The sequence below is a fragment of the Protopterus annectens genome, chromosome 14.part0 (assembly GCF_019279795.1).
Source record: "Protopterus annectens isolate FY-2018-M chromosome 14.part0, PAN1.0, whole genome shotgun sequence".
Lineage (NCBI taxonomy): Eukaryota > Metazoa > Chordata > Ceratodontiformes > Protopteridae > Protopterus > Protopterus annectens.
Window position 1 is genome coordinate 252392361 of NC_056748.1, and position 72089 is coordinate 252464449.

Here is a 72089-nt window from a genome sequence, read left to right on the forward strand (position 1 = left end):
CAGTGCAGCAAAGGCACTTGGCTTGGATAAGGGAAAGGATACAGAAGACAGTGAGGCATGGCAGTGTAAGGATAGGATGGTATTCATAATCAGCCTATGCCCCACAGCAAGGATGTGAAAGTGAGGAAACCGGTACATTCAGAATGCAGTTGCAGTGCCTACTAAATAAAGCAGGGTAACATGAGTCGATGTTAATTTTCTGTGTACCTAAATGTATAAACACAAAACAAAAATTAAACTTGTAACCAAGAAAAACAGGCAGCAAGATGTAGAATTCCAACCAGTTTATTGTTAGCGCTTTCGTTCAGAAAATACATGAACTTCTTCAGACAAAGAAACCCCAAGAGTCCTCAGTTAAAATAAAACTATCAGTTAAGATGAGATAATTAATTATAAAACCAATTAACATAATTTAAAAAAATTAAAAACCCAGTGTTATACAAGGTAAAATGTATATGTGAATAAATATAAATGCTTTTTTTAAAAATCAGCAACAATTTTAAAACCACAACACATCAGTCTTACTTAATTTTCTTATGTGTATAAGTTAATCTAAATACTGTTAAATGCTAGATAAGAACTTAAACAGCTCAAACAAGTAGAAATATAAAATTCGTATGAATGTATAAAGATAAATATGTATAAATAAATATTTATAAATTCATTCAACTAATAGAAAAGTTGTTATACAACCAAATTTCATCTTTCAAGAGTTTTCTATTTCAAAATACATTTTATCGAGCAGTATTCATTAAGCCCTGGTGGAACATGTGCATATGTTTTCATTTGTCAAACAAGTTCCTGTTCTTCAAGTTTTAATTCCCAGGGCCCGCCTCTAATGTTCCTAACTATTTGTTGTAATATTGTAAACTGGAATTTATGTGTGGGGCATTCTAAAGTGTGTCTAGACAAAGCATTTGTGGTATTACCCCTACTAATTTGGTGTTGGTGTTCATAAATTATCTGCTTAAACATTCTTTCAGTCTTATCAATATAGTAGCTTTGGCAACATTGGCATGAAGCAGCATATACTACTCCTGCTGTTTCACAGTTACATTTTCCATTAATGATGTAAATTTTATTACGTATGCAAACTTTATTAGTTACCATAATGTGCCTGCACTGCTGACATCTCCCACACTTTTTCATCTCCCAGTTGTTGGGGCATTTTTGACTGTTCCTTTCCAATAAATCTTTAAAAGTTAGGCCTCTGCTACAGGTAATATGTGGTCTATCTCCCAATTTCATATTAATAGCACTGTCCTCTGATATTATAGCCCAATTTTTATTCATAATATTCTTAATATCATGTGCATCAATAGAGAAAGTAGTAAGAAAGCTTATTCTACCATCATAATTCCTAATACTATTCTCCCTATGCTCATCAGGGGGAGTATCACCTATTGTTTCCCCAAAACCCCTGCATAGAATAGGTTTAAAATGGCCAGTACTCCTTTTAGTAGCAACTTCATCAAACAATTGTTGAAAAAGCTGTTCTGTGTTTCCCCTTTCACGAAACATGACTTTCAATGTGTTACATTCAAACAGAAAGTCAGTCTCTGATGAGACCATTCTGGCTCCTCTAACCAGTTGGCCCTTAATAACCACCCTTTTCTGGTGGAATGGGTGGCTACTACTAAAGTTTAGAAAAGTGTTTGAGTAAGTAGGTTTCCTGAAAATACTAGCCTTAAATCTATTGTTGGGTCTATCTTTAGATAGTGACACATCCAGAAAACTAATGGAGTCTGTGTTAAAAACCAACAAAATCCACCAGATGAAAGCAGCAAAATGATGTATAAAATGAAAAATAAAAAGGCAAACAAATAGCGTATTCCAGATTTATTCTCCGCTTTCGTCACAGACTTCTTCAGAATGATAAAACATTACACAAATCACATGACTTAAATACTAAAAATAAGCTAATTTTTCAATTAAACAATTAAAAAACATAATTAACCATAAAAAATCAATTCACAAACTTAACTACATAAAATGTAAAAGTAAAAAGTCACTGTTTTTGTTTATATGTAATTCACGATGCTTAAAATAACATTTTACATTAATAACATCGTTCAAACCAGGTGGGGAATCAGATTTTAATCTGATCTGCCAATCAGTTTCACGTTGTTGTAAGTGATTCTTATAATCACCGTCCCTCATATCTTTATTACAAACCTCTAAAACCGAGAACAGAAATTTCTTAAAATTAAGACAAACTAAGGAATGCTTAAATAAAGCATTAGTGTCATCCCTTTTCTTAATGCTGTAAAGGTGTTCTCTAATGCGTGTTTTTAGGTGCCTAGTCGTCATGCCGACATAAAATGCTGGACATGTAGAACATAGGGCGATGTAAATGACCCCTTGAGAGCGACAATCTACATAACCTGGCACTGTAATAGTCCTATCCAAAGAACATACAGAAATATAGGGACCTACAGAGATGAAACGACACATGTTACAATTGTAACAACAATGCATACCTTTCCTATCACTAAGCCCCTTTGAATGACCCTTATTGTGATTTTCTAAAATTCTTTTTAAATTATGATTATTTCTATGGGTGAAAAATGGTCTATCCCCCAAAATTTCAACCATATCGGAATTCCCCTTAATGACCCTCCAATTTTTCTCCATCATATTCTTGATACGTTGAGAGTCAGAATTCAATTCCAAACAACATATTAAAGAATGATTGGTATCGTTAGTATTTCTCTTTTTTATAGTGTCAATAGCAGTAATAGAACTGATGTTTAAAAGAGGTGGATACAATAGTTTACATTTCTGATAAACTTCCTTAGCCGTATCTGTCAATAGAGCTTTGCAATATCCACGATCTACGAATAGGGTTCTCGGTTTTAGAGGTTTGTAATAAAGATATGAGGGACGGTGATTATAAGAATCACTTACAACAACGTGAAACTGATTGGCAGATCAGATTAAAATCTGATTCCCCACCTGGTTTGAACAATGTTATTAATGTAAAATGTTATTTAAAGCATCGTGAATTACATATAAACAAAAACAGTGACTTTTTACTTTTACATTTTATGTAGTTAAGTTTGTGAATTGATTTTTTATGGTTAATTATGTTTTTTAATTGTTTAATTGAAAAATGAGCTTATTTTTAGTATTTAAGTCATGTGATTTGTGTAATGTTTTATCATTCTGAAGAAGTCTGTGACGAAAGCGGAGAATAAATCTGGAATACGCTATTTGTTCGCCTTTTTATTTTTCATTTTATACATCATTTTGCTGCTTTCATCTGGTGGATTTTGTTGGTTTTTGGTCTTTTTGAGCACTTTCGTTGCTGTTTGGAGTCTGTGTTAAACTCAAAAGTGAACTCTAGGAAGTCTGTAAATTTGGAGATTTCATTCATAAAAGTTGTTACTAAATCTAGACTTCCTTTCCACATAAAAAACTTGTTGCTCTGATATCTAGTGTACCATTTTACATTGTCCTTAAAAATGGGGTTCTGAAATAGGAAATGTCTTTCCCAAAACGCCATGACTGAATTTGCAAAACTGCCTCCGCATGGGGAGCCCATGGCTACCCCAGTTTTTTGCAAAATATATTCTTTGTCAAAAAGCATAAAGTTGTTATTCAAAACTAGATCTAACAAGGACACAATTACATTTATCTCTTGCTGGTCCATCCCTTTCAAACATAGGAATTTACTAACCCATTCAATGCCAACCATTTGGGGTATGATGGTATACAGATCCTTTACATCTACCGTCAAAAAATTACACTCTGTCAAATTCAAGAGAATTAATATTCTCTAAAAAGCCCCATGAATCCTTACAAATTTGGGGTTCACTGCAAATAAATGGCTTAAGTTTACTGTCCACATATTTAGCACATGCATAAGTAATGGATCTCCTGCCATCCACAATTGGCCTAAAAGGTAGATCCATAATACTTTTGGGGATTTTGGGAGATCCAAGTAAAACTAGTGTTACTGGTGCTGGCATGCATAGGTAATTATATGTGTCTATGTCAATACTGTTTTCCAAAAACTGGTAATTTAAACTTTCTTTGATTTTTCTATGTGCACTATTCACTTTGTTTAAGCTAACTTTAGAATAACAATCAGTAGATAAAACATTTGACATTTTCTTAGTATAGTCCACTTCATCCATGCACACAAGGCTGCCACCTTTATCTGGCTTCATTACCCTAACATGGCAAATTTTCAACAAGTTAAGTAGGATGAGACAGTTTTGCAAATTCAGCCATGGCATTTTGGGGAAGACATTTCCTATTTCAGAACCCCATTTTTAAGGAAAATGTAAAATGGTACACTAAATATCAGGACAACATGTTTGTTTATGTGGAAAGGAAGTCTAGATTTAGTAACAACGTTTATTAATAAAATCTCCAAATTCACAGACTTCCTAGATTTCACTTTTGAGTTTAACACAGACTCCATTAATTTTATGGATGCTGGATGTGTCACTAGCTAAAGATAGATCCAAAAATAGATTTAAGGCTAGTATTTTCAGGAAACCTACTTACTCAAACATTTTTCTACACTTTAGTAGTAACCACCCATTCCAACAGAAAAGGGCGGTTATTAAGGGCCAACTGGTTAGGGCAGCCAGAATGGTCTCATCAGAATGACTTTCTGTTTGAATGTAACACACTGAAAGTCATGTTTCATGAAAGGGACTACCCAGAACAGCTTTTTCAACAATTGTTTGATGAAGTTGCTACTAAAAGGAGTACTGGCCATTTTTAACCTATTCTATGCAGGGGTTATGGGGAAGCAATAGGTGATACTCCCCCTGATGAGCATATGGAGAATAGTATTAGGAATTATGATGGTAGAATAAGCTTTCTTACTACTTTCTCTATTGATGCACATGCTATTAAGAATATTATGAATAAAAATTGGACTGTAATATCAGAGGACAGTGCTATTAACATGAAATTGGGAGATAGACCACATATTACCTATAGAAGAGGCCTACATTTTAAAGATTTATTGGAAAGGAACAGTCAAAAATGCCCCAACTGGGAGATGAAAAAGTGTGGGAGATGTCAGCAGTGTCAGAACATTATGGTAACTAATACAGTTTGCATACATAATAAAATTTGCATCATTAATGGAAAATTTACTGTGAAACAGCAGGAGTAGTATATGCTGCTTTATGCCAATGTTGCCAAAGCTACTATATTGGTAAAACTGAAAGAATGTTTAAGCAGAGAATTTATGAACACCAATACCAAATTAGTAGGGGTAATACCACAAATGCTTTGGCTAGACACACTTTAGAACACCCCACACATAAATTCCAGTTTACAATATTACAACAAATAGTTAGGAACATTAGAGGTGGGCCCTGGGAATTAAAACTTGAAGAACAGGAACTTGTTTGGCAAATTAAAACATATGCACATGTTCCACCAGGGCTTAATGAATACTGCTCGATAAAATGTATTTTGAAATTGAAAGCTCTTCAAAGATGAAATTTGGTTGTATAACAACTTTTCTATTAGTTGAATGAATTTATAAATATTTATTTATACATATTTATCTTTATACATTCGTACAAATTTTATATTTCCACTTGTTTGAGCTGTTTAATTTATCTAGCATTTAACAGCATTTAGATTAACTTATACACATAAGAAAATTAAGTAATAAGACTGATGTGTTCTGGTTTTAAAACTGTTGCTGATTTTTAAAAAAAGCATTTATATTTATTCACATATACATTTTACCTTGTATAACACTGGCTCTTTAAATTTCTTAAGTTATGTTAATTGGTTTTATAATTAATTAGCTCATCTTAATTGATAGTTTTATTTTAACTGAGGACTCTTGGGGTTTCTTTGTCTGAAGTTGTTCATGTATTTTCTGAACAAAAGCGCTAACAATAAACTGATTGGAATTCTACAGCTTGCTGCCTATTTTTGTTTTTGTGTACCTAAATGTATAAATTGGAACAGACAGAATGGGATACGAGTACTGCTTGGGTCTACATGGGTGTGGGAACAGAAATAAAAGAGGGACCATCCTAGACTTATGCTTGGCAAATGGCTTGATGGTGACCAACACATGGTTCAGCATGAAAGTCACAAGATCACATACAAGAGTGGCCAACATGCAACTCATGTAGACTTCCTCCAAGTAAGGAAAGGGTATTAGGGTAGAATCAGCAATTACAAAGTCATTCCCAGTGAAAAAGGGAGCCCACAGCACAAACCACTGATTGCCACAATCAGCTGCAAGTAGTGGTCAGTGAAGTTTCCAAGGTCAACAAAGACCATGCTGAACACCTGGACATTGACTGGAGAGAAAGCCCAAGAGTTCAAGAAATTACTCAGGGCTCTAGCACCTCAAGAAGAAGAGGAAGTAGGTAGAGTTGAAGGTACCTCAAAATAGCATGTGTGAAGACTACAGAAGAGATATGCAGTTGAGCCATGAATGGAAATAAGGTACATAAGGAAAGCTGGTGGTGGAATGTAGAAGTCCAGGAAGTCATACAAATAAAGAAAGAGTACAGGAAAAGTGGGATATAGAAAATATGAACCAGGCTAGGAAGCAATACCAGTTAGCTAACAAAGGGAGGTTTTGCAATAGGAAAGTGATTCAGTATATGGCACAAAGAAACTATATCAGGTCACAAGGTAAATACAGAAAGATAAGGGATTCCAGCAACAACCTACTTACCTGTTAGCAAGATATCAAAAGCAAATGGAAGGAGCACTTCCAGCAGCTTCTTAATTAAGAAAACCCACAGATGTACTCTCCTAGATACATCCTACAATGAAAGAAGAGGAGGAGCCCAGCACCAAAGCAGTAAGAATAACAGTAAGGAAAATGAAGTCAGGGAAAGCAGCAGGCTCAGATGAGGCTACAGCAGATATAGTAAAGATGTTGGGTGAGATGCAGAGAAATGGATCCTGAGGGCATGCATAGCAGTAGGAGAGAAAAGTGTTTCCCAGATGACTGGAGGAAAAGCATACTGGTGCCAGTGCACGCGAACAAAGAGGAAACCCACAACTGTGGGCAGTACAGAGGGATCAAACTCCTGCCACACTGCAAGAAACTTCTGGAGAGGATGACTGATAAATGAATACACAGAGTAGTAAAAGGTAAGATGGGAGATGAGCAGTTCAAATTCAGAACAGGATGCAGTACAACTGTCCCAATGTTTGCAGTGAGACAGATGCTAGAGAAGACTCTAGAGATGAGGAAAGAGAGCAACTGGGCAACTTGGAGAAAGTATATGACAAGGTCCAAAGAAAGTAGATTCATGAATGCTGCAGTGGTTTTAAGTCCTACAGACATTGGTAGAATTAGTGCAAGTTATATACAATGATTCAAGTACAAACAGTGTTTAGTCTCACACTGAGGTTAGTGGGTGTGTATCAAGATTCAGCTCTGAGCCATTGCTGTTCATACTGGTGATGGACTATATTAGCAAGCAGGTCTGAGGGACAGATTAGCAAAGCTGCTGTATGCAGACAATGTGGTATTACAGGAAGACTCTGAACAAGAACTTCAGCAAAGGATAGAGAAATGGAATGCAAGAGTGAAGGCCCATGGGATTAAACAGAATACAGATAAGACATTTGTAATGGCGGCAAATGGGGGATATCAGAAGAAGATGAGAATTGAAATAGAGGGGAAATAGTGAAAGAGGTTAACAGCTGCAAGCATCTGGAAGGGATGGTTGGTAAGAGAAGTATGAATGAGATAGAATCCGAGGAGATGCAGCCATCTGCCACAGGGTGTCATGTCAGGGGTAGTGTATGACAGAAGAATGCCAACAAAGCTGAAAAGTAAGCAGCACAAAACAGTGGTGTGGCCAATACTGCAGTGTGGTACAAAAACCTTGGCAGTAAAGGCAGCGCAGTTGAGGGAGCTAGAGGTGATGCATATGAAGTGTCTGAGATAAGTGGTAGGATGCACACTGTGGCACACATGAAGAAATGAGGACAAAAGAGCAGAAGCCAGAATATCTCTGATTGCAGAAAATGTGAAAGATAACAGATTATGATAGTTTGGGCACATGTGCAAGAAGCAGTAGACAAGCTGGTGAAGAAGATTTGAAACAGACAAGAAGAAATCAACAGGAAACAAAGGCATCCAGCAAAGAGGTGGATGGATTGTGTGACAGAATACCTGCAACAGTCAGGCATGAGTCTTGAAGAAGGTAAGACAGTGGCATTGAATGGAAAGGGATGGCCACAGCTGACGTGACATACCGACCCCATGTAGAAAATGGGAGAAAGAGTGCTGATGATAAGGATGACAACATTGCAGTTACTCTAACAGTAGCACATTATAGTGCTGTCAGCCTTCTTTGTAAAATGACATTTTGTGAATATGGTAGATGATGGCTGTTATTTGATGCAGTTCTACAATATAAAGTAGCTGTTTGCCTTATAAACACAAGGTACAGGGTTCGATAATTGGCTAGGCTTAAAATGGCTCGCAAGGGCAGTTTGCCTAGTACTAATCTATGACTCTATGTGTAGAGAGATATATGGTGTGTGCTGGATGTCATAAAGTAATCAGAACAGTTTGTTATTCTGATCTGAGTTTTAAGTATTGTTTGTGTGAGACAGAATGTGACAGTAATTTCTGTAAATTAAATGTGGTATAGTTATAGAAAAGCAATACCAAATGAATATGAACACTGAAAGATATATGTGTGGGTCAGGTGCACAAAAATCTATTTTAATACACTTTGTAAAACCAGGTCCTTCCACAAATATCAATGTATGGTGTCATAGAAAACAAACAATATCAATTTCAGCAAGGATACATTGTACTTTATAGCTCTCCTTACTGTCACAAATGAAGTACTAAGCAACATAAATAAAGGCCAAGGTCGCTGCTGCTGTTTTTTATAGATTTGAACGGAGCATCTGGCACACTTAACTCATTCACATGTAACAGCTGTGGTGTCACACATCCTCTAGTCTATTTGCATCCTTTAAACGTGTTTTTTGAAAATCATGTTAAAAAAGGCCAAACAAATTGTTTGCATTAATTTTCTGTGATATTTACAAACATGAAAGATGATGCCTATATGTCAGTTTAACAACGCAAATACCACTGGGTTATCTCTCAAACTGTATGACTCACATCACATATGCCACTAATAATTTTCTTTAGCATCGTGGAACATTTTACCTGAAGTTTTGAATTAGTTAAGACACATTTGTTAATGTTTTTCATTTTGAGCAGTCATCTATTTTAGCTAAATGTGAATGGACAGGCAAACATTATGAGTATTAGGAATGCAATTGACTTCCAAGGTTTCCTTCAAACTAACTTTTAACAATGAAAAGTGTTTTATGTAAACCAGCAAAACAGAAATCATACTGTTTGCCTAAATTAAGCTATTAACTGAAATTGAATCACTCTATCTTAGGTAATCTCTCTCTCTTTCTCACTGACCCAGAAAGATCAGAGGTCTCTATGTTTAGGAGCACAGAATCAGGTTTACCTTTCGGTAAATGTTTACCTTCCATAGTTATTTGTTATACAAAATTTTCCAAATCAAAACGTAAAGTCAAACCAGAAATATAAAAGGCAACTGAAAAACACCAACACAGTAGGAAAAACAGTTTATTTAGCGCTTTCATCCGCCAAATGGCTGGACTTCCTCAGAATACAAACCAGACACTGAACAAACATATAAATACCCAGCCAATTAAGGTCAATAACACCAAATAATGAATTCATTGAATAATTGATGCTTAATGCATAAAGACAAAATTAAAGTGAAATGCCTAATGCTTATAAAACAAATGCAAAAAATGAAAACATACACAATAAATGACCTATACATGTTAAATATTTATTTTATATTTCTATACAAAATCTTATGAATCAGTTAAAGACTGCCAATAATGTTACAAGGATAATCACCCAAGAAGCCCATTATATAACAGAACAATGTTTATTGTCAGACTTGAATATGCTTTTTGCATTATTTTCCTTAACTAGGTTTGCACGCTTATTTCTCATTGCAGTGAGTACCGATACACTTTATTTCTAATTACAGAACATTTTCAGATTTCTCCTGTCCTCATAGATACATTGTTATTTAAAGAAAACTGACCAACCTCTTCCTCTACATCACCAGTATTTGAAGTATAAACATGTATCATTCTCCTACTGATTAAAATGTATTATTTATTTTTATTTGGATTAATGGAAAAGTCATTCAATATCACTTTGATAGAATTTTATATTTCAAATACTGGTGTTGAAGAGGAAGAGGAAATGACACCAAAACAGGAGATGTTATATTCATCACAGGTGACTGGAATGCTAAAGTTGGTAGTCAAAGTGCAACTGGAGTAACAGACAGGTTTGTTCATAGATTCTAAAATGAAACAGGATATAGACTGGTAGAACTCTGAAGCCTCAAGCTTGCCTTTGGTGGATTTTATTAAACTCCAGGGTTTCTTGTTTATTTCACTGACAAGGAGTCTATCATTCTGGGACTTGTCCTTCTTATCTTTGGTCAACATTCTCTTCCTTTTATTGTAAAGCTTGCTGATATTATAATTCCACCATGGGGGGGGTCTTTAGTTTGCCCTGTACTTGTTTCTACAGGGTACAGCTGCATTCTATGCAGACATTTACATGCTCGCATAATGTGATGGTCTACATTTCTGCATATTCCATGGAGTTAATTGGGTTTGGTGGGGATTTGACCCTTGATACTGTATTGCTCAAGAGTAAGTAGTTTGTCTCAATTCATTCACTCCAACAGAGTCCTGGAAGTTTGTACTCTTAAATCCCAATGGTTGCATCCTGAGCTTTTTGACAAACTCAAGTTATAGTCTCGCATTTCAATCAAATGTTCATAACGTTGCAGCCATAAGTGATAGTAAAGAAACGTAAATGGCAAACTATTCAGTATAAACATATCTTTACAGATGTAATGTTCATCACATTCTAGGTCTTAAACTGGATTTTGTAAGTCATATTAAACAGTTAATACTAATTTTGTAATATTTTATAAACAGCTTACGTGATCTCAGTAACCAGTAACCACACAAGCTGCATACATACTGTCAACAGCATGCAGTTCATCCTTCTGTAAGCTTTCATATGAGGCTAGCCAGTAAAGTCTATTCGACCTGGTTGGTGAAATATTCAGAAAGACATGAAAAATATGACAAAAAATAAATAGTATCTGAACAACAGTTACTATCTCTTAAGCAGCACAAGACACTGGTCAAAATCATTGTCGTCGGGTTGGACATCATGTAAGCTTTAAGACAAAAGCTTTCAAAGGCTTACATGTAGCATGCTTTTGAAATTATTAATGCAACTATGACCAAGCTATATTAAACACATAGTGGTGTCAGTAGGGTGTAACTGCAGAAGGTGCCACAAGGCTGTAATGAAATTTATAAGGGTACTTTGGGTGGAATTAGTCTCTGGTTTCAGTTTTATTTCAAAGGAGATGGCTTTACTGTCAGACCTTACAAGTGATGAGTATATGCAAGGAATGGTGCAAGATGTCCCCATATTAGTAAGGACAAAATGTTGCATCTCTTATTGGGTACTCCGATTAATTGTTCCATGGCATTTGTCTTGACAATGTGCAGGAATTTCTGTATTTGTCCACTAGTGGTGGTGTAGGTTTCCAATTTATAGTTGGATAGTTTAGATCACCTAGGAAAATGATATTGGGTTTAATACTGAATGATGCTAGTTCCTGTAGATAGGCATTGTGGCTTTCTTTTGTCACAGAGGGAGTACTTTAGCTGGCTAATATATGGTACTGGACCTTTCTGATGGTCATTTGTACATGAAGAAGTTCATGTGCATTATGTTGCTTTACTAGCCTTGAATAGCGTCTCTTCTGGATGAATATTTAGACACCTTCTCCTTTCGTCCATTCCTGCACAGTAGCTAGTCTAAACATGTGGAATGCGTTTCAGCCCTGCACAATCATAGTGTTTTCAGTCATTTTTAAACCATATCTTAGTCACTACACAGATGTCTATGCCCTCCAGGATGAGGAGAGCTTGCACAGAGTGGAGATTCTTGTTTCAGCTCCTACCACTGATCAGCAATACCTTCATATTTAGTTGTTATTGCCTAAAAAGGTGCTGTGGGAGTGTGTACAATGTCCTTGCCATTAAGCAAAACCCTAAAAGAGATGCAGTCTCTCCCTGGAGAAGCACCATGGTCTGTCGATCATATCTTCTTAGGCTGACAAATGACACCCAAAATCAAGTATTTTTTGCTCATATTGCAGTATCACCCTTGGTGATGATAAAATGTTGCTCAGTGCTAGTCTCATTCCTTCCTGGGACACATAGTCTGAGAGCTCCTTTATGTCTCTCTTCATTAGTCCAGGGAGGTACATCTCAATTCATTGACACCCACATGTACTATGATAGAGTCATACTGGTACCTGTTGTTCAAGAACTTGAGTACATATGTAATCTGTCAGATCATGGCACACGAAAGCAACTAACCATCACTCTTTCCTTGCTCACACTAGTAAGAGATACATCTCTATGTCTTACAATGGACTCATCTACAAGAAGAATGGTTGGTTGGGTAGATGTCTGCCTATGACTTTGGGACTCCTTGTGCTATGTGAGAAGGTATGTTTAACTAGCTGAGTGTGTTTTGTGCGACTCCATGTGCTATGAGAGGGGGTAGGTTTAACTAGCTGAGTGTGTTTTGTGCCTGTCTTACATTTTGGAAGTCTTTAAGGTACAGACAATTTTATCTTCAGAACCTCAGCATATGACAGATCATATGTATTGCAATGGCGTTGGAAAGGTGTGGTGTGTGGTACTGATTTTTGTGTCTGAGTTCACTGTGTGTCAGATTTGCCCTCAAGGATATTATATACAGTATGTACGTCTCTCACACATTGTGTTATATCGTTTTGGTAATACATGATTGCCAGACAGCATAAGAAAATTCTTACATTGTCTCAAGATACCAATCTCAATCAGGCTGGGTACAGAAATCCTGGGGAAGTGCTGGTCCATGGTTTTGTCAGGAATGACTTGAGGGGGGCATGGGTGATTATAACTGCTTGGAGTTTGGATTTCTTAGTATAATGTTTGGGTGGACTTATTACTAAGGCATGGGAAACCCCTAGTTATCTGATCAGGAATGTACTGCAGCTCAAGGTGTATTTATTTACACTTGCTGTGAGTTATTTCAGCTTCAGATCTGGATTTCTATGTTTGTATAGATTTTGTAAAAAGCTCTTGTGCAGACAATCTACTATAGTGTGAGTCGATTGACAGTAGTGAAATAAATGCAGCACAGCTTTTTTTTTTTTACTTTCTTCCTTTGATGAATACCTCATTTTTCACTGTTCAGAGTGATCCACACTTATCACAGTCTTGCATAAAAATACCCTGGGTAGGTGGATCTCTGTGCAGGTTATAGCAGATGAGCTAGAGCAGGATCAAGTCAAATAAAACTAATGGTTGACTGTGTGACCTCTGAACCTGTAGCGAATCATAGTTCATTTAGTCCTATGACTCTTGAGTTACAAATCATTGAACCCAAGTATGTTACAATTTCAGAAATTTTAGCCTTTGCAGTGGGGCATGGGAAAAAAACTGTAAATAGTGAACAGCCAGTAAGGAGCAGTACTTAATGTATCAGTGCTGGCAGGGATGGCTATAACAATATCTGTGGAGCCTGGGAGGAGTGTAACAATGTAGCAGACACACGAACAGGGGAAATATAGTACCAAATATATCCCCTGTGGCAAATGTAACAAACAGAAAGTACTAGAATATCAGCTTTTAGCAGGCAAATCCTAAGTAAATAGCAAATATGTAGTTCTACCATTGCACCAGGATTATAGCTGAAAAGTGCCTGAGGACCAACTCATCGTCCTGGTTAATAAAGAAAACCAATAAAAATAAGACAGCATAATGATATGTTGATTTATCTGTATGTTTCACAGTCAGTATGGAACAAATTAACTGCAAAATCTGTATGTTTATTTGGTTCATAGTAGAACAGGATGGCATTATTGGGTACACATTACTGCTGAATCAGCCATTCAAGTATACACTGTAAATGTGACTTTGTTGCTTATTGCACATGCAGTCTTTAACATATCTTATCCTTATAATATGTATTACACCAGACTGAAGACAATATTTCATGAAGTAATCAATTTTGAGAGCATGCCCAGGTTTTGCTAAATGTTGCTTATTAACATGTGAATTTTGTTTGTTTTATTTTATTTATTGATGGGATTAGTCTCACTAGGCTAGTAACCCCTTTTCAGTTGGGACATGAGCTGGTATCTATACTACTAGGAAAACTTTGGCCAGGTCATTGAGGAAGTTCCCCTTCTTTTTAGAGATACTAGATGGTGCCAATGGGCTCCTACAACAGCAAAAAAGAGGCTTAAGGGAAACTGTAGCAGCATGGAGGAGGAAAGAAAAGTTATGGAAGGTTTGGAGGTAAAAAAATGAGAATTTGGACAAAAATGTCTGAGTAAGAATGCAGATAAATGTTAGTGTGTGGTGGATGATACATATGTGCAGTGGTTAGCTGTCTCAATGGAGAAAGAAGCAAGTCTGTTGGAGTGGTACAGTTAACAGAACTGGTGTCAGGATGATCCAGGTGATGCATCTGCTGTTTTGTGGGGTGAGATGGCAGATTACCATTCCCGGCACTTCTAAAAAAGTTAAGTGGAGAAGAAGCAGATGATATGGCAGCAAAGAATGCAGCAGCAGCAGCAGTTAAAACTTATGCAGCAATGACAAAGTAAAAAGGAAATCAGCAACAAAGTGAGAAGGATCCTGGTTTAGTGGCAGCAGAGAATGCAGTAATTAAAACATATGCAGCAGTGACAGAAAGTAAAAAGGAAATCAGCAACAAAGTGAGAAGGATCTTGGTTTAGTGGCAGCAGAGAATGCAGTAATTAAAACATATGCAGCAATGACAGAAAGTAAAAAGGAAATCAGCAACAAAGTGAGAAGGATCCTGGTTTAGTGGCAGCAGAGAATGCAGTAATTAAAACTTATGCAGCAATGACAGAAAGTAAAAAGGAAATCAGCAACAAAGTGAGAAGGATCCTGGTTTAGTGGCAGCAGAGAATGCAGTAATTAAAACATATGCAGCACTGACAGCAGGAAAAAAAAGAAAACGGCAACAAACTAAGTAAAACCGTTTTTAAAAAGAAGACCATGTGAGAATAAAAACAGCATTGCATTATTTCAGATATTATAGATGGGACAGTTCTGGGTTTTAAAGCTCAAAAAATTTGTCTTTAATACATATAGGAACAGAGACTTTTTGTGACTTAACATTTGAAACTTATGGACTGTGTAACAAAAAGAAGGACATTTATCCATGAAATAATTTTTCTGCTAGCAACTCAATGTTAAAAAATGCAGTTTAGAATTGATGAACTAGACGATGATGTTAAAAATGTATGCAGGGTTTGTGTAAAATTGTTGATATCATTATGAAAGTTAGAGATGAGAGAAACTTATGGAATGGAAGGTGGAGGTTGGAAGCTGACGTGAAATTGAAAAAACATATGGTTAAACACTTGCCAGGTGTGTATTTTTCTGGCTAGACATAGAGGGACATTAAGATAAGCTGGCCATTCTAAATCATATTCATTTTGTTGGGACTTTTCTCATTTAATTAATGATTGTGATAAGATGCAATGTAACCAGCGAGGGAACAAAGGACATACAGCAAGATGGTGTATGGATGAATGCAGGTTGTGTAAATAAAAAAGGGGACACTTTTGAATGGATTATCAAGGGCAAACAGCAGATAACGAAAAATAAGGGGGAAGTGAAGAAAGCATACAACAGGAAGGACAAGTGCCTGGGAAGAGGGTGAAATAGAAGAAGAAGAAAAAATATGGAGGGGAAAGGGAGGAGAGAGGTTGCATGCAGGAAGAGGATTCAGTAGAAGGGACTGACACTAATAAGTTGTTTTGAAAGATCTGATTCTGAGGGTCAGAGATTATTGTACTTAAACCCAGGGAAAAAAAATCAACAGGGAATAGAACGAAAATGAAAATTTAAAAATATTTCTCCTAAACTTAAGAAGAAGGAAAAGCAATTTTAGAGAACGTTCAGTAAATGTGAACAGTAATATTAATACTGTAAGAAGGATAGTGATACTGGAATGGTGTGCTAAATGTGATGTGGATGTTACTCTGTTAGAGGATGTAAGATTCTTGACAAGTGAAGAAACACTACAAGCAGAAAAATTGTCAGGTGGAAATGTAGGATGGAACATAAGAAGTGAAAGTTGATCTGGACTAGTTGTGTTGTGTACAAAAACAGTGACAATACTAGATGTAACATTTGATCTGATTAGATTCATAGGTTGATACTAGGCTATCTGCCCTAGGGCATTTACAAGCCTAGCCAGAGTGTGTTTGGCTTTCGCTACCCTTCTTAGATTAGTTAACTGTGCCTCTGTATAGTAGGTCACAGAAGATAGCCCATTTAAGGTTAGTTTACCATGCCTCTGTCTAGCAGTGACACAGAAGAGATCCCAGGGGTAAATTTACGATCTCCCATCCAAAAGTCAAGATTCTTCTTGAAGAGGGTCATTGAGGGGCTCTGTCTGACATGGATTGGGATTTTGTTCCAGAGTGAGGGGAGCCTCTGGGATATGAATCTGTCCCTCCAGCATGTTCTATTTATTTCTGTGCTGAGGTTTAAGTCACTGGAGCGTGTAGTTCTGATGGATTTGGATTTCTTGAGGTGGAGCATGTCCATTAATTCTGGGTTGGACATGTCTTTATACGTCAGGCACAGATTGCCTCTGAGTAGGAGGTAAGCAACTGAGTAGAGCTGGAGTTTCTTTAGCCTAACTGCGTAGGGCATCTGTTTGAGTCCCTTGATCCTCTTGGTGAGGTACTTTTGGGGTCTTTCTAGTTGTAGCAGGTGCCAGGTAAGGTACATCCCAAATGGGGCATTGTATTCAATTATGGGCCTGATGAGTAGAGGGGCACAATGACCTCTCTTGATCTAGATGTGAACCCCTTCGTGATAAGGTGGGCTATATAGAATGTCTTTCTAACCACTTTGGCAATGTGATTGTCAAAGGAGAGGTTGCAATCTACTTGGGTCCCCAAATCCCTAATTACTTCTTCCGTACTTAATGGATTACCACCTGTGTGGTAATTTGTGGGCACTTTGTTTTTCCCAAAGGGGATGACTATGCACTTTTTGGCATTTAGCTTTAGGTCATGGCTCTGGCACCAGTTATCCGTCTCTGTGAGACCTTTTTGGAGGATGCTTGTGTCAGCCGGTGAGTCGATTATGGCCCCCAGTTTGCAGTCATCTGCAAACTTTGTCAGCCATAGTCCTCCTGTGTTAACCTGTACCCCAGAGAAATATATACCGAACAAGAGAGGTCCCAGGACTGAGCCTTGTGGGACGCCACTTGTAACTGGTCTAGAGTCTGACATGGCACCTGCAATTCTGACCATGTGGGTTCTATCCCTAAGCCAGTTTGCAACCCATCTTGTGACATAGGGGTTGATATTTAAGCTGGTGAGCTTATTTATGATGCCCGAGTGGGGTATTGTGTCGAAGGCTTTTGCAAGGTCAAGGTAGGCTGTGTGGACTACCTTCCCTTCGTCTATGGCCTTGGTGACTGTTTCAAAGAAATTGACCAGGTTCAAGAGGCAAGATCTGCCCTTAACAAAGCCGAATTGGGTAGGATCCAGTGTTTGGAGGTTCCCAATGTCTTTGTTTATGAGTTCCATAATGATACGCTCCATAGCTTTGCAGACCAGGCAAGTTAGGCTTATAGGGCGATAGTTTCCGGGGTCCATTGTGGCACCACCTTTATGGAGTGGGACCACTGTTGCTGTATGCCATTCTTTGGGTACATATCCTGTTGTAAGGCTGAGACTGAACAGTGATTTTAAGTGAGGGTTCAGTTCTTCTTGGAGCTCATGTAAAATGCAGCCCGGGACACCGATTGTTGTCAATCTCCATTTATCCTTGACTGATGGGTTATGTTCTGAATATCGGAACCAACTTGGCCATTATTACAGCTCACTGTGACTAAAAACTCTCAAACTTAAGTTGTACCCACAATGCCTGACTCCTAGTTACCTCAGATCTTGTTTGCCACTTTCAGAGACAAATGCATTCATCAGAGCTCTTGAACTATGTCAGTTATTTATTATTTGTTATAATACTTTTCTTTCTTGCTTTACATTTCCATTTTCCTATTTATCTCCTTTGACATCTGCCATCTCCTTTTTTATTCATTAGAGTGCTGTATTTTGTCTACCCATTGGTAGTTCTTCCTGTACAGTTTTTGTACTCCTTCCTACCATCATTGGTAGTCCCCCCTTCTATTTTCTCCTATCTTTCTCTTTCATTCTAAAAAAAAAAAATCATCCTATGTATTTTATCACCATCTTGTCTGAGTATGTGTGTGGTGTGTCCAACAATTTCTCTGGTAATAGTCTGCTTTCTGATTTCTTCAAAGTTATGGTGGACAAGTCTAAGGGCCTTTCTGGATTTAAAAAGTACCAGAAATGTGGCCAGAAAATTCTCATCTCTGACAGGCATTCTTTGTTTGTTATCTGTTTGGGCCCAGTACATTTGCAAGAAGACTGATTCATTTGTCATGTATTTAGTCACCTGGCTCTAGATGAACATAAAAATAAATAGATTTTATGAGGTGTTGACAGGGAGAAAAGTAGAACAGCTTTATACTCTCCCTCTTCATCCTCCTCTTCCATTTTGAAAGAGAAGTCAAAAAAGAGAAGCAGTTTGGTGCCACCTTCTTCCTTGGCACCTTACATTAAAGGGCATAGATCATCAGTTCATTTAAGTTCCTCTGAACCAACTTATTCTAAATGTATTCCCTTGGTACCAGCAGTACCTAAGGAGCTGGTAGCCTTACAGAAGCATGGATCTTCAGCACAGAAACCTTCAGTCTGAAACATATGGAAAAGGACCTATTAGAGAAGAGCTCTCCCTCGGCACTGATCAAACCATTTCAAGACCAGTCACTACCTAGGACAGTTTACTCTCCTTCTATTAATCCTTATGTTGATCAACTGCCTTTTCTATTTTTAGAGAGGCCTAAATCACCCTCAGTCCTTTCCACCCATTCCACCAAAAGCCTCAGAGAGTTGAATGTGGACAGCCTGGTGACTAAAATACTCTGGGCGAGGGGTCTGTCAGGTACACCTTTGGTTCCAGCCCCTACAGTCATTGGAACCCAAACTTCCTTTACCCCCCCTGCTGTCCCTCCTCTAACTCCATCTGAGACCATACAGTTTTCAGCTCTGAACCTCCCAGTGCTGACTGCATCAGTTCCAGAGATGCTCTTACCTCCTGAATCAGTGATCACTCTGAGCTCTTTGGCTGTTTCAGATCAGAAGACCTCTTGGGGCCAGGTCTGTGTGGTCAACTCCAGAGAGTGGGCCTCAACTCCTTTTTTCTCAGTGCAGTCTCTGCTCCTAGGAGCTATGGCATACATTAGTTCAGCTCTGACTTCTGCCGCAGGGGCTGTCCTTTCAGAGTGGGAGTAACTGCAGTTCTGAGCTTGTCCTTCATGACTCTGCGGTCCCTTCCCTCTTCGAGAGAGTGAAGGAGTTCTGGCTTTTGAGGCTATGAAGACAGCCCTGTCTATTGCAGACAGCCAGTCAGCTATTCCTTCTTCAGAGGTCATAACCACCTGAACCCCATGCTCAGATATTCTTCCAGCATCTCCACAGGGACAGCGATTGCAGGAATCACAGATACCTGATACATCCTTTTCTGATACCTCCACAGCCCATCCCACCAGGGAGATCCCTCAGAAAAGAAAGTGCAAGATGAAGCACTTAGATTCCCAGAGGAATCCATCACTGAAGATAGTGACTTCAATGAAAGAGAAGGGTTGCCAAAGTTACTCCCTGATGACATCTCATTTGGAGACATCCTGGAATTACTAAAACTGAGTAGTGATGAAATCCCAAAACCCTACTCCAGAGGAATCAGTATATCTGCAAGCCTTGGATACTCACCCATCTACCTCATGGGTGATTTCGCCCACTGATCAGCTCATTCAGTTGATCACTTAATGGGCATGTAAAGCTCTGGACACTACTGAGCCCATCCTCAGGACATTGACAATTCTTTCTCCCCTGAAGACAAACAGTTTCGGATGAAGGCTTTGGTTATGGATGCTACGGTCATTGTGGCCACCATGAAAAAGGAACTAGCTGAGGAAAGTTCCTCTATCCATCCACCGAACAGAGAGTCTCGGGTGATGGATAGGTTTGGAATGCTGGTTTATGCTTCATCTACCTTTGCCTTATGGTCCTTGACTTACTTGGCACATTTTACCAGTCTCCAAAGGGACCTGGTTAAAGAGTTATCTGATACCCTTGCAAGAGCTGTTTCTGAGGAGTTCCAAGAAAAAGTTGCTTCCCAGTTAAATACCCTGGAGTCTGTGTTCAACCCGTCCATGAGGTTCATTACACATTCAACTGAAGGGACCACCAGAGTGGCAGGTTCAGGTGTTGTCATTAGGAGACACCCCTGGATATGACTATGTGATTTTGTGGAGCCATTTAAGTCTTCATTCATCAATGCTCCCTTTGACAGATTGTCTCTTTTTGACCCAAAAGTTCAAGAAACATTATCCAGGTGTGGAAAAACAAAACCAGCCAAACTGCATTTCACCAACTGCAACTGGGATGACAGAGCAGCAGATTTCTTAAAATAGACACAACTTTAACAAGAAATATTAGCGCTTTTGTCTTACAATTAAGACTTCTTCCGATATAAGCAACAGAACAAGTACTCAGCTTAAAAAGATCAGTAAAGTCACTGTGACTTATGCTAGTTTCCTTGGCAAGGTATCATATGTGGATTCTTCAATTGCTACTGGCATCTCAATGGTCAATACTTTGCCAGCCTTTATCGGATCAGATTTTGATCACCAATCCCTGCAGAAAGGATCTAACCTGGTGGATACACTGAGAAGAGAGTCTTCTGGGCTGTCCCTTTGTTCCACCACAGCCCACAGACACCTCCCAGATGGGGTGGGGGAGCATTATCTGGGCAAGACAGTCCAAGGCACTTGGTCCCCTATGGAGGCCAATTTGCATATCAATGTTCTATAGATGAGATCAGTGCTTTTAGCACTGCAAGCATTTCAGGCTACTCTCCCTTTTTGAATGATTGCAATTCAAACAAATAATATGTCAGTGGTATGGTATATCAACAAGCAAGGAGGAACCAAATCTTACCCCCTTTGTCAAGAAGCACTCAGAGTGTGGCAATAGGTGATTTCTTCCAACTCATTTCTGATAGCAACTCATATTATGGGTAGCTCCAGTGTGATAGCAGACAAACTGAGCAGGTCTATTCTTCTGCCTCACGAGTGGTCTCTCAATCCCAATGTGAAGAAAAGGATTTTTTGTCAATGAGGCCAGCCTTGCTGTGACCTCTTTGCTTCCCCTCTGAACAACAAATGCAGCACCTACTTTGCCCTGATACCCCCCACCCCGGTCCAGTCACTAAGGGATGCTCTTCTAAACACTTGGCCCCAAGACTTCTATATGCATTTCCTCTGATTCCTTTAATTCCAAAGATCTTACAGAAATTAATTCAGTTGAACAGCAAAGTAATCCTCCTTGCTCCTTATTGGCCTTGACAGATATGTTTCCCCTTTCTTTGGCCTTACCTGATATGAAAACCATTGACTCTGGACCAGCTCCAGACCTTCTGTCCCATTCAGGTAGGTTGACTTGCCAGACTATTCTGGATCTCAACCTGACAGCTCTGTTCCACCAATTCCATTAATTGCCAGGCAGATGAACCTTTCTTCCCCAGTACGTCATATTCTGTTAGCTTGTCATAAACCATTTACCTGTAAACTCTATACTAACCAATGGAAAAAATTCACCTTCTGGGCTTGAGAAAGGGACATTGATCCCTTTTCAGCTCCTGTTAACAAAATTCTAGACTTTTAAGTTTTTCTTTTCAGTACAGGAGCTTCTCCCTCAACTATTAAAGTCCAGTTAGCAGCTATTTCCAATTTCCATAACAGTTTTGAGGAATATTCCTTGGTTTCTCACAGACTTTGCAAGGCCTTTCTAAAAGGAACTCTGTTATTAAAACCTTCTTATAAGGATCCTACCCCACCTTGGGATCTCAATTTAGTCCTATAGGTGATTGTACCTTTCCAACTATCTACTTACTGTGTCTTAAAATTTTTATCATGGGAAAACATTATTTCTAGTGGTGATAACTTCTGCCAGAAGAAATACAAGCCTTATCTTGTAAACCTCCTCATCTCATTTCTATAAAGATAGAGTCTCCTTAAGGACAAACCCCTTACTTTCCACCTAAGGTGGTGTCAGATGCATCAATCTGCCAGTCTTCTTTCCCAACTTTTCAAATAATGGTGAATACTGTTTACATTTATTGGATGTTCACTGACAGTTGCACTTTTAGTTACACAGAACAAAAGACATAAGGAAATCTGATCAACTTTTTGACTCCTTTTCAAGTACAAGACTTGGTAGACCAGTGAACAAGGTTAGCTTAGCCAGATGGCTCAAAGACTGCATTTCATCTATCTAACACAGAAACAAAATTGATTTGCCTGCTCCTATAAAAGCTCATTCTACTACAGCTGTGAAGAAACAAAAATTGGCAGTAGAGGCACTAAAGGTCCATGTAAGCAAAACCTTGCAAAAGAACAGCAAAAAAGACTTCACAGACCACTAGGCTGTAGTAAAAACATAGAACTTTTAATACAAAATGTAAGCACTTTCAGGATACACCCTTCATCAGACATATACAAAAAACATTTTTTTAAGTATTTAAAAATCAATAAGCCAATGAGCATCAAAATGTAATCATAGGTCTATGCCTCCCTAAGAACAGGTTTTCAAGGTACCACTCCATTAAGTCCTGGACTTCTGTCAGCACCTAGCCTTACAATCCAATGCACCTCACAATATTCAGTCTGACTGACAATATCGCCCCCTCTGGCATTCACCTTAACCAGTTGTAAAACTATGAAAGTAAAGTGGTGTCCTGGATGTTCTTTAATATGTTGAAAGAGAGCATTATGTGTATTGTTCAAGCATATGGCTGATACATGTTTCAGGATCCTGTCCTTAAGTTTACAGTTGGTCTTCCTGACATAAAATGATGTGCAGCACAGGCACCTAGCCAGGTACACAACATTCTTTGACTTACAATTTGCCAACAGTTTAAGTTTAAATACCCTATTTTCAATAGGAAGTACAAATTCTTGAACTGTAGATGTTAAAGGGCTTGCTTTACAGTGCTGACAGGGTTACGTACCCATTTTTCCTGCTTGCTGTTCAAGTACCTTCTTATCATAGTTCATATCAAGAAGTAAAATGGGTACGTATCCCTGTCAGCACTGTAAAGCAAGCCCCTTTCAACATATAAAGGAACATCCAGGACACCACTTTACTTTCATGGTTTTACAACTGGTTAAGGTGAATGCCAGAGGGGGCGATATTGTCAATCAGACTGAATACTGTGAGGTACAATGAATTGTAAGGCTAGGTGCTGACAGAAGTCCAAGAGTTAATGGAGTGGTACCCTTTAAAACCTGTTCTTAGGAGGCATAGACCTATGATTAAATCTTGATGCCCATTGGTTTATTGATTTTTAAATACTTTTAAAAAAGTTTTTTTTTTTTTTTGTATATGTCTGATGAAGGGTGTATCCTGAAAGAGCTTACATTTTGTATTAAAAGTTTAACATTTTTACTACAGCCTGGTGGTCTGTGAAGTCTATTTCACTGTTCTTCTACTAGAGCTGTGGCTACTTCTGCAGTTTTTCAGTCTTCAGCTTCAATGGATGACATATGTGCATTAGCAAATTGGCTAGGCCCACACCTTCACTACCCATTATAAATTGCATTTGGTCTCCAGGGGAAGATCCTCATTTGGTTCAATGGTTCTCAAGAATATTCTTCTGTGAATCCTCCCAAGATCAAAGGTAGCTGGGGACTCTGTCTCATCAATAGATAAATGAAGATGGACAGCACAGATGGAATGCTACAGTAAGTACATAATCTCATTTTAGTATGGTAAAGATAACTGATGTGGATGTGGATGTGAGTTGGAGAGAACATGTTTATATAATTATAGTATGTTTATGCATATATAACTAGCAAGGAAAGAGAGGATCTGTTTTATCAAATATTGGAGTATGTGTTAATTAACATAAAAATTATTATTGCAGGTATTTTTAATTGTGATTTAAGAGGAAGGCATATAAGAAGAAAGGGAAAGATATAAAGAAATATGGGAAATGATAAAATGTAATAAATTAGCTGTGAGGAATAAATGTTAATGGGGAGCACGTGGATCTGAAATTGATTATTTTGTATTATAAGAAGGCCCGGAAGTAGCAAATGGTGATAAAGCTGTGTCGGGTTTTGCAGGCCATTTAGCAAACAGATGGAAGTTATGGAAGAAAGAGTGCACATTAAAAAACAAAATGTAATAAAAAGAATACATGATAAATTATGGGATGAAATTAGAGACTGGGATGTATGCAGTTATGGAAAGATCATATAACCATAAAGGACTTCTATAAAAACTGGTCTGAGTGGTAGACTGAACTTAAAAAGAAGTATAAAAAGTGCAGTTTTCAATGGCATTGTCATGAAAGAAAGGCAGAAAAGTCAAGTATGGGAAAATTTACAGAAATGTATTCGAAAAGTTAAAGCATAACAAGAGGGTATTATGATATGGAAAAAAAATATGTAAAATAAAATCAAGGAAGATTTAAGGTATTATCATTAGGCAGAGATATTGTTTACAAGGGAGACGGGCAAGGTATCTGCATGTTTGGATAAAATAGTAAAGCAAAATATTAGTATAGTGAGGAAAATAATAAAAATGTAAAAGGAGAGGTAAAAAGAACACACGAGCAAATAATGAGTAACATAGTACAGCATGTGGAAGGTTTGTATACAAGTAAATGCATGGAAATGAAGACAGACAATGCAAAGTAAAGACATTTCCAGGATGAGTTAAGGACGAATTTGAAAAAGAAATAACTATTAGTGAATTGGATGAAGTACTTAGGAAAGTAAATGTTGTCAAGCTCAGATAGCATAGAGTATGGAATGTATAAGAAATGAATAGACTGGCAGAGTATTTTATGTGCTGAATGAATGGTTAAAGAAAGGATTTGTTTATGAAGAGTTATGGGGTGACATTCAAATTTATATGGAAGAAAGATGAGAACAATGAAATAAAAACTGGAGACCCAACACACTAAATAACATATATTGTAATTTTTTATGAGAATAATATAGAGAAGAATGGGATGAGAGACAATATGGAAGAAAGTATATCTGGTAAAATAGGGAAGGGATGTCAAGAACTATTATTGGTTTTGAGAGAAATTGTGGAAGATATAAGTAAAAGGCAGGATGTGAAACGTATGGTAAGTGATATTAGCAAGGCATTTGGTACAGCAGGACATACTGCTTTGTGGGATGTGTGAAGGGAAAACTGCATGTGAAGGACAAATGTTTAATGAATGTTCTATTCTGAAGTCTGTTTCAAAATGGAGTCCTGATAGTTTTCATTGGTTTTGGTTGACCTATTTTCTGCCAGTATAACAGTGCAGGCATGACACCTACCAGGAGATTCTTAGCAAAAATAATAATAAAGTGTTCATTTCTAATTGGTCAGTGGCTGAAAAAACAAGAACAGTATAGTTGATTTGAGTAAAAAATAATTTATAAAGGAGTAAAGCTTTTTTATGCTCTGGAAGGCAGGACCTTGATTTCCTCGTCTCCCATGTTTGGCATTCTCTGCAATAAGCAAGACTATTCTTCTCTGATGACCTGTGTTGTCTGAAGTTACTTTTCATACCTTAACAGTTGTTATGGAGAACTATGGAACAGATGAGAGAATTAGAAGAGTGTGTCTGTTAGCCTATTAGAATAACAGATTGAGAGTATTACTGAATGAGTGGCTGAGTAAAGAAATGTGCATGAAGGGTTGTATATGACAAGAATGTTTCATGAGTTGAATATTGTTTGCATTGGTGATAGTGAATGAAGTAGCTTATAAAATGAAAGATACGAACTATACATATATATATATATATATATATATATATATATATATATATATATATATATGATGCAAAAGCAGGTGGCGATGCTGCTAGTTTTGGTATCAGCAGATCATGTAGTTGCTAAAAACAAAATATGGATGAGGGGGGTTGTGGTTTGTCTGAATGGATGTGTGAAGGAAATGGAAGGGTTTGGATGATGTGGTGAAAATTGAGGATGTGTATTTTTCAATGAATGAAGCATCTTTGATGGGAATAAAATTTGAGAAAAATTGTGTAGTTATGATGTAATGAGAGAGTTTGATAAATAAGAAAAAATATATCTCGCTTTTTTTACTTTCTCCAAATCTTTTGGGTTTCTAATACCATGACAAGAATGGACCCCATTCCTAAATCAAAGTACAGTTAAAGTTCATGAAATCAGTATTGTTTCAATCTTTGATGTCAGCCATTTTCTATTATGCTTTAAGGCTCATGCTTCCAGTGTTTTTCAGCCACGTCAATACCATACCAAGTCCCAGTGCAACAGCCTTGCTACATTATTATGCCTTTCAGTGTACAGTCCTTCTGCCATTAGTATGGCACAACCAGCAACGAAGTGTGCAACTGTTTCCAATTTGGTTTTACAAAATGTACATTTGTCAGTTTCTCCCACATGCTCAATGGACTTTGTAAACCAGCATGTATGTAGCCCACTATCTTGGGCCACCAATATCAATCTTTCATCTCTTAGGTTGAATTTGCCTCTCCTTAACCATTCCTGCATTTGTTCCTGATCAACATGAGGTTCTTCCTGAAGTTTTCTATACTTGCAACTATATTTATGCATGTTCCACATTTCTTGCCTTCTCATCTGGTCCTTCACCTTCATTCTTTCATTTGTTTTTTGGCACATTCAGTTGCTGCCTGATTTTTTTCTGCTTCTGGTTTGATTTCCATTCCTGTTTGATGCTGATATGCTTCTGCGAGATTAAGCAAAGAAGTCATCTTAGACATTCTCCTCATGTTTCAAAACTTTCACTATGTTTGGGTCTTATGAGGTCAGCAGATGTGTGTGGAATCCCACAACTGCAAATCTATACATGTAATTAATTTCAAGGAGGCCCATCCCTCCTTTAGAACAGGGAATATATAATCTTGGTATGCACTGATTTTTATAAATCATTTGGCGAGTATGAAGCATCCTTCTTGTTTTCTTATCTAATCTATCCAACATGTTTAGGGACTAGTCAAGCACTACAAAACTGTAAGTTAAGACAGGAAGAACAAATTGGTTTATAGCTTGTATTTTGTTTCTAGATATCAATGCTGTTTTCAGGATTAATTTAAGTCTTCTAAAGTATTCCTTACTAAGTTTTATTCATATTTGTTCATGTTTTATTGTTGATCCTTCATCAGTTCCTAGATATTTATATACTCCCTCTTGCTCAAGTTCTTTTATATCACATTCTTGTCACAAAAATAAGAAAAGTCTTTACACTTTGTTGTATTCTAGCAGCCAAATTATGGCCATGGCCTAAGTTGTTAAGTAGACAGCTTAATGGGTTAAGGGCAAGGCAGAATAACAGCAGCGACAGAGTCAACTTGTAATATCCCTCTTTGAATTTTTATCCCTGGGATAATAAGTTGTCCTTTATCATGGCTTAATTGCAAAGTCATCTGTCAGTGTAATGTAGTCAATCAGTGTAGGGTGTATCTTAAACATTTTTATGCACTCTTTTATCCATGACTGTGGGATATTGTCAAATGCTTTTTTTGTAATCAGTCCATGCCATACTTAAATTCTTTCTCTTTTTACAGTTCTCTACTAAGACTTTAACAACAAATGATCCTTTGTTCCATATGACTTTCTTTTATTGTCCTTTTGTTCTACTGTCATAATTGAGTTTTCTTCTAAATGACCATAAACTCTGTCGGCATTAATTCCCATTTACAGTTTATATGTTGGAAGGCAAGTTATTGGTCTATAATTTTAGGGTAGCTTACAGGTTCACTCAAGTAGGAGCATTGTTTTTCCTGTAAGCCAGGTCGGTGTCTGTACGGGGTGTGCATATAAATAGTTCTTACTCATGGCTAAATCTTTGTGCAAAGATGTTAATACTTTTAACCAAAAGTTAGGTACTACATCTGGGCCTGGGGTTTTCCAGTTAGAGGCTTTTCTTAACTTTGTTTCATTCTCTCTGGCTATTACTTCATCCCATTTCATATCCTGTACCTTTAAACTTCCTATTCTTTCTTTTACTTGTTCTATCCATTTAGCATCTTTGTTATGTTCCACAGGATCTTCATAAATACTTCTCCAAAATGTATTTATTTTTTCTTTTTTGGTGGTCTTTCAATTTCTTTTACCTTGTTTCCCAGTTCTCTAGAAAACTTTTTTTGGCAGTCAATAAATTGCTTATTTTGTACTTTTTCTTTATATTTATCTGTGTATCTTCTAAGTTTTTCCATCTGTGCTGAGATTTTTAGTTTATTTGCAATAGTGCATGACAGATCCTGATCTGTTCTAATAATGTATATTGCTTTTATCGCATCTATCTTTCTTAGTATTTTTGTTGATCTCTTCCCTCTTCTATACTCTTCTAACAGTGACACTTCTTGTCCTAATTGCTTTGTAATTTTCTCAATTCAATATTTCCATGATTGTATTCGATTTCTCCTCTTCCTTTCCCTCACTACCCAGTGTTCTTGTGGTAGAACTTTATCAGTTATTAATTTAGCTGCAGAGTAATATATTCTGTTTATTTATGTTATATTGCATGGATCTCTATGGAGAGTCCTAATTACTGTATTTGTTTGATCAAACTTCTGACTTTTTAGGTTTTATTGACATTCTGCAGTCTATTTCTTTCATTGATCTTAATATATCTATGTCTATTAAATCAAGCAACTCTTCTCTTAGCTCATTTCCTTCTAAACCGAGGGCCCATTTTTTGTTTTCCATTTCCTGCGAGCATTCTATAGAAAGTTCTATAGCATCTTCCTGTAGCACATTCACTTCAATTTTATCCTGTGCCATCCGTTGCTCTGTCATATGGGAACTCACTTGGCCTATCACTCCTCAACATTGACTGCATCAGAGTTTCCACAGTTTCCTGTTCCTTCACTTGCTGTCCGGCTTCAAGTGAACTTTTATTCTGGTTTCCTGTGGAAGACTCCAAAATATCTTCATATGGCACCTTACCAATTGCTTCTCATTCCACTGGTTTCCCTTAATTTGGATATATATTGCTCTATCCTGTGGTGGTGCTTTCTGAATTTAGGTTTTCTACAATGAATCTTTCACTTTGCAGGTACTCCATAACCTCAGTTTCTATTTCTTTAACCTCTCCATTACTAATCGCCTTTTCTACTTTTCCTCTTTGTCGTCTTATTTTTTGTATTGTAAAGTTTTCCATGTCTGGATTCCTCTTCAAATATCTTTGTTGCTGCTCTTTTTGTATTGGTTGGTTTTGCTTTCTCCTTTGCATAAATATTACACCATATTAAATCTCTCTTTCTTTCCCATGTCCGTATTTCTTCGTAATATGTCTCCTCACCTTCCTGGTTATCCTTACTTCGGGGACTCACTCCATCATGCTGTGATGTAACCTGTATTAGACCTTCTACACCAAATCCTTCACTTTGCAGCCACTCCATAACTTCAGCTTCTATTTTTTTTAACTTTTTTTTTTTTAGTCTTCTGTGAAGGATTATAGATTAGCATTCAGAAAAAATGCTTATATGATGAATTTGATATTAATGGAAAAATAGGATATATGTCAAATATTTATATGATCCCAGTAAAATATGAAAAAAATTGTGCAGCTAGTCTTTTCTTTCATATGGGTTTCAAGACTAAACCTAGTGAAAAGAACCAGTGAAGGAGAATATGCCATATAACAAGAAAATTGAAAGTGTGCGTTTATTTTGTGGAGAGGAACAGACAACAGAAAATGTTTTTTAAAATGTAAAATGGTGGCGAAACTCTGGAAAAAACTGTGTGAAGAATTTATTTTGAGAATATTAATGACAAAATATAGATATGAATATGTTTATGTATGGAAATTATAAAAATAAGAAAGCATATATGAGAAGGGTAGAAAAAAATGTATTTTATGTAATATTTGGAATGAATGACTTTATGTCTAACAAGGAATGGATTTTTGCAGATGCATTGCAAAAAAAAATTAGATTATGGCTGTGGAAGAATGAACAGGGATCCACTAGGGATGAATAACTAAGGATTTTATTAAGAAAATGATAAATATTAAGAAATGTGCCAGTAAATATATATATTTTGTAAATATGCAAATAATGTTTTTATGTTGTTTTAAATACAGGACCGTACTCTTTTAGATAGGTGCCATGGGTTCTTTTATACCCACCTGAGCTACAGCCACCTCAAGCAAGTGGGGCTTTGGTTTATTGTCTCATTCAAAAGACAGCACAATCAGGAGTGCAGCACCACCCTTATGCTGTACTGCCGTGTCAGCAATTGATCTGCATGTGTGGGACTAGAACCCACAGCCTTCTGCACCAAAAGCAATCGTGCTACCTGTTGTGCCACTAATACCACTATTAGTGGCTCTCTGCACTGCAGTACCACATCTTCATGTTTAAAATTTCACTGTGGTCCATTAAAATTCCATTACCCATTCCTGTGCATCTCTTCAAGGTGTCTGCCTGTGGTCTTGTTTATTCAAGAAACTCATTTTTAAGATGCTTTACTTGCACACAGGGCTTTAAAGCCCACTCAATTAATGTTTTTTTTTTTTTTTTATGAGATAGCTTAGATCATTATGTACACTTATAACTGTACCTGTTTTCACATTTTGGTGGCACATTAGCATAGCAGTTGACATTACTGATTGATAGTGCTTGGTTTCCAAGTTCATTTCTCAGCTGAGGTGTCTTGTGTGTAGACTTGACATGTTTTGTCTGCTTCCAAATGGGTTTTCAATGGATGTACCAGTTTCATACAAAGGCATGTCTGAAGTGAATTTGCTTTCCTCCAAATTGCCCATAGGTATGTAAATGCAATGGTGTGTGCGCACATTCTTTAATAAGTCATTGGCTTGTCCAGGATTAATTCACATCATTATAAACTGTGAGTGCAATGATAAACTCTAGGATCCCTGTAATACTAAACTGGGGTTTTCAGAAAATGAGTCAACTAGTGTGTTTCCCCATAAACTATTCTCATTTTCCCCACCATCTCTGTCACAGACAACACGGAAGCTGAAATTATCAATATGCTGTTCTGGATATGGAATGCATCACACTGTTGAGTAACAGTAGGTAAAGTCATGCTGTAAGCACAGCTGGAATAATATTTATCCCTAGTATCAGCTGTCTCCCTACAAATTAACTCTGACAGGATATGCTGATTCATCACACTAGTGTCTAATTTGGAATGCTGCTGGTTTAGATCTGGTGATAACTAAATGTCCCCCAGTTCAGAAAAGGATAGAACCCCGTTTAAGGTCCCTGCTATTTAAATTTCTGTAGATGGATCTATTTTTCTTTCTTGGCTGGTAGATTCACTGTAAATGTAAAACAAACTCAGTTCAGCCTCAGATCCATATATGTTATTGCCCCATTTGTGCATACACCACAAGACAAACTCCCTTTGTAGTGATTATTGCTTTTTTTTTTTTTTTTTTTTTTACTGTAGCCCTTAAACTACAGGACTCTATGTCCATTCACACATAATCAGCAACAATCTGTCCCGATTCCTTGCTACTCTAACAAAAAAAGCAATTGAGGCAGCCTTGTGTAAATGCATCTAAAAGTAATCCATCCTGAAGCATTAAATCTAGAATAAAGTTTGTTTTCTGTTATCAGCATTCACTAATCTAAACAGACCATGAGGTAACCGCCTATGATATTAGTTTCAAAGATTTCCCTTTCCTACCCCATTGTCTCTCTCTATGTCCAGTGCTTCTACAGCTACTTTTCTGCAATGTTCCTTCCTGTACTTGTAATAAGCCCTAGTTCATCTAACCCTCCCTTATATACTGAGCCCTATTCTATGTCTCTTAACGTGATATTTCATATGGCCAATATCATGAGCCTAATGCAGACAGTCTTTACTTGACCTTGATATATGTAATTGTTGATATTGTAATATGTAACAGCTGACTGAGGGCTCAGTGTCTGTTATTCTAAAAGTGTATTAATTCTGGTTTAAGCACTTGGGCTTCAGGCCAGTTATTTTACATTAAGATGGTTCGTGGTCTGCACTCTTGTGGGAGGAGAGGTTGGACTCTGCCCTTCTGAGCTGGGAATTTCTGGTTAAAGGCTTATAGTGCCTGCATATTTGAACTGCTTCTTACTCAAACTGGTACACCTTGTTTGCTGTAGCATAGACTAGATCCAGGCCTGCTGAATCTAGCTTTGTTTGTATAACTTGAGCACTAATCCAGACATTCTTTAAAGTATTCAATTGTATTTATTACTGCTTGGTAGTAACTTGATTAAAGTGTAGCTATCATTCTAAGTCTTTTGGATTAAGCACTTGGGCTTCAGACCAGTTGTTTTACATTAGGAAGGTTTGTGGCCTGCACTGTGGTGGCAGGACAGGTAGCTTACATCCTTCTAAGTTGGGAACTGCTGATTGAGGGCTCAGTGTCTGTTATTCTAAAAGTGTATTAGTTCTGGTTTAAGCACTTGGGCTTCAGGCCAGTTATTTTACATTAAGAAGGTTCGTGGTCTGCACTCTTGTGGGAGGAGAGGCTGGACTCTGTCCTTCTGAGCTGGGAATTTCTGGTTAAAGGCTTATAGTGCCTGCATATTTGAACTGTTTCTTACTGAAATTGGTACACCTTGTTTGCTGTAGCATAGACTAGATCCAGGCCTGCTGAATCTAGCTTTGTTTGTATGCTTGTTGTTTCTTTGTTATTTCCCTGAAACGCTAATTCCACCTAAAACGCAGCTTTTCAGCACTTCTATGGATCCCTAGTGATATCTGCGTTGCTTACTGTACTTATTTCCTTGTTTCACTTGAATGAAAGTTACTGTTTGTCATTTTTGCATTTAAGTTACCTGTAGCACATTGCATTTAAGTTACCTGGCACTTGCTCACTAAAGCAATTATATAAGTCAGTACTAAAAATTAAAAGCACTACACCCTCACAAACTCCCCTTGAGTACCTTGTTCCCCATTGGCCCTTTTTTTTTTAATTATAAAGGAATTCCCAATACTATTCTAGCATGTCCAAAGGTCAGTTGTCAATCTCCACTCCGGTCCAGCTGGTGAATCTGGGAATCTTGAGGCAATGTTACAACTGCCTCATGTACACAGACAACCCTCTCCTCCTCCCAACAAATTCCAACACGTGAGAGATGCAACCATATAGCCAAACTGGAGGCTAAGCTCTCTCAACTCAGTTCTGGCATAATCAGTCAGGAGGAAAAGGAAACCACACTCACTACAATTCCAGTCTCACATAGACCTACCACAACAGCAAATCAAACACATAAACACACAAAAACATACTCGGAGGCCCTAAATAAAAATCTGCCTAAGCAGCAGAGACCTCCAAAGCAGACACCCAAGCAACCGCTACCCCAAAACAAAGTACGTGCAACACATAGCTCACAAAGCCAGTGTGCCAAACAGTCACAGCCCCTAAGGCTAAACTACACACCTGATACACTTGTAATAGGTGACTCTATCATCAGGCACACTGATGTCCCGCTCACCAGGCTGAACAAGGAGAAGGTCACGGTGAGCTGCCTGTCGGGCACTAGGATCCGCCACATAACACAAGCACTCAGGTCACTCCAAGGCAAGTACAAATATGACTCAGTCATTGTCCATGCTGGTGTGAATGACCTGAGATGTACCTCCCTGGACTACATGAAAAGAGACATAGAGGAGCTCTCTGAGCATGTAGCCCAGGCTGGTATGATCCTGACCTTGAGTAGCATCTTACCCTCACCAAGAATGATGCCACAATATGAAGACAAGATGATCAATTTCAACAATTGGCTTAAGTATTGGTGTCATTCAAAGAGGATCCAATGCCTGCCAGCCTGGGATGACATGCTCGACAAGCCATGATGCTTTGCTAGGGACGGCTTGCACCTATCACCCCTGGGCTTTCGGATATTGGCAAAGGCTCTTGCTACCCCCATAGCGCCTTTTTTAGGCAAGGCTCAAAAGACAAGCCCACCTCCATAGGTATCACAAGGGATAAGAAACTAAAAGTAGTGCTACTCAACGCCAGAAGTCTAAACCTCCAGATGCATGCACTCGAAACTCTCCTTAGCATGGAGAACATCGATATCTGTGCAGTAACAGAAACCTGGTTCAAGGCTCCCGAGAGCACCCCAGCACTACCAGGTTATACCTCATACCATGCTTTTCGGCCCCAAAACTTGGACCGAACCACAAAAGGAGGGGGAGTATCAATATTCGTCAGATACCCACACCTCCAGGTTGGTGGCACAGCACGAAGCATCAGAGACTATCCATGTGCAACTAACAGTGGGTAAAACTGCCTTCCAGTTTATAGCCTGCTACAGACCACCCTCCCAAACCCAGGTACTCCACTCGGCCTTCCTGAGAACACTGGAAATTATGAAGGTCTCTCCAAACACCATTATATTGGGTGACTTCAACTACCCAAACATAGACTGGGAGCATTACTCTAGCTCCAACACCCTAGCCCAAAGGTTCCTAGAATTTATAAACTCAAATGCTATGGAACAACTTGTTACCACTCCCACAAGAGGGGAAAACATACTGGACCTGATCATCACCAACATGGGGACTCTATGCTCCAGACCAGAAGTGTATCCCTCACTGGTAAGATCAGAACATAAACTAATCTCACTGGATATTCACATCCCGACCCCACCCCCTGCCCAGAAAACCACAGTGAAAACTTCTCTAAAGCAAATTTCACACTCCTCAAAACCGAGGTGGAATCCTTCAAAGCCCCCGGGCCTGTGGAAAATATGGTCCAGACCACAGAATCCTTTATAAACGCATTCTATGAACACGTTCAGGAATACATGGATCATGCAATCCCAAATAAAACCAAGACCCAATCCTCCAAAGGCAGACATCCTGTCTGGTGGACCCCAGCCATAAACAAACTATACAATAGAAGGAGGAAGCTACTACATGATAGAGCAAAATCCCAAAAAGAGAAGGCATCTCTGATCAGTATTAGCAAAAAACTATGGGCACTCATAAAATCGTCTAAGGCCAGCTTTGAGAAAAAAATTGTACAGGACACTAAGGATAATCACAAGGCTTTCTTTAGTTATGTTAGGAACCTGGGTGGGAATTCCCAGATATGCTCAGAATTAGTCCAAAATGACAAAAAATACACCGAACCCACAGACACTGCCAACATCCTAGCTGACAGGTTCAGCGCAAACCCCCCCCTCCCCACTAAAAGGGCAAATATCTATACCAGCAGAGTGCTGCCCCCCTGACATCTCAGATGCTCAGATAAGAGCCGCCCTCTCCAAAGCAAAAAACACAGCATCAATGGGACCAGACGGTGTCCCAGGCTGCGTCCTACATGAACTCCAAGAAGAGCTAAACCCAAACATAAAACTACTGTTCAATCTCAGCCTTACTACAGGATATGTACCCAAAGAGTGGCGTACAGCAACGGTGGTCCCTCTCCACAAAGGTGGTGTCTCAACGGATCCTGGAAACTATCGCCCCATAAGCCTGACTAGCTTGGTCTGCAATGCTATGAAAAGGATCACCATGGACGTTATAAATAAAGATATTGGGGACCTACAGACACTGGATCCTACCCAGTTCTGCTTTGTTAAGGGCAGATCCTGCCTTTTAAACCTGGTCGATTCCTTTGGAATAGTCACCAAGGCCATTGACAAGGGGAAGGTGGTCCACACAGCCTACCTCGACCTTGCAAAAGCCTTCGATACAATACCCCACTCGGGCATTATAGATAAGCTCACCAGCTTAAATATAAACCCCTATGTCACTAGATGGGTTGCAAACTGGCTCAAGGCCAGAACCCACATGGTTAGAATTGCTGGAGCCATGTCAGACACCAAACCAGTTACAAGTGGCATCCCACAAGGCTCAGTCCTGGGACCTCTCTTGTTCGGTATATATTTCTCAGAGGTACAGGCCAAAACGGAAGGACTGTGGCTGACCAAGTTCGCAGATGACTGCAAACTGGGAGCCATAATCGACTCTCCAGCTGACACAAGCATCCTCCAAAAGGGCCTCATAGAAACAGACAACTGGTGCCAGAGCCATGGCCTCAAGCTAAACACCAAAAAGTGTATAGTCATCCCCTTTGGCAAAAACAAAGTGCCCACAAATTACCACATAAGTGGTAATCCATTAGGTACGGAAGAAGTAATTAGGGACCTGGGGACCCAAGTTGATAGCAATCTCTCATTTGACAACCACGTGGCCAAAGTGGTTAGAAAAACATTTTATATAGCCCACCTAATCATGAAGGGATTCACATCTAGATCAGGGGAGGTCATCGTGCCTCTTTACTCATCCCTCATCAGGCCCATAACTGAGTATAATGCCCCTTGGATGTACCTTACCAGACACCTGCAGCAACTGGAAAGACCCCAAAAGTACCTCACCAAGAGGATCAAAGGGCTCAAACAGATGCCATATGCTGCCCAGTTAAGGAAACTCCAGCTCTACTCAGTGGCATACCGCCTGCTCAGAGGCAATCTGTGCCTGACATATAAAGCCATGTCCAACCCGGAATTAATGGACATGCTGCACCTCAGAAAATCCAAATCCCATCGAGCTACCCGCTCGAGAGACTTGAACCCCAGCACTGAAATAAATAGGACATGCTGGAGGGACAGATTCATAACCCAGAGGCTCCCTTCACTCTGGAATAAAATCCCAGTCCAGGTTAGGCAGAGTCCCTCATTGACTCTCTTCAAGAGGAATCTTGATGAGTGGATGGGGGGTCGTAGGTTTACCCCGGGTATCACTTCTGTGTCACTGTTAGACAGAGGCACAGTATACTAACCTCGAAAAAGGGCATAGCAAAATTAATTTAAAATGGGTGGCGAAAGCCAAACACATTCTGGCTAGGTAAATGCCCTAGGGCAGATAGCCTAGTATGAACCTATGAACCTATAATTGTTGTATTAAGTGTTTTGCATCTCTCATTTTTCCACCAAGTAGACAAAGCTAGTATTCGTTTTACAGTGTATCAATGTAGTTGTATTTCCGATGGTTAAAACCTGAAGCATTTGAGAAAATGAACTATATGCATGTGTTATTTAATACTGCACTTCCTTTACAAACATTTATTTCTCATTTGTATTACAATTCACTGCATATTTACAACAGTTCCCTTTATTAATTTCACAATTAATCACTGTAATCTCTGTTATGTGACATTGCTGTATATTTTTTAAAGTGATTAAGTCTGCAATTTAACAATTTTAATCTCTGTAATCTCACACTTTGGCATATTTTTCTCCATTTGTAAAGTTCTTTCAATATATACTCCTGGGTAGCTTTTGAAAATACTCCACTAAGATCAGTATCTCAGTTCAGCTAGCAAATTCAATTAATAAATAAATACATAAATAACTTCCTAAATAAATCAACCTGATCAACAATGGAGGGAGGAACAATGTCAACAAGCAAACAACTTTAAACCCTTTGAAATAGCTGATTTTTTCCTATGTTGAGACAATATCATTCTCTGAGTAAATCCCCTCATCTGTGAGAAAAATATCATTCAAATTTGGGGCTACTGTGCCATCTAAAAGTCTCCAATTGCTCTCACTTCTGAAACTGCACTTGCCCATACATTTCTCCCTTACTCCTGTACAACATGTGTATCCTGCTTAAGTTTATCCAGGCTGGTGTCGATACTTTCTTGAATCAGCTCAGACTACCCATCAGAGTGCCATTTTGTGACAGCTTGACAAGTTCACTCTAAACGATAGGCTGTTGTATACTCATCTAGGCTGTACTCATGCCTTTGTAGCTAGATGCTTCTCCTGCGTTATTCAACCGCCATGTAGGAGGAATGAGAGAATTGCCGCTCATAATTAAATGCATGCTCTAGTCCTGCAGCACAAGATACTTTATTACAGATGCGGATGCCCACACATCCTTGTTTTTACTTTTTCTATTCTTAATTGGATTACTGCTTATCACTCATTTCAATGGGCTGTGGTAACTTTATAATTTCATTGTTTTATGAAAGATTCTCAAAAAGGATAAGATTGAACAAGCCTATAGCATTAAGACAAAAATTAACAGTGGACATAAATAAAAAAAAAATCTCTAGAAACTACCCATTTTACAAAACTACATGGTTCAGCTCACATATCATGAAAGTTTTTAAACACTCTTGGAAAAATAATTGAAGTCATCTTGTGTGTATTTCTCCCTAATTCTTCTATTGTACTCATTGGCATGGCAACACCTCAAACCATTTTAGCATTTCTATTTCAGATTCTGTAAGAGAAAATAACTTCTTCACATTGTCAGCAAGTACCACATTATCTTCTTACCCCTCTTTTTATTATCAATTATTACAATATAGAGACCAACAGTAGTGATGAAAAAATGTCTAAGGTCAGAAACCAATCAGGTTAAACACATCTGAGGAACAGTCTTACAATTATGACTTCTGTAGCATTTTGTACAGCTTCTCGTGTCCCTGTTAGTCAGGTAATGTTCATTTAAGGAATCCAAATCTGAATTTCCTAAACGGATATCAGACCAAATCTTGTTGTCCTGACCATTTCTTTCAGGCTATGGAGCTGCTGTCCTGGTGGGCTGTAAGCTGTCTGTATAAATTCTTGTCCCATTCTTTAGAATTATCTGTATTCCCTCACACTGTGGAAGAGCCCCCCCCCCTTTTCATTTGTGGGGAAGCATTATTTATTTCCTTTATGTTATTATGGTTTGGTAACCAGTCAGGCGTACTGGTCTGAGGACCCATTTTAGCCATGACTTGGGCCACAGGAGCAAGACAATAAATTAGCAGAAGATATTTCAAGTGAAATATGAGTATCACCATGAAAACAACATAACATTACCAATGGCCATTAGATTAGGAGGACTACAAATGGCTGAAACAAATTACATTAACAATTAATACACCTGAAGTGAGCAGACAAGCATAATAACTTCTTAGGCTGGTGTAGAGAAGAAACACGACAGTTAGATTAATACACAAATACACATCTACAATGTGCTCTAAAAAGGGAAAACAGGTTGCTAAAGTGATTTGAGTCACCGTTTTTACCAAGCAGGCAATGTTAATTGCAGAAAGTATAGCATACCATGAGTAGAGCAGCTACCCCTCACAAAAGTATAGCATAGAATGCATAGCCAAGTTACCCCTCCCTAAAGTAACATATAGTAATCAAGGCAGCAGAGTACCCATTTGCTATTTCACCAATGGCTATGTCTGTTGCTAATGTGACAAAGTATAGAATTATAGCAAATATACTATGACCTAAGATTTCTTTTTCACTAGGGATAATCTCATTCATATTGCCTGTTGCTAGTAGGATCTGAAACAGCCTTTTGATAGGTAGAATAGAAAGAAGTCTGAAGATATTTATGCATGTGCTTTTCTCACTTGTTCTTTTGTGGGCTGCTTTTAGAGCCACTCCATTTGAGCAAACCATCTCCCATTCCATTTGAGAAAACTTGTAGTTCTGAGAAAAGTACTGAGTGGTGCTGCTGCCTGATCTTGTCAATAATTGCTGTGCATCACATGGTGTAGATAATAATATATGTCCATCTTCCATTTCTACAATCTCAGTTTCTAGGCAGAACCGCATCACTGTGTATTCTAGTCACATGACCTAAGCCATGTAAGCCATTTCTAAACTTCCACAGTCCCCATAAGAAGTCAGTTGTTATAATAAATCAGTACCTGCCCGATAGATTATTATGCTTTTCTGTCTTTGCTATCGGCAAATCTCGTGTATCAAAAAACATTCTCCATCTCTCTTCTTCTGCATTGCTGGATTAAAAGATGAAGGGAGATGCACTGCTTCAACAATCAATTTTTCAAAAGTGTGTGCAGTTCTTCATGTGTAATGGATTCTGATAAACCGATAATCTTGACCTTACCTCTTCATTACCTATGATCCAGATCATCAGTCTTCCATTTGTTATGACTGGTTGAATTACTGATCTCGTCCATCTGAGGCGACAACTTTTGATACTCTTCTCTGGAATTTGTTGACTTTCCTACAACATATTAATTAATAGGCCCACATTTCAGAATCTTTCCAGTTGTTTATGTGCGAATGTGTGATAAACTTCCACTTTAGATTATGGTGAATGACAGGTACTCAAACAGCAGTACCATCTTTTCGTCCTGGATATTTCTCTACCAATTCTGAATTAGATTCCAATTTCATAATTTTATGGTTTTACATTTATTAAAGTATTAAAAGTAGTTAAAATAATAATATAATACCGAGTCACACAAGAGCTAGAACCTTAGGTGTTTGTTATGTACCAGAGCCAAACACACCATCATTAATAGTATATTTTCTCTGTCTGAAAGAGGATTTACAAAGTTTTACATAAGTTGCATAGCTTTTGCGACTGTAGTGTTGTGTGTGTGGCTATCTGCTATAGTTTTGAAGTAACTTTTAATATTTTTATTGTCTTTTTCATTTTATTGTAATGTTTTAGTATAGAAGGGGTTATGTTACTATGCAATTTTTCCTAAAAGGCTTTGTTAATTTCTTGATGTTTTATCAGTGAAGTGAGACTTCAGTTAAGCTTTTAGTCAAGTTACGCATTTTAGTTTAAATTAATATGCTATAGATTTTCTAAGATTCAGGTTTGTTAAGCTCTCATGATGTTTTCTGGTTATGGTTGAGGCTATGGATAACTTTTACTTTTTTCCACTATTTTTATTTACAATCCATTAAATTTTGTTCGTCTGGGTTTAGTTGTGGTAAGTCATGTTTTATGAGAACTATATATTTAGATTTTGATATGGTGCTGTGTGTGTATGTTTTATTCTGTATTTGTGTGAATAAGGCTGAGTTACAATGCTTGATGAAGGAAGGATAATATCGAAAAATGTGTGTGTGTGTGTGCGTGCGTGCGCTCATGTGTGTGTGTGTGTGTGCGCGCGCATCTGAATGCAGTTTGACTCCTGTCTTACAGTGGCTGACCTTTGTTGCTATTATGACCACCTTTGCTTCGCCATACTCACGAATCTCTCTTTCATAACTGATTAATTCTCTTTTTTGTGATGTTTATGGTTTCACTTTCTTCAAAGTACTTTATACCCTATTAGATGTCTTTTATGGCTCCTAGTCAGGTAATGGGGTCAATTCCTGCCATGGTATTAGAAACCCAAAAGATTCAGAAAAATGAATCCAGTACTAACTTCTCCTAAACTAACCCCACAATCCAAGACTTACTATGATGGCCATACAAATTTTTAAACGCCAAACCAATCATTTACTTTTTTTCTGCTACTTCATCCCCACATTTCTTAATAAGGCAGTGAACGTCATCTGCCATCTTCTCACATATACAGTCTATCTCTGCCTACTGGAATATTACCTGAACACTAGAAAAGTGCAACAATTATCCGCTCAAATTTCGAATCCCTTTCAACTCATACATTTTCAACCCATATCCATTCCCTCCCACAACAAAAAAGTCTGGAGCATCTTCAGAGATCATCTAGTAACTACACAGGTTTATATATTTATAGGTTCATAGGTGTGTACTAGGCTAATGGCCTTGGGCCTTTACAAGCCTAGCCATAGGATTACCCTGGCATTGTGTCACCCGACCTTAGTTCCCAGTGCCTCTGTCGAGTAGAGCCACTGGAGTTATCCTGGGGTGAATTTTCTATTTCCAATCCACTCATCAAGATTTTTCTTGAAGAGGGTCAGCGAGGTGCTCTGCTTGACATGTATCAGAAGTCTATTCTATAACATGGGCAGTCTCTGGGTTATGAACCTGTCCCTCCAGTATGTTCTGTTGATTGCGGTAATGAGGTTGAGGTATGTGTAGCATGTGGTGCGGAGGGATTGGGATTTCTTTAGATGTTGTATTTCTAACAGAGCTGGGTCAGACATGGCTTTGTAAGTCAAGCAGAGATCTCCTCTAAGTAGTTGATATGAGACAGAGAATTTTTGAGTCTGTCCATATAGGCCAAGTTTTTAAGGGCTAGGATCCTCTTTGTGAGGTACTTTTGCAGCCTCTCCAGTTGTTGCAGGTGTCTAGTGAGGTACATGCCAAATGGGCCATTGTACTCGATGACTGGCCTAATGAGGATAGAGTAGAGGGAGACAATGACTTCTTTCTTCCTGGATGCAAAACCCTTAGTAATGAGATGTGCCACATAGAAGTACTTTCTGACCACAGTGGCAATGTGGTGATCAAAAGAGGGGATGCTGTCAACCTGTGCACCCAGATCATTTATAACACCTCCTGTGTTCAGTGGACTACCATCAGTATGGTAATTCATGGGAACCGGGTTTTTTCCCAAAGGAGATGATGACACATTTTTTAGAATTGAGCTTAAGGCCTTGTTCCAACACCAGTTGTTTGTCTCACTGAGGCCATTCTGTAGGATGTCAACATCACTTGGGGAGTTAATAGCTCCCAACTTGCAATTGTCTATGAACTTTGTCAGCCAAAGTCCCTTCGTGTTGGCCTGGACTTCAGAGAAGTAGATACCAAACAGGAGAGGACTCAGGATTGAACCCTATGGGACTCCGCTCGTGACTAGTCGTTGGTCTGACTTGGAGTCAGCTACTTTCACACTGTGGGTTCTATCTGTGAGCCAGTTTACAACCCACCTAGTGATATAGGGGATGATGCCTAGCTTAGTGAGTTTTTCTATGATTCCTGAGTGCAGAATGGTATCCAAGGCCTTGGTCAGATCATGGGAGGCTGTATGAACCACCTTGCCTTCATCCACAGCTCTGGTGACTGACTCAAAGAATTCAACCAAGTTGAGCAGGCATGATCTACCCTTCACAAAACCAAATTGTGTGGGATCCAGAGTTTGGAGATTTCCTGTATCCTTGTTTATTAGTTCCAGAATGATGCATTCCATAGCTTTGCATATTAGACTCATCAGGCTAATGGGGCGATAGTTCCCAGGGTCTGTAGTTGCTCCTCCTTTGTGGAGAGGGATCACAGTAGCAGTGCACCATTCGGTAGGGACAAAGCCTGAGGTGAGGCTGTGATTGAACAGGGCACACAAGTGAAGTGCCAGTTCCCTCTTTAGTTCATGTAAAACACAGGCAGGGATATTGTCAGGTCCCATAGAAGCTGTATTCTTGGCCTTGGACAGTGCTGTTTTAACCTGTGCAGCAGTAATACTGGGTGCCTGTGATTGGTCCTTTGGGGGGAGGGGTAAACTTGGCACTTAATCTGTTGACCAGTATATTGGCAATATCTGTTGGCTCGGTATAGGAGGTACCATTGTGCAGTAGCTCAGAGTAAATCTGGCTTTTGCGGCGGAGATTCTTTACATAACTATAGAAGGCCTTGTGGTTGTCTTTACTATCTGCTGCAATTCTGTTTTCATAGCTAGCTTTAGAGGATTTGCTGAGGGATCTCAACTTTTTGTTGAGGCTTATAAGGGAGTTTTTACAGTGTTGGGACTTCACCTTATTCCGCATCAGTTTCCTCCTTCTGTTGCAGAGTTTGTTTATGGTAGGGGACCACCAGATTGGCTTCCTTTTTTGGAGGAGAGTGTCATGGTTCTATTGGGTATGGCGAGATCCAAGCATTTGTGTTCATGTTCATACAGTGCATTGTTGTTTAATTCAGTGGTCATGCAACTATTCTCCATTTGCATGGGTGCCGTTAAGTTAACCACCTCTGTTTTTAGGACCCCAAAGTTAGCTTTGGAGAAGTTTATGGGCAAGTACTAGACAATAAGTATGCAGACAATTACAAACCTAGCCAAAAATATATATGTATATTCAAAAGTTCCCTCTATCCTGAAGAAGGGCAAGACGATAGACCACAAGAGAACTTGAGGCTATCCATCCAATTATCTAGGTTTACCTTAATAGTGGCAAGGGTGCTACTTTGCTTGACATGTGATGGAAGCTTGTTCCAGAGGTGAGGGATATGTCGGAATATTAATCTGTCACATCAATGTGTCTTATTTATCTGCTGACAAAGGTTTAGTTCCTTTAACTGAGCATTTGAGGTACCATTGGTTTCAAGAAGAATAGGAGATCAAATATAGTTGGATCTTTTATGATTTGAAAGACTAGACACAGATCTCCACAGAGGAGTCTGTAACAGACTGAGTATAGACAAAGGACTGCCATCTCTACTGATAAAAAGAAGCTATCTGCTCACTTTAACAGTCCATCTGTGTTGTCCATTTTTCATTTATCCTAAACTTATGGGTTCAGTTCCAAGGCTAGGAATTGATTCGGCCATTACTACAGCTAGCAACAGCCAAAAACTCTCTAGCTTAACCCTTACACACAATGCCCCACTCATATTTAATTCAGATTGAGTTTGCCAAAGACAGAATGAAAACGCCTTCATAGAGACCATATGTGGAACCATATAACAATAAGAATAAGTGATAGATGTCTATTATCCATTCCATTAAAAACTCCAAGGGTATGAGTCAGGAGGGGGGGGGGACTCGAGGATAATGAAAATGGCCAACACAGACGGAATGTTACGGTGAATCCATAAATACTTTATCTGATGTCATCAATTTTCATTTTATCCTTGACAAATGGAACAGAGTCCCCAGCTACCTCAGACCTTGCGAGGACTAAGGAAGGATATTTATGTGCACTATTGAACCAAACAATGCTCTTGTCCTGGAAGACCAGATACAATTTGTAATGAGTAATAAAGGTATGAGGAGAAGTCCAAGCTGCTGCTGCACAAATACCATCCATAGAAGCTATAGATTCATAAACTTCTTAAGTAGCTACAGCTCTTGTAGAATGTGCCTTTAAAGGCCTATGCAATTATTTTTTCTTTTATTACAGATAAAAGAAATAGATTCTTTGAGCCATCTGACTAGTGTCAATTTGCTCACTGGTTGGCCAAGTCTTGTAAATGAGAATGACATAAATAGTTGATCAGATTTTCTTAAATTCTTAGTTCTGTGTAGACAGAAAAGTAATTGTCTGTGAACATCTAATAAATGTAAGCAGGGTTCACCTTTGTTAGCAAAATTGGGAAAAATACTGCTAAATGTATAGTTTCATTGATACTGGTCTCTGACACCACCTTATGCAAACAGGAGGGATTGGTTCTCAGTGAAACTCTATCTTTCTGGAAAATTGGAAAAGCAGGTGTGAATGATAAGGCTTGTATTTCTGAAATCCTTCTGGCAAAAGTTATTGCCACTAAAAATATAGTTTTCCAGGATAAAAACTTTAGATCACATTCAGCTGATGGTTCAAAGGGAGGTTGGACAATGGTGTGTAACACTAGGCTTAGATCCCAAGGTGGGTTAGGATCTTTGTTAGGGGGTTTTAGGAAGAGTGTTCCTTTTAAAAATGCTTTGCAAAGCTTGCCAAGGAAGATTTTTTCAAAACCATTATGAAAATGAGAAATATCAGCTAATTGAATTTTTATGGTAGACTGGGAAGCACCTGCTTTAAAAAGTGAAGCTAAAAATTCTATGATTTTATCAATGGGCGCTGAAAAAAGATCAATATTGTTATCACAAGCCCAAAAGGTAAACCTCCTCCATTTACTAGCATAGAGTTTATGGGTAGCTGCCTTATGAGAGGCTAAGAGAATAGGATGCACTGGAGAGGAAAGTGAAGGAAGCCTGGCTATTAACGGAACTGAAGAAACCATGCTGTCAGCATGAGGTTTACAACATTCGGATGGATTAATCCCTCTGGATGGGATAGAATGTCTGGAGCCAGGTCCAGAATCCAAGGCTGTTGAATTAGATAAGGTCAAAGAAAGAGTAACCATATCTTTCAAGGCCAATAAGGTGCAATGAGGATTACTTTGCATTTCAGCCTGATTGCTTTCTGTATGAATTTTGGAATTGGAGGAAAGGCATACTGCAAACCGGAGGGTCAAATGTGTAGAAGAGCATCTCCCAATAACTCACCTACAGGGAGGATCAGGGCAAAGTAGTTGCTGCACTTGTTTATGGGAGAGGCAAATAGGTCATGGCAAGGCTGGCCACACTGACAGAAAATCCTTTCCATCACCTTTGGACTGACAGACTACTTGTGAGGTAGTTGACTACACCTTCTTAGTTTGTCTGCTCTCACATTGGAACTCCCCAGAATGTGCGTTGCTATCAGAAAGCTGCTGGAAGAGATCACCCACCGCCACACTCTGAGGGCTTCTCAACAAAGGGGATAGGATTTTGTTTTTCCCTGTTTGTTGATGTACCAAACCACTGACATATTGTCTATTTGAATAGCAATTCTTCCTGAAGTAAGAGTAGTCTGAAAGGCTTGCAGCTCTAAAAGCACTGCCCTTACCTCCAGAGAATTGATATACAAGTTGGCCTGTGTAGGGGACCAAGTGCCTTGGACAGTCTTGCCCAGAAAATGTCCCCCGCACCTCATCTGGGAAGGTGCCACTGGTCACTATGGCTTGGGGTTATGATGGGACAAAGGGACATGCTAAAAGAATGTCTTCAGAATGCATCCACCAAGCTAAATCTTTTCTGCAATGAATGGTGATCAAAATCAGGCCCGATATGGGTTAGTGTAACATTCACCACTGAGACACTAGCAACCACTGAAGTATCTTCATGTGATATCTTGCCAAGGAACTAGAGTTATAGCTGGAGTCATGAAGCCCAGTACTTGAAGGACTAAATGAGAGGTTACTGTTTTGTTGTTGACTACTTTCTGTACCTGAACTCTGATTTTCTGTAATCTCACAGGAAGAAAAGAAGCTATGGAAATCAGAGTATTTAGCAGGGCTCCTATAAACTCTAGTTTCTGAGTTGAGGTCAATTTTGGTTTCTCATAATTTACAGTTATTCCCAGATAAGAACAAATGCGAAGTACATGGTCTCTTGCTTCTATCAACTGATGCCTGGTCAGAGTGGTAATGAGCCAGTCATCTAGGTACAGAAGCACTCTGAATCCCTGCAATCTTAGGTGAGCTGCTACTACTGCCATGCATTTGGTGAACAGCCTGGGGGCTGTGGTGAGACAAAAGGGCAGAACTCTGAACTGATAGTGACTGGCTCCCAGCCAGAAGTGAAGAAACCTTCTGGATCATTTGTTCATTTTTATATGTTAATACACATCCTGAAGATCTACTGAGCACATCCAATCATCTTTTTCCGAAAATGTAAGAATGGACTGTACTGTGACAATCCAGAATTTGTTTTAACGAACAGATTTGTTTGGTACACGTAGACCCAAAATTGGTCTCCAGTCCCGTCTTTTTTGGCACTCAAAAGAATCTTGAATAAATTCCGGACTCTATCTGGTCTGGTGGAACTTCTTGGATGACTCTTTTTTTCTAGCAGTTTTTGGATTTCTGGCACTGCTTGTTTCCTCTGGGTGGAACGTCAGGGATTTTCTTGCGTATGGGAGGAGGAGGAAAGGAAAATGAGATTATATAACCTCTGGATATAATCCTCTGCACCAAAGCATCAGATGTTATTTGTAGCCAAGCATTTCATTGCAAGGATAAGCATCCCAAACTGTCTCCAGAGGAAGACAATAGGGCCTCCTTTCTGAAGCAATGGTAGGATTTACCAGAGAAAGAATTCCTGAAATCCTGATTTTGTGGGCCACCTCTGCCATGCAGGTGGCATCTTCTATTAAAGATCCCCCCTCTGCCCTTGGGGGACCTCCCTTGACATATGTCCTGAAAAGGCCCTTGTGACTTCTTGAACCACATTTTCCACTGCTTCTCTGCTTTGTGGAGAATGCTCACTGAGGAGTGGAAAAACATACGCCCAAAGCAGAAAAGGTCTTTCCATCTTTCTCACAACTGGATAAGGTTTCTCTAACTTTTAGACCAAACAGGGATGATCCATCAAAGGTACATTGATGAATGAAGACTTAAATGGCTGCATAAAGTCACATAGGAGTATTCAGGCATGTCTCCTAATGGCAACACCTGAACCTGCCACTCTGATGGCCCCTTCGGGTGCATGAGTGATGAGCTTCATGGATGAATTTGACACAGACTCCAGGGTAGCCAACTTGGAAGCCACTTCTTCTTTAACGTCCTCAGAAATGGTTTCTGCAATGGTATCTGACAACTCTTTAACCAGTTCCCTCAGAAGCCTGGTAGAATATGCCCAGAAATTCAAAGACCATAAGGCAAAGGTTGATGATGCACAGACCCCGTTCTCAAATCTGTCCATTGACCAAGACTCTCTGTTAGGTGGATGGATAGAGGAAATCTCTTCGGCCAGTTCCTTTTTTGTGGCTGGCGCCACGACCATGGCTTCAACAGCTAACCATTTGGCCCAGAACTGTTTGTCTTCAGAGGTAGACAGAATTTTGTCAGGTCTCCTAGGGATAGGTTTACTAGAGTCCCTTACGGAATATTGACAGCTGACATCACCGACACCCACATCACCAACACGAAAACACCGACACACGAAACACCAACAATGGGGAAACAGTAAGTCTTCATAGTGCAGAATGGAAAGATTTCAATTCCTGCACTGTAGTGCGCTCTCAGAGTTGGTATATTAAGGTTATGGGGCGTGCAGGGGGGCATAGCCCCCCTTCCAGCAGAAAAAAAGGAAATATTATTTACCTTTATTCTGCAGTAGCGATGTTTTCAGTGTTTCATGGGTCGGTATTTTCGTGTCAGCGATGTGGGTATCGGTGTTGTCAGCTGTCGATCTTCCATAGGGGATCTGCTTAATAGTATCAGGGGCCTTCCACACCTACTGAGAGATCAACTGAATGAGCTCGGTATTGGGTGGAGTCATCCAAGATGTAGAGGGTCAAGTGCCGAAGGCCTGCAGGTACAATGACTCCTTGGAAAAGAGATTTTGGGACTTCCAGTCACTCCTCTGTTTCAATATTTCCAGGATGTCTCCAAAGGAGACATCATCAGGGGGTGACCTTGTGGATCCCTCCCCTTCATCAAAGTTGGTGTCTTCGGTGATCGTTTCCTCTGGGGAATCCAAGTACTTCCTCTTGCACTTTCTCTTCATTGGAACCTTCTCAGCGTGGGTGATCTGGGGAGGTATCAGAAGAGGAGAGAACTGTTATCTGGGGCTCCTGCAGTCTTCGCACTCACTGACCCAGTGGGAGTGCAGGTTGAATATCTGGGCATGAGGAGGAAAGGGACACTAGCTACAAAGTGGAAGAAGCCAAGTGCCTGACTGTAGTTATCAGGCTCTCTCCATCATGGCACATGGTGCAGAGGTAGTGTTGTCACCTGACAGTAAGAGGTTCTCTAGTTTGATTCTCAGCTGGAGTGCCTTCTTTGCAAAGTCTACATGTCCTCCCTGCATTTGTGTGGGTTTCCTCCATGTGCTCTGGTTTCCTCCCACATGACAAAGACATGCATCTGGAGCATTTCTCCCCAGGCTTCCATTGAAAATTGGTTTTGTTCCAAGTCAGACATTCCAGGTAAACAAATGTTAAATAAAAAATAAAAATCACCTTGAAAGGTGGACCCCCCCAAAGAGGGAAGGGACCCTGGAACCAAGAAAGACTGCCCCGGAACCATGGTCACTCCCCGCTCTGAAGAGACAGCTTCTGAGACCAAAGCTGGAAGCTGAGCTGATCCATGCCATACCACCAAGATGGACAGATAGCTCTAAAAAAAATAGGAGTCGACTCACCCCCCCCCCCCCCCCCAGAGCTGGCAGGACAGACTCAGCTCTGTGAGGCTTCTGAATCCAATTGGACAGATGACCTCCAAACAATAACCAGTTCCAAAGATAGGGATCTCTCTAGAACTGATAATGTCAGCATTGGGCAGCTTGGAACCAAAAACCCTAATGCTTCAGATGAAGTTAGAGAAGGAGACAATGGAGGGGTAAGGGATGGTTAGGCTTCCATTCCCAAGGTGGGTGCAGCTAAAGAGGTACCGGACAATCCTCTCACCCAGACTATGCACTAGCCTCTCCACATCATCCTCAGCTATGCTCTTGGTGGAATGGATAGAAAGCGTGGAGGGTGATTTTGAACTTTCCAGAAAGGGCGAAGGCAGACTTCCTGCAACAGGGTTGATAGAGGGTGAATATGAGGTTCTCGGAAGATCCATAATGTATGGATCCTCAAATTGCATACTTAGTGCCAAAGTAGTCAGCAATAAAAGAGATGTCTGTACCAAAAGTTTTGGTGTCAAATAGTCAAAATGCTCCTGCACCGGAATGCTAGGTGCCGAAAATGTAATCTGCTCTGATAAACATGGTTCCAGAGGTCCCTTTGGAACTGAAGTTTTAGTAGAAGAGTCAGTCAGTTCCAAGGGTTCCAAAGGAACTTAGTCCTTTTTGAAGACAGTGTTGACAGAGTGGAAGGCACTGATAGGCTTCTCTTTTTTGGTTTCTCCAAAGCTTTGGAAGAAGAAGATGAGGAAGTAGGGGAAGTCACGAGTCTTACTCTTGACTTTCTCAGCACCAGATAAGCCCTTACTGAAAATTGAAGGAAGCATACCCTTCAAAATAAGTTTATGTCTTTCCACTAGCACCCTGTCACTGAAACTGTGACATATAGAGCAGTTTTCTTGAAGATGAACAGGTCTTAAGCAATAGACACACAAATGAGAGTCTGACAAAAGAATTTTGTGCCCGCATTTCTGGCACTTTTTGAATACAGAGACTTAGGTTTAATCAGCCATAATGAAGCTTACAAAGTTAGTTACAAATGGCATCAACAGGAACTACACACACACAAGCACACAGGAAGAAAGACCTCACAAACAGTAACACTCACTATAGAAAGAGAGAGTTTTTTTATTTTTTTAAGACTATCAACAATGACAGATCAGAATACATCAAGTTGTATGGAAAAAAAGGAGGAGGGAACAGTTCTAAAAGGGTTAGGAAGTAGTGGATGGGTTAAAGTAAAGTAGAAGAAAATTTTTTCAAAATTTGTAAATATATATCAGTAAAGAAACACTTAGCTCGAGAGCAATGCCGAACATGTCTGTCATGAAGAGCAGCAAACAAGAGCAGAGGTAATTAGGAGAGGAGCATTATGGGAAAGCATTAAGCTTGAGAGTTTTTGGATGTAGCGAGCTGTAGTAATGGCAGAGTTGGTTCCGAGGCTCGGAGCCAAACCCATATGTCGAGGATAAAATGAAAATTTACAAAATCAGATCTAAAATTTGAGGCCACTGTTCTTTTTACTTATGAATCACTAAGGTCTCTCAAGCATACCTCTCTATCACTTAGTACAAGAAATCTGGACAAAGCCTGAAATAAGCCCAAAAATAGGGACAGATTTTATATACTGCTCTTATAGACTTAGAATGCTGCTAGAATAACAGAATTTGCATTAGCAAGCATTTCTGAAGGCTATGGAGTTTAAAACTCAAATGTTTGTCATTATTTAGTGACTTCATTCCTCAGTGATTTGCCAAAAAAAATATGAAGAATTGAACAAAAAATATGAGGCAAAAATTTGGAAATTCTGTGAAAAATCTGGACAGCATCAAAAAGCTAACATCATTTTTTTACCTACCCCCCCTTGCACAGATGGAAGTAGTTCTGGCTGTGATCCAGATGATTTGTGTTCTATTACCATCCTGGGTACTGAAGGGGTCAGGACAGAGGAGCAAACACCTGAGGGGGTGGTTGATCTGGCTTGCAGCTTGATTGATACCTACAGCCAGTAGTAGGTGTTGCAACCTTGGAAACAAGCCTGCTGATAATCTGCTGAATTGGGGAAATGTTAACCAACACTAGATAAAAGAGGATCAATTGCATTTACTTCTGTCACAGAAAGTGGAAATACTGTGAAATGTAGGGAGAGTATATTCCAAATTACTACTACATTGAGTCCCTCTCTTGGAGTCTAGATCTATTCTGTATTACAGATGGTGAAATGTACAAAAACATGCATCTTATCAATACTGCTGATGGTGGAATGTACAAAAAACATGCTTCAGTGCTCACAAATATGGAGACAGACAGCATTTAAATCAAGCTGAAGAGGTTGCCATATCACATGTGTAGTGAACTTTAATCACAGACATGCATCCTGTAGTTTCACAATTGGACATGTATCCAGTCGGACTATCCCAGTCAACAAATGTAAAATAAATAAATAAAAAATAAATATACATTCGTGTGTGTGTGTGTGTGTGTGTGTGTGTGTGTGTGTGTGTGTGTGTGTGTGTGTGTGTGTGTATATATATATATATATATATATATATATATATATATATATATATATATATGTGTGTGTGTGTGTGCATTCTAGTTATAAATATGTTAAAGTACTCCACAGTTTCAGTTACAGTAGGCTTCCTCTTATCCAGTCTCGCTGGGACCAGACCTTAGGCTGGATAAACGAATGGCTCGTTAATCAGGAAAAAGCATACAAAATAGCATTTATAGGTTATAAATCAGCTAGAATAACAGGATTTGTGTTAGTATGCATTTTGCTAATGAGTATGAAGTCTAAAACTCAAATGTCTGTCATTATTTAGCCCAGAGGAGGCAGAAATGTTGTTCTTCTCTGTTGTCTTTTGCTAGAGCTTTGGCAGAAATTTGATGGCTGGATAAGAGGGAGTCTACTGTATGTTGACATTTTTAATCAGGCAAGGCCATGCCCCTTTTAAGATATAACAAATTTTCTTTAACATCTGATTAGATATAGGAATATGATATTCTCATAGTCTAGCTATTAATATCAAGTTTCAAATTATCCAAACTACCAGTTGGAATATTTTATACTCGATTTTATAAAGAAAATACCCATCTACGAGCTATATCAGATTTAAATTTGCAAACCTAAATTTTATTAATACTGTAATATTTCTGATGTATCTATACTTGAAAAACCTGCAGTTCCCTATAAATATAAAGAATTCCAAATATACTTATATGTAAGGTATAGAGTTGTGTAATCTAACAAAATTCACATTTAACATTCATGTGTTTATTATTTTAGTGAATATGAATCACATGTGGCAAGTGAATATAAACACTGAACATATTCAGTAAAAATGCAGTTCTGAACCACAGTACAACCTTATTCTTTAAATGTAAAGCTGGATTCCTTATACATCAAAGTTTGTGGTTTCCCAGTGTATCTGGTTGATATCATCACCATCTACCTAAGATTTTTTTGCTGTTATGTGTGTGAAATGAATAACTTTGTGTTTTAGAAACTGATACTGAACTCAAAAGATGAAAGTGTATTCCTGATTAGAAGTTTAAAATTAAGAATACTTCTTAGAAAACCTTCAATTTTATGTAGGGAATGAGCCTACAATTTGTTTTTTTTTTGTAAACAAGAATCACCATCAGCAACAAAATAGCTCCGAAATGGAAATTTATAAAATAGTATTTTTATTATGTTGTCTAAAATTACAAAAATTATAAACGCATGTAGAATGGTTTGTGAATGTTTCATTATTTGTCGTATTCCATTAAATGCAATGTTTGCATTTCAAAGAGAAGAAAGGCTAAAAAGAAGGCCTGTAGGAAGAATCCAGACCACGTTAACCTGTTAGAAGATTATGAATTTTGGAGATCGCTGTGCGTTATTAGCTGAAGATGAGGATGAAAAGAATAAAAGCAAGGCTGTGTTGACCCTTGCTATGCAACGTAAAACAGAAATAATAATGTTGCTAAACATTGAGCATGTGCCTGTTGTAACAGTGGGAGGTACTCTTGTCTTGGTCAAACTTTGTCTCCAAGGCCCATGCAGGTTTCATCCTGAAACAGTGTTAGAAGCCATCTTGTATAGACAATGGAGTGAGGTGGGGGGCGATAAAACTCCATGACATTTATGATGTGTATCAGTATTATGCCATTCAAGGAGCAACATTTTGATGTAGTTGAGAAACTGTTTTGAATTAATCTATAACAATCAGCATAGGCTGCCTAATGAAATTCCAAGGGTTAATTGGAATATTTAGAATAGAAGAATTAATAGGTACAAGAGTGAATAAAGAAAATACATACTAAGTCCAAAGCCTCAGTATCTAAAAGTATTCTCCTTACTTGGGGGATTAGTGCAGAGAAGCGTTGCCATATTCAGGGGTACAGGGTGCAAAGCCACCTTGTATAGAGCCCTAAAAGGTGTAGCAACTAGTTTTAGAATTTATTTATTTATATAGGAACCACAGCTTGTTTGGCAAAAATGATGCAATTTGCACTATTAGGTCTCAGACTTCTCAAAAAAAAAAAAAAAGCCACCAACTCTTTTCATCATGCTGCAGGAATGGGTTAATCCCCACCTTCATCACAATCTCAAATTGGACAAGCCTACATGGTAATCATAATCCCATGTGTATTTTTAAAAGGAAGACAATAGGAAGAACAGATTATAATAAAGGGACAATGGACTGTCTTAATGACATCTAAAATTAATGGATCAGTAGAAAAATAGTCACAATACGGTCTAAATTGAAATGTCACTAGAACAGACAATTAAGAGCTTAGGAACAGACTCCAAGGAAAAATATGTCTGTCATTCAAAGGGATACCAATTTCTGGAAACAACTGATGAGCTAAACATGGTTTTAAAAACAGTGAAAAAGAAAAGTTTGGTAGGGAGGGTTTAAAAGTATGCAATGTGAAATATGGGAGCTCTGAAGGACAGAGTTAGTCAAATTACTATGGATAAGGCTAAAGCATACATAATGAAAGTAGGTGGCTAAAAGTGTGCCTGATCATCTGTTAATCAATAGAGAGTATTAATAGAAAGTTAATGTTTGTGGCAATAGACTAGTGGTGTGTACTTAGTATTTAAGGTAATGACAAAACAGTGTAATAAGTAATGTAAAATGAAAGACTGAAACCACAATATCTTAAGCATTACAAAGATAGGTCTTTGCTTTAAGGATTAAAAATGAGTCAAGTCCTACATTCTGAACATAAAATTAAAACAACTCTAGCCATCTTAACTGGGAAAATATGTTAACATCTTTCAAGATATCCTATTTGTACATTTCTTTTATGAATCGTAATGCACTATATGAATCTTAATGCACTATATTTTCTTCCACAACATCCAGGAATGGATTTAGTTATCCTACACTTTGATGACTGTAAACTGTGTGGCTTTTCGTTAGGTTTATTTGATTGCAGAGAATCAGTAAAGTACAATTTCATTTAGGAGGTCCTTCAGTTGTGTGAACTGATTGTGTGCTGCATTGTTTTCATTTTTTTTCACTCTCCACTTCTCCCCACTCCCCACCCCCCATTGAGTAACTGTGAAGTTAGCATGTGAAAGTAAGGGTGTGTGGGTGCAGGGAGGCTCATCACTTTGCAAGACCGTCTTTTTTTTTCCTTTTTACTGCAGTTTTGAGTTTTGTTTCTTGATTTAAGAGGATTAGTTGAGAATGACTCGTACTGCAGTGACAGATTCTAACGTAGGTAAACCAAGAAAAATATCAGGCAAGTGATAAAGGGGAGCATAACATGCCTAACCTAGAAATTCTCATTTCAGAGTTTAAAAGTCAAAGAGGTGAACTCTATAATTCATTCATGTAATAAGCTCCTATAAAATGTTATGTAAATTTATATACTCAACAAATACAGTCCAACTTGAATGCTAGAAAGGTATATTAAACTGATACTGATACTAAAACATTTAAATAGGCTCCTTTCACAAAGGCCTGGTTTAGGATGAGAGGTATAGTACACTAAATAAGGTGAATGTGGAGAAAAATGCAAGCAGAAGATCAGTTCCCGCATAAGTGAGAACTGCATGAAACAGCTGCAAGACTGTTATGTTGCTGCACCCCAGACATGTACTTTATTTACTTATTCAACTAGCTAGCTAGTTAGTTAGTTAGTTAGCTAGTATTTACCAGGCTAGTACACTGATCACAATAGACCATCTGCAAGCACAGCCCAGGTTAAGAAATTCACAAAAAAAAAAATAATAAAATAAACTAATTCACAAAGAGTAATTATAGTAGGTAGAGAGTCCAATAGACAACTGAAACAATGAGCAATTATTATTGGAAAAATAAATGCATTAATTTTAGAGTAAATATGGGAGGCAAGCAGCAGATGAGAATAGAGGGTCAATGTAGAAGTGATGTAGGTGAGAAGGCAGATAGGTGATGTGCTCAGTGGAAGATAGATGGATGGATGCGTCTTTGAGTTGTCCTCTGAAGATTGTGAAAGCAGATATTTCTTTTAGGTGACGGGGAGGGACTGCCAAAGTTTGAGTACAAGAATGGAGGAGTAGTAGTTGGTATGGTGCAGTTTGGTTTGGGGAGGTCTGGAGTGAGGTGGTTCATTGGGAGAGGTTGCAGAGGTTTAGGAGTTGGTTTTATTATAGTGTGTGGCCACAAGAGCAGGGAAGGCATTTGGATGAAGTCGTTTTGAAAGAAGAGCCCATAGGAGTAGCTCAACTCTGCAGGTGGCTGGATGGGGACTGTGCAGCACTATTCCTGTGTGTGTGTGTGGGGGGATCAATCAGCAGATTCTGTTTTCAGGGTACTATAGAGTGGATGTTACACAGTGCATATGAAAATGAATTAACATAAATAACAGATCTGATGCATTTCAAAGACAACAATACGGTGAACCAAACCTGTCTGTCCTGTCAAAAATGTGTTACATTGCAGTTACAGACAAGTATTAGTGGAAGAAAGGACACCATGTTTCAGCATGAGCAAGCCCTCCAAAATATGTAGACATGCACAAATACACACTTTCCAAAATAAAAATGGTAATGACTGGCTACCTTTTAAATTCTGTCACCACTTTTTATTTAATTATGTTCATTAGCTTTGTAATACTGGGTATCACATACCCACTGGCACTACAGTTAGTGTCTTTGTTTCAAAACAGTCTCATAAATCTGGGACTTGTGCTATGTTCTTACTGAGCTACTTCATGTTTTGTGAATCTTGGCATATAAAATACCACCATATTTGCATAGATTCTCTGTACCTTCATTATTAAGCCAACACAACTGAATATAGGAGTTACACAACTGTGTAGACATCTTCATGAATTCCTTTGTACATGGCTTTCAATGTGCTGAAGGCCCTAGTCTGCTCTGAACTATATTTATGAGACCAACCTAAAGTCTTGTTCCTCTGGTATGCTTATCAACTGACGGTTTCTACAAATGTTAACGTTCTTACATTTTGATGAGAAACTGCCATTTAATTTCACTGTCAGTATCATTCTAATGCTGTTTGTTGTGATTCAACAATGTGTTAGCACTTATTAAAGTGCCACTGCAGTTTTACAGTAGGAGACATAGGACTGAGCGGTCTGTTATATGCTTTGAGATGGGAATTCCATGTCTATGGTCTTTGCTGTTCCTCCTTGGTAACAAGATCATGGAATTAGCATAGCAACCAACTAATGGTCAGTCCCATTGACTATTTACACCATCAATCCCTTGTTTCTATTCCAAGTTCAAGAGATTATGTCATAAAACAGTGTCCAAAGTTATGCATAGCAGTGGTATTTTACCTGAGTGAACCAAAAATTCTCAAAAAGATTAAGGGTTTCCTTAACAAGTACATAGGTTCACAGATACAAATGTATTTACTAGACATGTGATCCAGATCATCATTGGGGAGCCAAGTCTAATTTCCCAACTGCCCCAGATCACTGTCTTATTAAGTGACTGGTTCACCGTTGCACAGTAAGCAAATAGAGGCTATGGTAATCAAACCCTGTACTACATGAAGCAACTCATTTATAGTTCATAGCCTTAATCCTCTGCTCTAACTTTTAGACTATAAGTAAGTTATTTTTGTTATCAATCCAAGGATTAAAATTCCTCATGAACAGCCATCCAGGGCATCAATGTACTTTGGCAATGAGGAGTTCTGAGAACTCCTGTAAAAAGGCTCTAACTTTATGGTAGATGGTACACAAGGGGAAAGCTGCAGTTCACTGTTGCTCCAAGAACAAACTCAAAGGAGATGATGATTTCATAATTAACTCATTAATCTCAATGTAGGGTGTAAAATTCATGGCTGCACAACAGCAACTAATGATAACCCAGCAATCTGGATGACAATCTCCCTGATCCCAACTCACTGCGATGCCAAGGTATATGAATAACACAGAGACCTGGGAGAACTGATGACAGCAAATGGAGTCCAGAGATATCTTCCAAATAGGTCTTCCTTACACCTCTCTTTTCTTATATAGATAGACAGATAAGATCAACCATGCAAAGAAAATTGCAGACAATATCTGGTTTATTACAGATTGACCTGACATTAAACAGCAAATCTTTAGGCAGAGCCCCAGGAGGGCAAGTCCTGTAGAGTGGTCAGAGATTCCAGACTGAAATCTAAGGCACCTCTGTCCGATGGTGCTTCAATGTTTGCTGGTGACTGTTTAGTCTAACCATGAGCTGATCCCACTCTCAGATCAGGGCATACAATAAATGAAAAGTTTACAGCACTGGCATTTTTTTAATGTTAAGACTCTTTGGTCTTTCCGGATAGATCCAAAAGCACACAAAGCAGCTCCCTAGTAGTACAACACAAAAAAGCCTCATTGCAAAGAAACAGCACATGGTAGATGGACATCAGGTTAGGAAGAGGGTGCTAGTCAGATAACCAAAAGTAGTTCATAACAAAGGCAAAAATGAAAGAATAAGTAATTCACATTGGGTCTATTAGCAAATAATACAAAGTAGAACTCAAAATAAGCAAAAATGCATAAAATTATAATTAAGGCTATATAAGTAAACTATAAACTAAATACAAAAGTAAGTCCTGGAAAATAAATCCAAAGGTCATAAAGCTATCTTGTCCACTGACACTTTTATTCCAACATGGACCTCCCAGGAGCAAGCATCACCTGTGACTGTGATAATAACCATCATAGACGAGGTCTATGGATTACACAAAAGAAAAACAAAACTTTTTTCGACTGGCTGATATGTGTAGTGATACATTGAAGCCAGTTCATAGGTTCATACTAGGCTATCTGCCCTAGGGCATTTATAAGCCTAGCTAGAGTATGTTTGGCTTTCGCCACCCATTTTAAATTAATTTTGCTATGCCCTTTTCGAGGTTAGTATACTGTGCCTCTGTCTAACAGTGACACAGAAGTGATACCCGGGGTAAACCTATGATCTCCCATCCACTCATCAAGATTCCTCTTGAAGAGAGTCATTGAGGGACTCTGCCTAACCTGGACTGGGATTTTATTCCAGAGTGAAGGGAGCCTCTGGGTTATGAATCTGTCCCTCCAGCATGTCCTATTTATTTCAGTGCTGAGGTTCAAGTCTCTCGAGCGTGTAGCTCGATGGGATTTGGATTTTTTGAGGTGCAGCATGTCCCTTAATTCCGGGTTGGACATGGCTTTATACGTCAGGCACAAGTCGCCTCTGAGCAGGCGGTATGCCACTGAGTAGAGCTGGAGTTTCTTTAACCGGGCAGCATATGGTATCTGTTTGAGCCCTTTGATCCTCTTGGTGAGGTACTTTTGGGGTCTTTCCAGTTGCTGCAGGTGTTTGGTAAGGTACATCCGAAAAGGGGCATTGTACTCGATTATGGGCCTGATGAGGGATGAGTAAAGAGGCACGATGACCTCCCCTAATCTGGATGTGAATCCCTTCATGATTAGGTGGGCTATATAAAATGTTTTTCTAACCACTTTGGCCACGTGGTTGTCAAATGAGAGATTGCTATCAACTTGGGTCCCCAGGTCCCTAATTACTTCTTCTGTACTTAATGGATTACCACCTATGTGGTAATTTGTGGGCACTTTGTTTTTGCCAAAGGGGATGACTATACACTTTTTGGCGTTTAGCTTGAGGCCATGGCTCTGGCACCAGTTGTCTGTTTCTATGAGGCCCTTTTGGAGGATGCTTGTGTCGGCTGGAGTCGATTATGGCGCCCAGTTTGCAGTCATCTGTGAACTTGGTCAGCCACAGTCCTTCTGTGTTGGCCTGTACCTCTGAGAAATATATACCGAACAAGAGAGGTCCCAGGACTGAGCCTTGTGGGATGCCACTTGTAACTGGTTTGGAGCCTGACATGGCTCCAGCAATTCTAACCATGTGGGTTCTGTCCTTGAGCCAGTTTGCAACCCATCTAGTGACATAGGGGTTTATATTTAAGCTGGTGAGCTTATCTATAATGCCCGAGTGGGGTATTGTATCGAAGGCTTTGTGAGGTCCAGGTAGGCTGTGTGGACCACCTTCCCTTCGTCAATGGCCTTGGTGACTGTTTCAAAGAAGTCGACCAGGTTTAAGAGGCAGGATCTGCCCTTAACAAAGCCGAACTGGGTAGGATCCAGTGTCTGTAGGTCCCCAATATCTTTATTTATGAGGTCCATGATGATCCTTTCCATAGCTTTGCAGACCAAGCTAGTCAGGCTTATGGGGCTATAGTTTCCAGGGTCCGTTGAGGCACCACCTTTGTGGAGAGGGACCACTGTTGCTGTACGCCACTCTTTGGGTACATATCCTGTAGTAAGGCTGAGATTGAACAGTAGTTTTATGTTTGGGTTTAGCTCTTCTTGGAGTTCATGGAGGACGCAGCCCGGGACACCGTCTGGTCCCATTGATGCTGTGTTTTTTACTTTGGAGAGGATGGCTCTTACCTGAGCATCTGAGATGTCAGGGGGGCAGCACTCTGCTGGGATAGATATTTGCCCTTTTGGTGGGGAGGGGGAGTTTGCGCTGAACCTGTCAGCTAGGATGTTGGCAATGTCTGTGGGTTCGGTGTATTTTTTGTCATTTTGGACTAATTCTGAGCATATCTGAGAATTCCCACCCAGGTTCCTAACATAACTAAAGAAAGCCTTGTGGTTATCCTTAGTGTCCTGTGCAATTTTTCTCTCGAAGCTGGCCTTAGACGATTTTATGAGTGCCCTTAGTTTTTTGCTAATACTGATCAGAGATGCCTTCCTTTTTTGGGATTTTGCTCTATCATGTAGTAGCTTCCTCCTTCTATTGTATAGTTTGTTTATGGCTGGGGTCCACCAGACAGGACGTCTGCCTTTGGAGGATTGGGTCTTGGTTTTATTTGGGATTGCATGATCCATGCATTCCTGAAGGTGTTCATAGAATGCATTTATAAAGGATTCTGCTGTCTGGGCCGTATTTTCTACAGGCCCGGGAGCTTTGAAGGATTCCACCTCGGTTTTGAGGAGTGTGAAATTTGCTTTAGAGAAGTTTTTCACTGTGGTTTTCTGGGCAGGGGGTGGGGTCGGGATGTGAATATCCAGTGAGATCAGTTTATGGTCTGATCTTACCAGTGAGGGATACACTTCTGGTCTGGAGCATAGAGTCCCCATGTTGGTGATGATCAGGTCCAGTATGTTTTCCCCTCTTGTGGGAGTGGTAACAAGTTGTTCCATAGCATTTGAGTTTATGAATTCTAGGAACCTTTGGGCTAGGGTATTGGAGCTAGAGTAATGCTCCCAGTCTATGTTTGGGTAGTTGAAGTCGCCCAATATAATGGTGTTTGGAGAGACCTTCATATTTTCCAGTGTTCTCAGGAAGGCCGAGTGGGGTTCCTGGGTTTGGGAGGGTGGTCTGTAGCAGGCTTTATCTATCAACAATGTGCTAGCTCTGATGCTTTCCAAAGTACTTTAATTTCATATAATGGCAGCTTGATTGATGAAGAAAAAGTATGTTAAGTCCAACAAGAAGGACTCGATTCATCACAGCCCACAGTGAAACAAAGTTACTGAGAAAATACATTCAAAGTACACTAGGAGTCATGTTTAATGTTTTTTTCATGGTGAATGGATGGACTCACTCAAAGATCTTAGACAAATGCTGGGGCAATGCAGCAATTGTCTCATGTACAAAACACAACCCTCTCCTCCTACCACCCAACACTACAACCTGTGAGAGATGCACTTACATAGCCAAACTGGAAGCATAGCTCTCTCCACCCAAGATTGTGCTAGACAGTCAAGAGGAGAAGGGTAACACCAGCACTACACCTCAAGCAACACATAGCCCTTCTTAACTCACACCACCAACACCCACACATAGCAACACTAAATCCACATATGCGGCGGCCCTTAACTGTAACCTGCCCAAGCAACAAAGGACCTCTGAAGCTGAAACGCAAACAAACACCAATTGCAACCAAAGTGTCACATAGCTCACAACACTAGTGTGCCACCCAGCAACAGCCCCTAAGGCAAGACAACGTACCTAACACTTTAGTCATAGGCGACTCTATAGTCAGGCACACTGATGTCCCACTCACCAGGCTGAACAAGGAGAAAATTACAGTGAGCTGCCTGTCGGGTGCCAGGATCTGCCACATAACTCATGCACTCAAGTCACTCCACAGCAAGTACAAATATGACTCTGTCATTGTCCATGTTGGAGTGAATGACTAGAGACGTACCTCCCTGGACTACATGAAAAGAGACATGGAAGAGCTCTTGGATCATGTGGCCCAGGCAGGTATGACCCTATCCCTGAGAAGCATCCTGCCTTCATCCAGAATGATACCACAATATAAGGGCAAAATAATTGACTTCAACAATTGGCTAAGCTTCTGGTGTCATTCAAAGGGGATCCAGTATCTGTCTGCCTGGGACGACATGATCGACAGACCACGATGCTTTGCCAGAGATGGTCTGCACCTGTCTCCCCTGGGATTCAGGTTACTGGCTAAGGTTCTTGCCACCCCTATAGTGCCTTTTTTAGGCAAAGTACAAAGGACAAAACCACCACCATAACAAATATAAGCATTCAAAATCTGAAGGTAATGTTACTCAATGCTAGAAGTCTAAACCTCAAAATGCACTCTCTCGAGGCACTCCTAAAAATGAGAACATCGATATCTGTGCAGTAACTGAGACCTGGTTCAAGGCTCCAGAGAGCACCCCTGCAATACCAGGCTACAACTCTTAACACACTTTTCGGCCACCAAACCAGGATCAAAACACTAAAGGTGGAGGAGTATCCATATTCACCAAGGATATTCACACCACCAAGTTAGTTGCCCAACACAATGCGTCTGAAATTCTCCAGGTGCAACTAACACTAGGTAAGACTGCAATCCAAATTGTAGCTTGCTACAGATCCCCCACCATGCCCCAGGATTCTCACTACACCTTTCTAAACATACTTGAAAATATTAATATATAACCAAACACCCTAATACTGGGTGATTTCAACTACCCTGCCATTAACTGGGAAAACTACTCATGTACCAACACCTTTGCCCAGCGGTTCTTGGGATTCATAAATTCCAATGCCTTGGATCAACTAATCCATAGTCCCACCAGGGGCTCCAGTATTCTAGACCTGGTCATTACCAACATGGGAAGTCAATGTTCCACACCTATGGTCACCCCCTCATTGGTCAGGTCAGACCATAAGCTAATCACCCTTAACATCTACATCCCACCCCCACCCCCCAGTAAGGAAACATCCATAAAAAACTTCTCCAAAGCCAACTTCATGCTAATCAAGTCAGAAGTTACAAACTCCATGACACCCATGCAGACAGGAACTGAAAGTTCGACTGCTGAGTCCTACACTAAGGTACTGTACAAGCACATCCACTCATGCATGAATCATGTCATCCCAAATATAACAAGATGCTCTCTCCCAAAAAAAGGTAGCCAATCTGGTGGTCCCCTACCATAATCAAACTTTACAACAAAAGGAAGAAGCTGTTGCAGAAAAGAAGAAAATCCCAGGATGCAAAAAACTCCCTTACCAGCCTCAGTAAGAAGCTGAGATCCCTCATAAAATCCTCCAAAGCTAGTTACGAAAATAAAATTGCCAAAGATTCCAAAGACAACCACAAGGCATTCTATAACTATGTCATGAATAAATGTATTATTTCTGATGAAGACCTTGATTTTGAGGTCGAAAACGTATCCAGTTTTGTGGCGTTAGTGATTTTGTTACTTGGCGTTGTTCTGAATAAATCAGATTCTACAGGTTTCGTACCTTTGTTTGGATTCCACAGCAAGCTTTTTGTTTTATGTCACGAATCTAAATGGCAATGCTCAGATCTGCTCTGAGCTAGAACAGAATGGCATTCAATATACTGATCCCAAGGATATTGCCAATATCCTGGCAGATCGATTCAGTGCCAACTCCATCTCCCTCTCGCCCCCTAAATGGCCCATCTCAATACCGGAAGATTGCCAGATTTCAGTAATAATGGCCACACAGGTAAAAAAACGCACTCTCCAAAGATAAGAATACAGCATCCATGGGACCAGATGACATCCCGGGCTGTGTACTACATGAACTACAAAATCAACTGGCACCTCACCTAAGTGTCATGTTTAATCATACCCTCACCTCAGGCTTCGTGCCCACTGAGTGGCGCACAGCTACAGTTATCCCACTCCACAAGGGGGGATCCACCTTGGATCCCGGGAACTACCACCCATCAGTCTGACGAGCCTGATCTGCAAGGCCATGGAAATTATAAACAAAGACATTGGCAACCTTAAAACACTGGACCCCACCCAGTTTGGGGTTGTGAAGGGCCGATCTTGTCTCCTGAACCTGATTGACTTCTTTGAATCAGTCTCCAGAGCCATGGATGAGGGTAAGGCAGTCTACACAGCCTATCTGGACCTCGCCAAGGCCTTTGACACCATCCCCTACTCTGGAATCACAGATAAACTTACTAAGCTGGGCCTTAATCCCTACATCACTCGATGGGTTGCCAACTGGCTTACTGACAGAACCCACACGGTAAAAGTAGCTGACTCCAAATCTAGCTCCAGACAAGTGGAGTACCTCAGGGTTCAGTCCTGGGACCTCTCTTGTTTGGCATCTACTTCTCTGAAGTACAGGCCAACACTAAGGGACTCTGGCTAACAAAGTTCGCAGATGACTGCAAACTGGGAGCCATTATTGAATCCCCAAATGATGTGGATACTCTACAAAAGGGCCTTACAGAAACAGATGCTTGGTGCCAGAGCCATGGGCTCAAGCTCAATACCAAGAAATGTATAGTTACCCCCTTTGGGAAAAAACATGTACTCGTGAATTACCACATAGGTGGCAGTACACTAAACACCAAAAGTGTGATAAGAGACTTAGGTGGACAGTGGTCTCACCTTCAATAACCACATTGTCACAACAGTCAGGAAATCTTTCTATGTGGCACACCTCATCACTAAGAGCTTTTCATCCAGAAAAAAGGAGGTCATTGTCCCACTGTACTTATCCCTCATTAGACCCATTATAGAAAACAACACCCCATTTGGCATGTACCTCTCAAGACATCTGCAACAACTGGAAAGGCCGCAGAAACACTTCACTAAAAGAATCACAGGCCTAAAGCAGATGCCCTATGCTGACCACCTTAAAAAACTCCAGCTATACTCTGTTGCATATCGTCTACTCCAAGGTGATCTCTGCTTAACATACAAGGCCATGTCAAACTCAGAGCTGTTGGACATGCTACAGTTAAAGAAATCCCAATCTGTCAGAGCCACACGCTCCAGGGATCTAAACCTTGTCATCATAATAAACAAAACATGCTGGAGGGACAGGTTCCTGACCCAGAGACTCCCCAGACTCTGGAATAGACTGCCCATACATGTCAAGCAGAGCGCCTCGTTGGCCCTCTTCAAAAGGAACCTTGATGATTGGATGGGAGAAAGGAAATTCACCCCAGGGATCACGTCAGTTGCCCTCCTAGACAGAGGTCCAGGGAAGGAACTAGTGTGGGAAGAAATAGCCAGGAAATTGTTATGGCTAGGCTTGTATGGGCCCTAGGGCCGATAGCCTAGTACCAACCTATGAACTTAAGAAACTGAAAGTTCCACTAGCAAAAGGATTTTACCAAAACAAGTAGACAAGAGTCTCTCTTCTGGGCAAAACAGTGTCTGAACCTATAGCAGCATTCTCTCCCACACAAAACAGTGTAGCTTCACCACAAGAATATGGCTCCAAACACAACTCATCAATGTTGGAATGTCAGTGCCACAGTCCATCCTAAAAGAAACCCACCTCTTTTCCAGACAATACGGTCTTATTCCACAGGAAGAAGTTATGAAGGACTCAGTGCATTTCTTCTACAGAAGAAATTGGTCAAGAAAATAAACTAGTTGTATTCAGAAATGAAATGAAATGACTCACATTGATAGAAGATACAAAAAAAGTACAATGGTTTTCAATGTACAAAACAGAAAATAGAGAACAGCAGCCACAGTATCAGAGTGGTTTACAAGGATTTTCGTCATTCGAACAAAGCAGACCAAGCACAAAACACAGTTGCAAATACACCAAGTAACAAGCACAAAACACAGTTGCAAATACACCAAGGAAATTAAACTGTGTAGCAAATATGGAGGAAAAGCTATACCTGTATATCTTAAAGAACATCAAGTCCTCATGTAAATGTTTGAAAGAAAAAAAGGTACAATAATGAAGATCTACCATTCAACTAATGATAACCAGCTTATGACAATCCCCCTGATCCCAACTCACTGAAGTCATCCCATAATGACTTGCCATAATCAGCTGCACTGTGAGATCACAGCTGTATGAGACAATGTTTCTTTTTTCCCCATAGTTGGGTGACAGGGGAGCAGTGACATAGAACTAAGGAGGGGGCTTTGAAGCTCCCTTCCATGCAGGGCATTGTAGAAAGCACTTTATTCCTTCTCTTACCCACAGACTTTGTGTGTATAGTGTTCAATTAATTTAACTCATCCAGTTTGCTCTTAGTAAGTTACATGCAGACTTCTGGTAGTAGACCTGGAAAATGATCGGCTCACCCCATTCAGGATGTTCTTAACGTTTAACTGTACTTAATGGAAATGACAAAGTCCAGTGAGCAGTTGTTTATAAAAGCAATATCTCGAACAGCAATAAGTGGCAAAATACAAAGGAAAAATGCCACCTTACTTTAAACATGATGCAAAAACATTTGCAAAAATAAAGATACTGCTGTAAATGCAGCCATTTGCTAATGTTTTAGTAATGGAGTTAACATCCATGCTGCTCTCTGACTTCAGTCATCTTGACAGAACACCAGCAGCAGCGTGAACCTATGTTGATTAATCCTTCTCTGATAATGGTGGTAGGATCTTTCAATCACTGCCATCCTCCAGGTGACAGAGTAGACCAGCAGCTTTTCCGTTTGACATCTTTAGGTGGCAGTGTTGAATCAACAGACTTTTATGGCACTACTCTCCAAGATAATAAAGGCAATACCAGTATGGATCTTGACCAGTAATATGACAGTCACAAGGACACCAAGTGTATTTTTATGTAGTCATTTTAGAATGGGATATTTTCATCAACATGTAACAGGATCATGAACTGAACTTGTCAGCAGCAAAAAAGAAATGACATGCTCATGGAGCTAGAGAAACTTTTGTAATCAACATATGATGTCACAGAGTGAGACAGCAGTGGCCTTGCACACCCTGGACACAAGACTTTCAGAGAAAAAAAAAGAGCAGACTGTGACTGGTAGAGAGGATGAACCTAATCCCACTGGGTCTGGATGATTTTTCTAGAAGAACATTTTGCTGGTGCAGGTATGCTAGCTAATTGTTTTTACTTTGGAACCAAGAAGAGTCCTAACCCTTCTTGCCTCCACAGTATAAATCACTTAGCCATTGTTTCTAGAAGTGGCACATTCACTCAACCAATCAGAAGTGCATTCTAGCAAAATAACTGTTATCCTATTAACAAATTTCTCTCACTCTGTTCATAACACATTTATTTAGGCTAAATAAGATACTGTAGTCTAACATGAAATAACATACATTAACACAAAAATATTCATCCACTCATTCCTTTATTCATTCATTTAATCCTGGTCAGGGTGCCTGGGAGCTGGAGCCCATATTTGTAAGCACTGTATACAAGATAGAGACCCAGTCTTGACAGTGATGCTGGTCCATCTCTTGGTATATGCCTAAACTCTCAAACACAGTGCACTCATATGCAGCACTAGATTTTATTTCAAAATGGCTGCTGAAAAGGTGACAGAATTAAGAATTCTCAGTGCTGTATACTAATGGAAGAGATAGATGACATCTAAGGGATAAAAGGGATACTTCAGTTAAGGAACATACACAGATAATATTGTATAAAATTGGTCATATTAAACAAAATGGGAGTCAAACGGTTACTAGTCATGTCTTCATACTTCACAGTTCCATTTCTTCTATTTTATTTCTGGATGTGTGAAGTAAGAGTAAAATATTGCTTTGCTTAACAGCAACAAATTATCACATCCAAATAGAAGGAAGGAGGTAGCCTTCTGCATTGTGTAGTTAAAGGTCAGCATCTTTCATTTACAGGTAATTCAATCTAAAAAAGAACTGAATACATTTACTGAGAACAAATATGATTATGAGCTCTTGGCCAGTGAATTAAACCCCACAGCAGTGAGGGTAACAATTATGCAAAAAAAGGACAAAAAGTTTTAAGGTAATTTTTTTTTTTCATTTTGTGGCTTGTAAGATGGGGTTCTTACAGTAAATATTCACAGTAGAATGAAATGCATAAACTGTAAACAAAAGTGCACAGATATTTTATATGAATCCTGATAACTCGTACATATACAGTAAACACGTAACATATACAGTAAACACGTAACTATCATCCAGTGTATCACTAGTTCATATGTTTGTGTAAAGCACAAAAATAACCATAGGATCACCAACTTACCTGCACTCCCATGTAAGGATAAAGCCAATAACACCCCTAACTCATATAGTCTCACTCTGAGCTCTGAGAGAAACAAGATTATTATTATAAATTTGTTAATAATAATCATGTTTTCTCTACTATCTGTTAAGACTCACAGAAAAGAAGTTACGTACTCACCACAGCATTCCATCTGTTTCATTCTTCCTCAGCCTGTGGGTTCGGAACAGATCCTTCGATCCAACTCAGTTATTGCAATAGAATAGCTTGTAGCAACCAAAAAAGCTCTTGAGCTCCTCTCTTACCCACAATGCACCCTTACCAAGTTACCTCAGATCTTGTTTGCTGACAGAGAAATATCTATAAATATAGATACATGCATACACACATACACGCACACACACACACATATATATATATATATATATATATATATATATATATATATATATATATAAAACATAAGGTATAGAAGATTGCATACATAAATAGTGAGACTACCTCTAGAGCTCAACACAGGGAAGTGACAATATAGGCCTACTCACTCTTTTAGAAGTTCAAAGGTAGGGTGTTGGAGGGTTGGTTGTTTGAGGAAGAATGAAAATGGACAACACAGATGGAACATTATGGTGAGTACATAAGTTATTTATCGGATGTCAATTTTCATTCTATCCTCAGCTTGTGGGACAGAGTCCCCAGCTACCCTAGATATTTTGTGGACTCAAGGAAGAATGTTCCTTAGCATCACTGAACCAAATGATGCTCTTCCTCTGGAGACCAAGTCCAATTTGTAATGAGTAACAAAGGTATGGGATGGGGTGTGGCCCAAGTTGTGGCTGCCTTTACATCATCCATGGATGCTCTAGCCTGAAATACTGATGAAGTAACCATGGCTCTAGTTGAATGGGTTCACAATGGTTTTGGTAAAGTATTACCCTGTTAGTTGTAAATGGATGAAATACAATCTGTGATCCATCTAGCCAATTGTTACTTTGGTCATTGGTTTGCCCAACCTTACTTCTGACAAAGAAACAAACAGTTGGTCAGATTTCCTCACATTTTTGTCCTATGAAGGTAAAAATGTAATTGTCTGTGAACATCTAATAAACACAGTAGTTATTCACCTTTATTTGAAAATTTAGCAATAAATACTAGTAAACTGATGGATTTGTTTATACGGGTGTCTGATACTATCTTAGGTAGAAAACATGGGTTAGTACATAATGTAATCCTGTCTTTATGAAAGATCAAATATGGTGGTTGTGAAGATAAGGCTTGAATCTCTGAAATTCTTCTTGCAGAGTTTATGGCTATAAAAATATAGTTTTCCAAGAAAGGAACTTGAGATCACATTTAGCTGTTGGTTCAAAAGGAGGTTGCACGCTTGCTTACAGCACCAAATTCAGGTCCCAAAGGGGATTAGGGTCTTTATAAGGGGGTTTTACCAAAAGCGTTCATTTCAGAAAAGCTTTACAGAGCTTGTGTAAAGCACTGGACAACCTTGAAAACCAATATGGAAATTGCAGCTAACTGTACCTTGACTGTTGAAGAAGCTGCTCCTTCATTAAACAGTTGGGCTAAAAAATCAAGGATACTATGGACAGGAGCTGAGAAGGAATCCAGATCATTTTGTAGTGCCAGCAGACAAATCACCTCCATTTACTGGAATATAGTTTACATGTAGATGGCTTATGAGAGGGCAAAACTATGTGACAGACTGAAGAAGAGAGCTTAGGGTGTCTATCAATGAAATCAGAGAAGCCAGGCAGTTAGCTTCAGCTCTGGAATGTTCAGATGAATCATACCTGTTGGGTGAGACAGGAGGTCTGGAGTTGGGTCCAGAATCCACGATTGTTGAAGTAAGTGAGGCCAAAGGAAGGAAAACCAAATCTGTTGAGGCCAATATAGTGCAATGAGAATTACTTTGCTCTTCAACCTGTTAGCTTTCTGTAGAAATTTCGGTATTAACAATTGGCTTAGTTTCTGGTGTCATTCTAAGGGGATCCAGTACCTGACAGCCTGGGAGGACATGAGTGACCGACCATGATTCTTTGCCAGAGAAGGCCTTCATCTGTCTCTCCTGGGCTTCAGGCTTCTGGCAAAGGCTCTTGCCTCTCCCATAGTGCCTTTTTAGGCAAAGTCATGAGGACAAAATTACCAATGTGAAAAATTCTTCTAAAAGAAATTTAAACGTCATGCTGCTAAATGCTAGAAGTCTTAAAATGAAACTGCACTCATTGCAAGCATTCCTTGCCCTGGAAGATGCTGACATTTGTGCAATCACTGAAACCTGGTTCAAAGCTGCAGGCAGCACCCCAGCCTTACCAGGTTACTTGTCCTACCATACTTTCAGACCCCAAACAGAGGGCTACCAAAGCCAAAGGAGGTGTAGTTTCAATACTTATAAAAGACATGTACACCCCCAGGCTGGTCAAACAGGATGACATGCAGGAGACACTCCAGGTGCTGTTAACTATTGACAAAACACCTGTTCAAATCATAGCTACCTACATACCTCCAACCATAACTCAGGAGGCCCACTCCACTTAGCTGGACTCCATCAAGATTCAACCCTCTACTATGATACTGGGTGACTTTAAGACCTGACCAGAGAGTGGAAGACCTATTCTAGCTCAAACACGAATGCCCTGAGATTCCTAGACTTTGTCAATGCCATTGGATCAGCTGGTCAACACCCCCACAAGAGGTGAAAATATCCTGGACCTGGGAATAACCAACATGAGTATCCACTGTAGCACCCCTACAGTGTCATTCTCCTTGGTAAGATCCAACCATAAAGCAATCACTTTCAAAGTCACCATCTCCCCTGATCCCCCCCCCCCCTTGTCAGGGTTGAACAAAAAAACTTTTGCAAAGCTGACTACAAATTTTTGAGAGCAGGTGTAAGCAGCTTCACAGCCACCATCCTTTCAGTTGAATCAAGCACTAATGTCCAAGCCTACACCATAAAACATAGTTGCATGGATTCAGCAATACCTGACAAGACCAAATCATCTTCCTCAAGGAAGAGTAAACCTGTCTGGTGGACAGCAGCAATAAACAGACTCTATAATAAAAGGAAAAAACTGCTGTCCAGGACAAAGAAGGAGCAGGTGCCAAGTTGGAAGCAATCTCTCCTTTGAACAAGCAAATAAGGTCACTGGTGAAATCCCCTAAGGCTAATTTCGAGTCCATATTGGCCACATCCACTAAGGACAATCATAAGGCCTTCTTCACATACATCCACAATCTCAAAGGTAACTCCCAAAGCTGCTCTGAATTGGTGGTCAAGAATACCACATATGCAAATGCCACAGATATAGCCAACCGGCTGGCAGACAAGTTCAGTGAAAACTTCACCCCCCTGTCCCCAATCAGTAAACCAGGAC